The following is a 72089-nucleotide window of genomic DNA, read 5'->3' as shown; positions in this document are numbered from 1 at the left end:
AGCAAGTTTTAGGAACAATAAAATGAGAAAAAATATAGCTGGCAAATATGAAATATGCTATACTTCTATATCCTGATTGTCATTGTAGTATATGAAGTCCAAGAGGAGCTTGGCATTTGTCAATACCCTCCATCCACATGAATGGCTTTCAAGATGGATTGGAACCTTCAATTCATTACATGTATTTATGGGAAAAAATCTTTGAGGATAATCCATTGAAGTGAACAAAGCATAAAGAATTCCAACCTTCACCACTACAAAATGGATTTCATTCAGCATTTGTGGCATGGGTGGACAATTCTCCAATGTCTCTATAAATCTTGTAGCAGAACTGTCCAAAATTATTTATAAATGAGGTTCTGCTTTACTAAAAGTATGTGCTTGTGGTTTACAAAATGTGTCTGCTGCTATACTTACAATTTTGCTTGACCATGTACTCCAGCAAGAGAATTGACAAAGTAGCATTTTATTTTCACAATATCAATTGCAATTAAACTCCAATGTGAGCTATAAAAACAAGCCTCAGTTAGCCTTCTAACATGAATTAGCAAATTCTCTTCACAAGGTGTAGGTAGGAAACTTACCTCTCATGATAAGGAATCAAGAAAAATTCACAGATTTCCAAGTCCACATAAGTCAACCACTTTGTGAGCTCTCTAATGTTTGTCTCTGTCCTAAGAAAGTGGGAGATAGCAGGGTCTAAAATGTCCACCTTTTGTTGAAGGTCTGGCTCATATGAATGCATCATTAACCTGGTACAGGATATTGTTATATAAAGAGTTCTTGCTATAAACAAAAATACAGAGGAAAACAAAAACAACCTGAGGCATGTGATAAGGAGTGGAGAATTGATCTCCTTGGTCCAGTCCTTGAGAGTTTCCAAGTTCTCAGAGTCAAGTGAATTGTAATCCTCCCTAGGATCCTCCTCACTGAATAGAGTGACAACAAAACTAGTAGGATTGACACTCCTCAAGAGGGGCACTAGCTGAGGTTCCAACAAGTCAAGCTCCTTTCTCTCTGCAATTTCCTTGTCTTCCTTGGCTCTCTTTTTCCTTTCCTTTTCCTCTTCTTCAGTAATATCAACAACTCCTACTTCACGCTCCTTGGGCTTTCTCCATGGAGGAATGTTGAGAATATTGAGTGCCTTTATATCATGCATAGGGACAGGCTCCAAAATTTTTGAAAACCTGTATCTCCGCCTTCTGAGAGTGATCATGTCTTTGTCAATCAAAGTAACCCTATGGGCATGAGCTGCACAGATATAGGCATCTTGGAAAAGCTCAATCATAAAGTCCTCAGAAGTCTCCTGGATACATGCCAATGTAGTTCTAGTCCACCTCATGGAAATCTTGTACTCCTCTGCAACTTGTCTGCACAGTCTCTGGAAGGGCAATTTGGGAATTGCAAGATTGATGGCCTTTATGGCCTTCCTTATCTCTCTTAGACATTTGACCCCTACTTGAACTTTCTCTTTGTAAGGAGAGGCTTAAGCTGCACAAGCTTCGAAGCTTTCCTCTGATGTGTAGCTTTCCTTTTGCTTGGTTTAGGGACAGGTAGAGAAGAATCCTTCCTCTGAAATGTGTTCTTCTTTGTGCCAGTAGAGGTTGGTTTGCCAGAATCTTTGGAAGTGGATGGTTGGTTTGCTTTGCTAGGCTGAGGAACTTCTTCTTCATCTTTGGATAGAGGCTCATCAACCTTCCTTGCAGTCTGCTTGGTCCTTGACATCTTCAAAAGGAATAGGAATGATTGCTGCACAACAAACAATATTAGTAATAAAAGTAAAAGATGTATATATAATTTTTCCTATTATGAGAAAAGTAAAATATGTATATATAATTTTTCCTATTACTTTCACAAATAGCAATAGAAAAGGTTCTGGCTGTGTTGGCAATGCATGGTGACACCCCGTGCGCGATAACCATATCATTGGAAGCTTTCACCGTCCAAGCGGCTCGCGCACCGAGTGACACCCCGTACGCGAAATAACAAAGGGAGGAATAACGTCACACATACACAGATCGCGCACGAGGTGACGGTTGTTCCAAGCGCGGGTAGAATCGGGTGGTGAAAGCACCGCTAGAATCTCCTTCAAAATGTGCTCGATTTGGGTTTTGAGGAGCTTCTTGGGCTTGTATAGGGCACTATGCGCAAGTCCCTAGGCGCGCCGCTCCTCCCTAGGCGCATACTAGCCATTGGGCACACACTTCGAGGCGGCAACCGCTTGGCACACCACCCGAGGAAACATTTTTGGCCATATAAACAACTTACCCAACCCGCTTTTCCGCTTATTGTGCTTCACAAGGCTTAGAAATAAAGCCTCCAACCCTCCAAGTGACACCCCGTGAGACCCCGTGCGCGAATTCTGAAGGTGTCGACCTCTTCCTAGCACAAAGATTTCACGTACCAAGTGTCACGCCGTGCACGAATTTATTGAGTGCCAACTTTCTCCTCATCCTCACACCTCGCGTAGCAAGTGACACAACTTAGCAAGTGACACAATTTGTTGTAATTATTTCTTGCTTGCTTAGATTTACAACTTGCATACTTGTTTATAAACCATTATTAGTTTTTTGCATTATTAAGAAAGGGTAGTTTATTTATATATTTTAGTCATAGAAGAAATTTACGCACCATGTCATGTCTATTTCTTAATGTCTTGATGGACTTCTCTTTTCTCTTTCTCAGACATTTGTGTATTGTCATAATGGATACAGAGGATATACAAGAGACCACTGATGACAGGCTGATCTCTTTTCTTTACAAAGTTAATGAACTTACAAGATTTCAAAGTGTCAAAGAGATTTTTAATGCTGCCTTTGATCTTCAAGTACTTGTGGATAACTTCTCCACACAAATTAGTGAATTGATAGAGATATATACAACATTGACGAGAGATCACAGGCTTGACAATCTTGTTCATTTTTTTGATATATGCAAAGCAGGTAGCTTGGCAAGGACAGGTATTGCAAAGAAGTGGTCAAGCCTTCATCCAGATTGGCAAAAGATCATAAAGCCTTGCAAATTTCATGGTAATATGCATTTCCAGTTGGTAGACTATGACCTTGGACTTATCATTTTCTTCAATGTACTCCCAACACCAGAGGGAAAACAGATTCCAAAGTAGATTTCTCAGGTTGAGGAGGACCAGGAGGAAGAGGAGATAGAGATGGAATTCCATGAAGAGAAAGAGAAACTACAAAGCAGTGAGATGTTGGGCATTGCAAAATTTAAAGCAGAAAACATCACTAAAGTGGAGAATGTTGACATTGAGGATGAAGATGTTGATCCCTTGCATTGCACAGCAACATTTCCCACATACAAAGTTAACAAAAAGGAATATGTTTTTCTGAATGACATTCAGCTTCTTTTTTATCTGAGCAACAGGGTGTACCTTCTGAAGAGGAGTTCAATGAGATCCAGAAAAGGCTTAAAATAGAGCATATGGGAGAGGAAAAGACTAGAGATTATGAAGTAAGGCCAACTAGATCCATTGATATATGGGAACCTGCCTTGTTTGAGGAGGATGAGTCTCCTAAGGTATGTTTATGACCATTTTGCTTTGTCTAATTAATGTGCTGAACAATTAACCAAGACATATTTTTGCAGATTGAAATACTGGACGCAGAAAAATTCCTTGGCAGGGGGAAGGGTTCCAGACCCTTAAATTTAGGAAGGAACCAGAGCTTGGGACACTTTATTGCGAAGCTCAACAAAGAGACTGTCATTATATTCCATAACAAGTTTACAAGAGAACCATTGCTGCCAATGCTTGCAATTAAAGCACTTGCAAAGGTTGTTGGTTCATATCATCTTCCTCCAGGGTTAGAGAAGTTAATATTGGTGGAAAAGGAGGAAGCCATCAGAATTTTGGATTCTTCCCTGGCCTTACTGGTTCTAGAGCTGGTTATTTTGCCACAATGGCATCCTATGTGCTTGCCCACTCTGGGGACCTCAAGAGACAAATGATAGGCTACAATAAGCAGAAGTTTCTGAAGTTTAGGGGTGAAGTTGATGTACCTTCATCAGAAGACTGACTTTACTCAAACCTATACTTTGGCCCACTTTCTACCTTGTCTCTCTCTTGTAGCTAGCCATTGTAAGATTTTTTCATTTGCAGATGAACTATTATATGAATTTTGTCTTTTCTGCTTGTTCCTGTGTAAGGGATTTGCTAAATCTGAGTTCAGTAGTGCTTTCTTTGTCATTTTTGATCTAGTTCTATGCCATATTTGTCTATAGAACCATTGGAAAACCTCAAGAAAGCTGTTTGCCTTCACTGCACCTCCCCCATGTCTTGTATGCTTGAAAAACTTGGTTCTTGCTTGATAATGGGATTTCTCCATGCCTTGTGTAGACCATATGGACAGGGAGCCCCATCTCTTTACAAACCAGGGAGTGTGATTGTAAATTATATGCTGGAAAAGTAAAAGTGTGTCAATAATTAGTATGCTGGCAAAGTAAAAGTGTGTCAATAATTAGTATATGAGATTAATCATATGCTGCCAAACTAAAGGTAAGAAAATAAATAAAAAACTTACCATGTAATGTGTGAATTCCTGATCCCAAGCATCTTTCATTGCACTTCTGAAGTTATTGAGCACTTTCTTGAAATTTGGCAGATCATTTTTGCCCCAGGATGTCTTATCACAGTAGGAAAATACTTTGTCTAGTGATTCCCACACCTCTGCTTTTTTATTTCTTGATGTACCTTCAAGACCATGATCTTTGATGGCATTGTGGAGAGCTTTCCACTGGTTATACTTCACATTGGATGAACCCTTCTTGGCATTTACCTTTCCTAGTTTTCCATGAAACCCTAGGAAAGCTCTGGCCTTCACACCACCAACAGAGACCTTTCTAGGCACATTGTTTCCATTTGAAGACCTCTTCCGTTCTGTTTTAATCTTAACCTTACCACTGTGAAGGCCAATTTCTTATAAAACCCTTTCAATACATTTGATTGCAGCATCTCTAGCTGCTTTTGGCTGTAACTTCCAGGCAAACCCCACATACAGATGTACAATTTTCTCCACAATTCTGCAAAGAGCATGCAGAGTGCATATGTGGACAGTAGCAAGTGGAATATTTAAAACTGCTTTGAAGTTTGGATCTTGAGTATGCCTATTGGGTGCTTTGTTCCAATTTGCAGGATTACATTCTTTTACCGATGCCATACAATACAGACAAGGGCTCTTTGCCATAGCTCCTTTGGAGACATTGTACATACATTTAAGGGTTTTAAGGTCTCCTCCCATGTGCCATTCCACCCTGTAACTTCCAAACCCTTCAACTTCAAGCTCTTCCCCTAATTCTTGTTCATTAATGATTTCGGGTATTGTTGTTTGATGGAAAACCCAATCCAGAACATCAAAGTCTTCACTCTCTACTTCAAAAGCACCTAGCCACCAGACATTCTTCTCCGATTTCACGCTGAAGTACTTGGTATCCTTCGGTTTCAATGCTCTGTTCATTAAAGTTATGGAAATCCTCTCAATTTTTATATTCTTAACAATCTTGCATTCATCAAGCTTTATCACAAAACTGACAACACCATTTGCTTTTGTATGCTCCAGCTCATAGAATCTGATCATTTCCTTCTGAAGTGTCTTCAAGTCAAGGAAAATATTATTGAACTCGTCAAATTGAAGATCCCTCTTCCATGATAGGTACCATGAATGTGGTGAGGCTCACCCAACATCTCCATTATCCTCTCATTGATCTTTTTCCTTTCTTGTTGCACAATGGATGGCTTTGGAAGCAAAGAGGACCTGACTTTACATTGCTTTAACCTTGACTTCATATTTCTGAACAGCTTGCTATAACCATCTTTGCTAATGCCTACCTTATCCATAGTATATTGCCCATCCTCCTTGTCCAAGCAAGAGCTCTGCAAAAATCCCTCAATGCACTGCTCCTTTGCCTTTTTAAACTTCTTCTCTATGAAAATCTTTTTGGCAACTTTGGGAGGTAAAACATCACAATAATGTTTAGCTGCCATTTCCATGTTTGATGCAGAGTTTGGTTGTAGCAAAGTCCTAAATTAAAAGGTACAAAATTAACTGATTATTGATCTTGTCCAAATGACACCAACAAAATAAACAAACAGTGATCAACTAAATTAAAGTTAACTGAATATTAATCATTTAATAAAGAACAATAGCAATAGGGTCTTAATAACAACCTAACACAAGCATAATAATGTGGAGCAGAATCATAATACAACTTAACAAAGAAAAGTAACCTAAGCATATTAACAAAGAATAGTAGCAACTTAACAATATAAAATAAGCATATATACCTTGCTGCTCTGATTCTCCTGCTGCAACCTCCTCCACCACGTCTCAAGGCTTCAATGTTCTTTAACTTCTTTTCTCTTTGTCTGTTTCCTAACATTGTATTCTTTCTTCTAGCTTGTTTGAGCTGAGTTTGTAGCTTTTCGTTGCTCTCTTTACATTCCTCAAGCTGTTGCTTAAGAGTATTTATCATTTGTTTGGCCAAATGATCTTCTAACTTAAGAATATCTCTCTCTGCCGCAAGACTCTGTGTATAACCCAGCAACCCTCTTTGACCATCACCCACAAATTTTATCAAAGATGAACGATTTGAGAATGGGGGAGTGCTCTTTGTCATTGGGTCCACTGGATATAATCTTCCATCAGTCCAAAGATCAATGTGTTTTTTTTTATCTTGCCGCATTGCTTCAAATATGGACGAGGACGCCTCTGCACATTTGTTTCTCTTGCGCACTGGACAATATTCTTCATTTAGCTCAATGTGTAGATGGTATAAGCTTCTCTTCTCCATGGAAGTTTGTTAACAGTATTTGTCAAAGATAGTACTATAGGGAAAAGCTCTGCAGATACGAGGAAGAAGACGACACAGAAAAGGTTTGTTTCAGCTTTTGGAAATTTTGAATTTTGGGCCAGAAGTGACGTTTTCGTTAGTTTTGGAGGGAGTATTTTTTAGAATACTAAAGATCCTAGAAAAATTTGACAATGACATGTTTTGGCGGAGGTGAAAAGGACGCAAACTCACCTTTTTACAAACATTTCACTATTTTTTAAATAAAGTATATATTCTCTCTCTACATATTCTTACAGGGCACAAAAGTGACCTCAAAATTCCCCTAATGTCTCTCTCAACAAATATTAATTAAAGGGAACTCTCTCATGAAGAAAAAGGAACCTTTAGTACACAATGAGCACTAAACTCAAGATATCATCACTTTCATTGCACATTACACATAAAGTCAAGAAATGGCAAGAGGAGAAGAAAGATTAAGATGATAGTCAACCATAGTCACTTGAGAACAAGAAAAGAGAAGATTTATTGAAGAAGTAAGAAAGAGAAATTACCATGGCCAAAGAGCTCCAAGAAATATTGAGAGAGGACTTAAAGAGGAAGTCCAAAGACTATGTTGTAGAGAAGGAAGCAAGGGAAAAGCAAAAAGAGGATATCCCCAAGATGTGTCTACATAACACCCCATCTCTACCACACAAAAATGTATCTCCTTCCAAGGATGATTCACCCAAAAACTAAGGACCAGAGGATGTGTTTTCACGTGCACATATAACCCTATGTGCATGTGAACAAGGTATAACTCCTATTCGAGGCTTTAAGACAACATAGGAAGTGTTCTCACACCCTTGTGAGGATGTACGTAGGATCCACATGTCCAAGCACTTTAGATTAGCTTCATACCCTTTGATTAATTGCACATGAGCATAGCTAGTGTCTACTAGGTATAGGCACCGAGGAGTGCTCCCATGCATAGTCTAGCACCAATATACAAGCCTAGGTAGTATCTACGTATGAAGCACCTCTTATTATGAGTTCTAAAATTATTAACAAGTGACCTTTTTTAGCATGTCACTCTCTCTATCGATGGTGCCTCTCTTGTGGTCATTTACTGTGAGAAAAGTATTCCTTCTTTGTCAGTAATCTCTCACTCTTATGTTTTGAAAGGGGATAAAACATGCAATCTAGTAGCATCTCTCAGTTCATAGTCAAATAGTTCAAAAAAGAATCAGTCATTGCATAAAAAGAAACCTCTCTCTATCATTCATTCTCTAGATCATGAGAAGCAATTTATGTATGGTAGAGATTTTAATGTTAGTATTGATCATCAAGCCCTTCACACTCTACTTGTTTCCCATGCGACCACAAAGCTCCATATTTATGATACTGTAGCCACAAAATTGAAACAAACTTAAAGTTATTAAAGTAATGTTACCATGTGGAGCTCAAAAAGGAAGTTGTGAAAATATACATGCCAATCGCAACCCCTTGACCACACTCTAACATTAAAATTTGTGTATGGTAGAGATTTTAATGTTAGTATTGTTTGTTGCAGCTCTTCACACTCTACTTGGAACTTTCTAGAATCCTCCTGAACTATCATAAACATTGGATTCTCGGTGCTAGCAATGCAGCTTTAAGAAGTGAGGCAGCAGTTGAGGAAATCCCAAGTCCCCAAGTAGTCTCTAAAGCCATATGCCTTCACAAGCAGTGAAAAAAGCTGCTGCTCTGTACTCCACTTTTGTTGATAAAAGTGCCACCATATGTTGTCGATTGTTGCTCCATGAAACAGGTCCTGAGCCGTGTGTGAAAACTACTAGTGTAGTAGAGTGCCATGAACCTGGGTTACCAACCCAGTTTGCATCATACCAGCTTTGGGACGTGCAACCTCTAGAGAGACCATAGAATATGCCATACTCCAAGGTGTCAAATATTTACCACAAAGTATATAGAACACACTATTGAGGCTTGGTCAAAAAGGAGCTCAACACTGAAACTGAGAAGGCAATGTCTTAGCAAGAGTAGACCAACCATACATGGCAGCCAACAACATACTCATATAATGATTGATCAACCAAGATGCATTCTCCTTGCACTCAAGAGAAGTGCCGATAGATTTGGAGGTCTTTATCCCATTGGTGGAGGATGTCTCTGGAATACTTCCACTAAGAGAAGAAGATCCTCTGTGTGACCTGCTAGATATCAAAGTGAGGAAAGAAGTGTAGGACCCCAAGATCAGTCATTTCAAAAGTTGACTCTAGTGACTACATGATGCTCCAAAAGTTTCTAGACCTTGACCCTGTGAAGATGAGGTCATCAACATAAATTTTGTGTTGTGGGAAGAAATGTAGCAGTTCAAATCCCCAAGAGTACATGGAAGGCTGATATGTGTGAAGAAAGCATCAATCCTTTGGTACCAAGCTACTTTAGGTCCTACAATGTCTTGTGTAGTCCGATATACATGAGCCACTTTAATTGCAACTCTAAAGCCAGGCAGCTGCTCCACATAAAATTATACATCCGAGAGACATGGATTACACCCAAGAAACCTCTTCCATCAAAGATATTATTTTCAAGAGCACCTCATGACTATTCTAAAGGATGAAATTCATCCAGGACCGCCATCGAATGACCAAGATATAAGGAAACAAATATGCCACACAGTGCTAGAATAGCAATTGGATAGCTCAAAGTATAGAAAAGAGATTGAGATTGGGAGGCAACATAGATCGACACACACCAAGGACTTGCAAGATATGAGGTGGGGGGGAGAACTATGAGTACAATGCCTAGCCAAGCATATGAGAGCATATGGGGCCGATATACAACCCGTTTATCCATGTTTTTGGGTCCATTTATCCATGTTTTTGGGTGATTGGCCCACCCATACCTACTTCACTCTATATGTGCCTAGGATGGGTAGGTAGTTATTCATGGTTTTGATCACTTGCAAGGTTTGGCTCACTGTAGCGCGAATAGTGTGTCATGCTCTCTACTATGGGTGCTCCTCAGTGCAATGTGCGTGACATCTCACTCAAAACAGAATGAAAACACTGGAAATAATAGATAACGGCTAATCAACACAGAGACACAGCAGCAGACCAGAACATATGGACTCGACTATCTCAAAGAACCGATACATACTCTGGCGTGGCAGCACACTCAGGTCCATCCTAGAACTCATGGATACAATGGGGGTGTCGAGGCTTAGATATGAAGGAATGGTGCAGATGTGTTGTGTGTATAGACTCGCTACTCTAGACAATGACGATGGACCATATATGAAGAAGATAATAATCATGACCCAACAGCTACTACTCATATGTCCCACCATAAAGAGACACCAACGGCTCATAAATTTCAGCCATCTAAGTCTATCTCCAAATTGAGTGGTGGTGGTGACCTGGCCATGATGTCCACTAGACCACCGTCTGTATCCCTGCCGCATGTCATTGCCCAGCCCAGAGAGTTTGTCACATGTGAACCAAACTAGACCAACTATACTAAGTGTGTGTCCTGTGAAAGTGACACTGTAGCCTGCTACAGGTTGCCCGGCACAAGACCGCTCACCGTCTCGGTGAGAGGAAATACTGAAAAATTGTGAAAGAAAACGACTAGGTATCACATCTGTGCATCTTTCTTGAAGCAGGTGCTAGGCCCAACCATGCAAGAAATGATTGCAGGTGGCAAGATAATTTAACACTTGGAGGAGGAGGTTTCTCTGCTCGAACATAGGATGGCAGATTCTCATGCAGAGATGATGACAGTTTAGGAGGATTCTAGGAAGCTCCAAGTAGAGTGTGAAGAGCGGCAACAAAAAATACTAACATTAAAATCTCTACCATGCTCTACAAGAGTGTCAAGAGCATTTCCCATGCGACCACAAAGCTCCATATTTATAATATTGCAGCCACAAAATTGAAACAAGCTTAAAGTTATTAAAGTAATGTTATCGTTTAGAGCTCAAAAACAGTGATGGTTTTCCATATGATCTTCCCCACATTCTTAAAGATGTGCTTTGGGTCGAGCAGATGATTAATCAGCAGGTCACTCAAGTATGGGAGTTCATGGAAAATAGAAAGTCTTTTCATTCCAAGTGGCATGAAATCTCCAACCACATGTTTTTCCAATCGCTCGCTTTTAGTGGATGCATGTCATGTTTGCATATGTTTGGTCCACGTAGCTCATGTCCTTCAGGCAAAAATCTACCATGCTCCTCGTAAACTATCTTGCTCAAATGCTCAGAGCGGCGGAAGCCAGGTTGAGGACCACATTTCAGACATGCATGATTGCCCGAGTAACTCAAGCCTGAAAAAGCACAAATTTAAAATATAAAAGTGTTGGTATAGCCAGGAATAACATGTGTGTGAGGGTTTCAAAGACACTAACCTGAACACTCATGGAAGCCTAGCCAATTGTGCATGGTCCACATGAGAATGCCTTGCATATGTGCATTTTGTTATCCGATTGGTTGAGACATATCAACCACATCCATTCCTATCCACAAGATTTGGAGCTCTTCTATAAGTGGTGCTAGTTCTATATCCATGTTCTTTGCTTTGTACTTTCCTGTGACGATCAATGACAACAACACATGGTCCTGCTTGATATCTAGCCATGGTGGAAGATTATAATTAACCAGACAAATAGGCCACGTACTCCATGATGAACTTCGTAATCTGAATGGGTTTACTCCATCCATTGCCAAACCAAAGCGAATACATCGAGGGTCATTCTTAAATGTAGGCCAACTTTTCTGTATGTGCTTCTATGCACGAGAGTCAGTAGAGATACCCGCATCACATCATCTATCGATCTAGAATTTGAGTGTCATGTCATCAAAGTGGCTATACACTTAAACCTGAACATGCTCTTTATTCTTGGAATGATAGGAAAGTGTCGAAGGACCTTTGCAGGTATAAATTTTCCTTGTATGTCCTCTCTATACCTGTTTGATCCACAATTGGAACACTGTTCCAAAATCATTAGGACATGCATGTATTTTGTGATAATCCAAGCCCAAATTAGTAAGAAGCTTTTTAGCGCCTGGATGGGTAGAGGGCATGTGATTCCCTTCTAGAAAGATTTTCTTGTTGAGCAACATGTCATTACATGAACACGTCAGTCCCTTGATCAAATTATTGAACTGTAGCTTGAACTTTATCATGCTTAGGATACAATGTATTTACCTGAAAGCTCTATGACAAAGGTGTCAGACCACCTGTAGACAGACTGCAAATTAAGCATTATCTAAGCAGTACGGAGAACTGAGATTTTTGCACCATTGTAAAGCGGCATGTGTGCAAGAGTTTGCATCATCTTGCCCTCTTTATTGTTGCTATCATGCCGTTGATATGGACAGGATGGCTGAGGTTGGTTGGCAGTATTGCCTTGTATGATGTTGTCTTCTATGTTTTCAATGATGGGATCCATGTCAAAGAACGCGTCTAACATCTGTTCCATCTCTACTTCTTGAAATGCCACATCAGGTATTGGTTGGAGGGACTCAGTCGATGGTTGTTTGTTTGAAAATCACCTTCTCTGGGATGAAGTTCGAGCAATATCTACTTGCAAAGTTTGATCTATTGTCTCTGGACCATGAGATCGATAACACAGGTCTTGTAGTTACTCTATTGAAAAGAGACTGTGATTGCGTATGTGCTGGTCGCAGATGTTTCGTTTTTAAAAGATCTGATGTTTGCAATGCACACAAGGACACACCATTCTATCGTCCATACTCTATCTACCAATGATGCATCAAATAATTAAAACACTCTTGTTATAACTACACACTACTAACTACATGGCAGTACATGACAACCTCACATTCTCTAGCCAAACCCAATCCTCGCACACCTTAATCTAGAGGTGCACGGAGATTAGGACCACAGGGTATCAATCTCCTCTTTATTGATCAAGGACTATATATTAGGGTTTTTAAAGTCTATGTACGCTTTTGAAGTCCAATTGTGTTATTTTACTTTGTTTATCAATGTCTACTTGGATTTTGAAGTACATAAGTCATTTCCAATGTCCGTTTGCATTTTTTCAACTATTTGCTGCTAGCTCTAACAACCTCACATTCTCTAGCCATGCCCAATCCCCACACACCTCAGTCTAGAGGTGCATGGAGATTAGGACCATCGGGTAATAATCTCCTCTTTATTGGTCAATAACTATATATTATTCTTTTTTAAGTCTGTGTGCGCTTTTCAAGTCCAATTGTGCTTTTGAAACCTATAATCTAAACCTAACCTTACCAAACCTGCATTGGGCCTAAACCTGATCTAACATACAACCTAACCTTTTACGTACAACCTATAACCTAAACCTAGCTTAGCATAACTTATAACCTAACCTAACATAACCTATAACCTAACCTAACCTATAACCTAAACCTGACCTATAACCTACCCTAACTGAAGTCCGTTTGCATTTTTTGAAATACACGACTCATTTTTGAACTCTGTTTGCGTTTTTTCCATTATTTGCCGCTAGCTCTAACCCAACCTATAACCTAACCTAATCTACAACTTAAACCTAACCAATAAGCTAATCTAACCTAACCTATAACTTAACTTAAAACCTAAACCTAATCTATAACCTAACCTTACCAAAGTCCGGTCGCGTTTTTTGAAGTACACGAGTCATTTTCGCTAACTCTAACATAATCTATAACCTAACCTAACTTATAACCTAAACCTAATCTAACCTAACCTAGTCTAACGTATAACCTATAATCTAACATATAACCTATACCCTAACCTAACCTAATATATAACCTAAACCTAACCTATAAGCTAATCTAGCCTAAATTATAACATAACCTAACTTAAAACCTAAACCTAACCTATAATCTAACCTAACCAAAGTTTGTTCACGTACTACAAGAGGTCACTTGAATTTCGGCGCCACATTACTGGCGTCACTGGCGGGCGTCGGTATATGTGTGTATTTATGGAGGGAGCTAAGGTTTTTTTTTAAATTTCATTTTCAAATTACCGACGCCTCTTCCGGCACGTCTTCCGATGGCAACGCGAATGCGCATTCCGACGCCCCTTTGGATGACTGTTCTGACGGCTATACCGATAGTTGTACCGTCGGTACCTGCAAAAAACAAAACCGCGGGCTTTCTCTGCGCATTTTTCCTAATTCTTGTGCCACATCTCAAGCTCTCCTCTTCACCATCTCTCATAGATCTGCTGCAATACACGCCATCGGAGGTGCTAATCTTACTTATGGGTTAGCGCATAATACTAAGGTAAGATTGTTTTCATGTTTACTTGTAGATTTAGGGTTTAGGATTTAACTTTGTGTTTTATTGTGCGTTTTTGTAGGTTCCAAGACTTTTACAACAACTTCATTGCTCAAATAGGACTAATGTGAGTGCTCAAACCTTTAAATGAATATTAAGTTTATTTAAATTACTTTCTATATTAAGAAAAGAAAATTTCATGCTTTAAACTTTGAATGCTTTAAAAGAAATTAGGATTTGTTATGTGAAATTTCATTTTAAATTATGGAAAGCCTTTTGTTTAAGTTTATGAAAAAATCTTGTTTTGAAGAATTTTTTAATTGAATTATGTCGTTTTTCAAATTATGTAGTTGATGGGGTTTATGTTTTAGGTTAAGTTTAAGCTATAAGTTAAGTTAGATTAGGTTAGTTTACGTTAAGTTAAGCTACGTTGTTATGTTAGGTTATCTTATACGTTAGGTTAGATTAAGTTAAGCTACGTTAGGTTAAGTTATATTAGGTTAGGTTAGGTTAAGCTACGTTAAGTTAAGTTAGGTTATCTTATATGTTAGGTTAGGTTAAGTTAATCTACGCTAGGTTTAGCTACGTTAGGTTATGTTACGTTAGGTTAGGTAAAGCTACATTAGGTTAAGTTAGGTTAAGCTACGTTCGACAATACAGCAAGCTATAGAACTTACCCACAATGCATATTAAAAACAACACAATGGCGATCCGTTCGTCAATACGGCAAGCCATAAAGCTTACCCACAACACATATGCATTGTGGGAAAGCTCTATGGCTTTCCGTATTTTTAGAAGTACACCGCGTCATCTTCGAAGTCTGTTTGCATTTTTTCTACTATTAATTTGTCGCTAGCTCTAACCTAACCTATAACCTAAACCTAACCTAACATAAAAACAACACAATGGTGAGGCATTAAGCAAAATGGCAAGCCATACAGCTTTCCCACAATGCATATGCATTGTCAGCAAGCTCTATGGCTTTCTAATTTGGCAAACAGCTCACCATTGTGTTGCTTTTAGGGTTGCGAAGCGATTTTATGATCTGAAAACCGCTCGCAGACATATAAACAACACAATGGCGAGCCATTGGCAATATGGAAAGCCATAGAGCTTTCCCACAATGCATATGCCTTGTGGGCAAGCTTTATTGCTTACCGTATTTCCAAATGGATTGCCATTGTGTTGTTTTAGGGACACGAGCCAATTTTAGCGCTTGAAAATCGCTCGCAAACATATAGACAACACAATGGCCAACCGTTGGCAATACGACAATACATAGAGCTTTATGGGCAAGCTTTATGGCTTTCTGTTTCGCCAAACGGATCTCCATTGTGTTGTTTTTACGATCGCAAGGTAATTTTAAAGCTTGAAAACTGCTCGTGGACATATAGACAACACAATGGCTAGCCTTTTGGTAATAGGGAAAACCATAGAGCTTGCACACAATGCATATGTATCATGGGAAAACTCTATGGCTTGTAGTATTGCAAGCTTGCACACAATGCATATGCATTATGGTAAAACACTATGGCCTGTCAATGCATATGCATTGTGGGAAAACTCTATGGCTTGTCGTATTGCCAAACAGCTTGCCATTGTGTTGTTTTTAGGGATGCTTAGCTATTTTAGGGCTTGAAAACCTCTTGCGGACTTAAAAACAACACAATGGCAAGTTGCTGGCAATATGGAAATACATAGAGCTTTCCCTCAATGCATATGCCTTGTGGGAAAGATTTATGGCTTGTCGTATTATCAAAAGGATCACCATTGTGTTGTTTTTAGGGACACGAGGCAATTTTAGCGCTTGAAAATAAATCGCAAACATATAGACAACACCATGGCAAGAAGTTTGGAAATACGGCAAGCAATAGAGCTTGCCCACAATGCATATGCATTGTAAGCAAGATCTATGGCTTGCCGTATTTCCAAAAGGCTTGCTATTGTGTTGTTTTTAGGGCCACTTCGCTATTTTAGGATTTTAAAACTGCTTGCAGACATATAGAAAACACAATGGTAAGCCGTTTGGCAATACGTCAAGCCATAGAGCTTGCCCACAATGCATATGCATTGTGGGAAAGCTCTATGGCTTGCCGTATTGCCAAATGGCTCGCCATGGTGTTATTTTCAGGGCTGCTTAGCTATTTTACGACCTGAAAATCTCTAACCTAATGTAGCTTAACCTAACGAGCTTAACTTAATCTAACCTAACGTATAAAATAAGCTAACATAACCTAACCTAACGTAATCTAACTTAACTTATAACCTAAACTTAACTTAAAACGTAAACCCCATCAATTAAATAATTTCAACAATGACATAATTCAAAACAAAACTTCTTCAAAACAAGATTTTTTCATAAACCAAAACATTTTTTTTTCATAATTTAAAATAAAATTTCACATCACAAGCCATAATTTCTTTTAAAGCATTTAAACTTTAAAGCATGAAATTTTCTTTTATTAATATATAGATTAATATAAATAAATTTAATATGCATTTAAAGGTTCGATCACTCACATTCCTTCTATTTGAGCAGTGAAAGTTTTTATAAAAGTCCTGGAACCTGTAAAAATGCACACACAAACACAAAGTTAAACCCTAAACCCTAAATCTACAAGTAAACATAAAAACAATCTCACCTTAGTGTTATGGGCTAGCCCACAAACAAGATTAGCACTTTCGACAGCTTGTTTCGTACCAGATCTGTGAGAGATGAGGGAGAAGAGAGCTTGAGAAAACGCGCAAGAAGAAGAGAAACGCGCAAAGAAAGCCTGCGGTTTCATTTTTCGTAGGTGCCATCGAAACAGAAATTGGCTTAGGCGTCGAAAGAACTGTCGGAGCATGTGAACTATGTCAACGTCAGTTAACAGAAGCTGCTAAATACCGAAGACGTACGAATGCACATCGAGAATGAATGCAAAGAAGCAGTAAATATTGGAGTTACAAATTTTCTACGTTTTTCCAAAATGGTCACGTATTGTAAATTCCCGATTAATTTCAAACCATTGTAATATTTAATGTGTTACGGGCTCAATGGGAGTTCTAAGTTGTAAAGAATAGGTCACTTATTGTGCTTATGTTACAGATTCAGAAAGAAGTGAGCCCTAAAGGCCTTGGGTGGCTGGACATTGCATATTTTTATCCTAGGTACATAAGGCAATGTGTAAAAGAAATTAGGGTTCTCAAGTCATTTTGAAAGCACTCTTTGGTGAAAGCTCTTGAGGTGTGTGGCTATGGAGTCCTTGAGCTTCTCCTTGCTGCTGAGACTTGATAAACACTAATCAATGATTCATTCTCTCTCACTATGCCTCTCTCTTACTTCTTATGATTGCCTATGATGCTTAGACTAACTAGATCTTAACTAATTAGTGGTTAATCCCTCTCTAATCTTGTGTGATTGTCCTCTTTTGCTTGTGTGTGCATGTAGGTTTGATTGGAGTGTGGTCCTCAATAGATCTATGTGTGTGTGCTTGCGATTAGTGTGTTCCATGATAGGATTAGTGTTGTGTGCATCTTGCAATCGTAGTGTATGTGATTGGGTTGATTAGAGGTGAAGAGAAGTGGATATGGAGATTGCTCTTCATTGCGGCTTCACTCCTCCATAGGCCGAGAAACTCACCTCCTCGAGTTAACCATTTGTGTTGCCATGATTAGCTCACTTACCATGTGAGTGTTTCCATGCCCTAGCCGGGTAGCTCATCCCTCCGGATTGATAATTTTGTTGGTCATTGGAGCTATTGCAACGATGGGACCCCCAACATTTGGCGCCACTATTGGGGACTATGGCCTACGCTAGTGTAATTGTGGCATAAACGAATGTGTTCCCTCACTAATTTCACTTGTGTGTTTATGTTTTTGTGGATTTTGAATGTGTGTGCATGAAGCATTATGTTCATAATTCCCTAATGTGTTACCATATCTTTCCAATTGTGCGTTCACACTCTAATTTCACACTAACTCCTTGCTAATTTGACTAATTTTTCCTAATTTACTAATTTGCTATGAAGGATTGGAGCATTCGACCATTCAATTGATCTTCAATGGAAAGGTAATCAAGGCGGTATTCTCAACCTCCTTAGAATCTAGAGATGTGTAGAATTGTGTAGAGATCCCACCATGATGATGCAATGTAATGCTATGCTACATTGATGCAATGTAATGTAATACAATGTGGATTGAAAATTTTGTGATTTTTCATTTTTACGCCATCGTAATGCCGAATTTTTTAAGAATTGGCGGCGTATGATTTGACAAGTTTCAATTGATAATTGATGATTGTAGGTTGCTAATTGGGTACCTAATTGAGTTAATTGCATGTTTGGATGGTCAATTTCAAGTGTGTGTGAACTAAAATTAAGTGTGTGTGCACTCTAATTGAGTGTGTGTATGCTAATTTTAGATGTGTGTGCACTATTTTGCATATGTTTGAGCACCTAGAAATCAATGTGTGTGTTATTATTTTTCAATTGTGATGATTGATGTGTGTTGTGCTCATGCCCAACTAATGATTTGTGAAGTCACATTGCAAATCCGACAAGTTTAACCGTTTTGTGTGCGCACCTAAAGATTGGTAAAAACTGCTAATTTTTTAGTGTGTGTGCGCCTAAAAATGTGTTTATTTTGCATGGTTAATTCAATATTTTGATTGCATAAATAATAAGTATAATGATTAAATGCTGCATTTTTGTGCTCGAAATAGGGATTTACACACTCTAATTGCGTCAATTTTTGACCTAATTTTATCGATAATTCTTCCGGTTTAATTGCCTAGTCTTCTTGATTTTTATTGATTAAATTCTTGGGCAATTGAATTGATGAGATTTTTGCAATTTCATTTGGCTATAATATTCCTCAATGTGTGGAGAATTTGTAAAACTTCTTCGGTATTTTTCGGATAATTTTTACATTTTTTGGTAGTTTTTTGCATTTTCGGGCGATTTTACGCGTTTCGACTAATTTTCGACCTAAATTTAGCTTTTTTCGGTTCTCGAGAGTGCCTTTCGACGTATGGACTTTTCTCGTCTGATAGAGATTTACGTCTCTTGGGATAGTTTCCTACGACACTAAAATAATCTTCTTCTTCTTTCTTCTTTCGCTTCCATCGTCGTTCTTGTGCTTCGTGACGTGTGCACCCAGCCTTACACACACAACACACAAGCTACAAGAAGACATTATAAATCTTTGAAAAAAAAAAGGGGGCCTACTTGTCTTCTTTCTCTCTTTCCTCAACAGCTGTGGAGCCTTTTGTCTTTTTGCCTTTTTTTGTGTCATTGACTTTTGTATTGATTCATTTCATTTTATTTCGATTTCATTTCGTTTCGTTTTCTTTCCCTTAAAATTTCATTTCGTTTCATTTTCTTTTTTTTCTCATTTTCATTTCATAAATTTATATATTAGTCAAAACAAAAAAAAACCATTAAAAATCATAAAACCATTAAAAGTTTTCAAAAACCCAATAAAAAAATCAAAAAAAGAGTTAGAAAATTATAAAAAATAGAAAACTCAATAAAAAGAGTAAAAAAAATATAGAAAATGCACAAAAAAATAAAAAACACATAAAAAATCATAAAAGATTCAAAAATTTCACCAAAACCATAAAAAACTCAAAAAGGTAAAAGAAAATTCACAAAAAAGTTCAAAAGTGTCCGAAGTTTTTTTTTAAAAATCACAAAATTCATAAAACCTTCAAATAAATCACAAAAAATTCTAAAATTTTTAAACAAAAGTAAAAAACACAAAAAATTAGAAAACTACCAAAAAAAATTATAAAATTCAAAGCTTTTCCAAAAAGAAGCATAGAAATTTCTAAAAAGACTAAAAAAATAAAAAATTTGAAAATTTCACAAATAATTAGAAAAAATAAAAAGAGAGTGGTTGTAAGTGCAGAAATAGCCAGAAAGTGCCAGAAATAGCTAGAAAGAGCTTGAAAAAGTCAAAACGAGCCGAAAAAAGACCCAGAATAGCAAAAGCAAATTTGAAAAGTGTACCGCACATCTAGCACACCATGCAAAGCGGATCAGATCAGCCAAAAAAGCAAGCAAAACGATCAATTCGAAGCAGTAGAGCGTCAAATAAATTTCAAAAATTTTGCATGCGAGAACCGAGCACGTGTAAATGTAGCAGTGCAAATTAGTCTCCAATCGAACGAATAGGGCCCAATTTTTCATCATTTCAAAAGGTTGCAATCAATTTTGAAACTATCAAGCTAGAATTAATTACCTCTTGTGAGATTGAAGAGCAATCAACTGCAAAACCGCTTTGACTAAAGCAATTTTATCAAGCCAGCAGGAGAAATTCTGCTAAGCAACGTCAGACTCTACCAATTGACAGTTTTGGTAGATCAAGCCAGCATGGACTCAAATCGAGCCCAGAGTTCAAGTACATCAGAGCAAGCTAGTAGCAGTGGCAACACATGTACAAGTGCACAAGAGCAGCTTCTACAACTATATGGCCACAATGGAGATAAAGTCTTATATGCAGATTCAGAAGGCCATAGATACTTGACGAGCAGTAAAAGTAGCATAGGAGCCAAGATCCTATTGATCAGAGTAAAGCCAGATTCAGAGAACTCCCAGATATTCACAGACTTCAAATGAGCCAGGTATTGCAAGCTCAAAGATGAAGTGTAGATAGACGTGCAAAAAATCAACCCAAGTGTTTATCCAAAAATCTGTACAAGTCCGCAAGGTATTCATTTGGTTGCAATCAGGATCATTGTACATGGATTACAGTGGTCAAATCTATAGTCCAGAGCCACAATTGCAAGATCCAATAGATCAACCAAAGAGTATAAAGCTCAAGATGGAGCATTCTACAACTTGATGGTTAGTGTTCTGAAAGAAGATGCCGATAACTTGGCAAGTACAGAAGCTGAAACTTATCAGCTAGAGCTTGACATGACAAAACCTAATGAAATACCACCAGTCATGGCGTACTGCTCAGATTGTGGACGAAAAGGCGGACATTTTTCTGAAGATTTTGCAAGAAATCGTGACAACAGAGACATATCAACTACCAAGCAAGGTACAGAGCAAATTGGAAATGTAAATCTTGATGTAAGTGCATCAAACTCATCATTTTTCATGCAATCAAATGATTTTGCATTACCAATAGAAGCACAGTAAAAACACTGCAAGTTCAAAATCAGCATACAGATGCACATACACCCAAAAGCTTAAAATTGATTCTTTGAACAACAAATTCTTGCATAAATTGAGTCAAGGTGTCAAGATATCACCAAAGGTTGAAAAGACTGTTAAATTTGCAAAGGATTTTGCATCCAATGCCACAAGTGTGCAATCATTCACGAGTCTAAGAGACACATCAGACAGAATGATGTTAGCTTTGTATGGTACATATAATTCATATGCACACTATGTAGACCAAAAAGGAAAAATGTACAAAAAGGATCAACCACTGTTTGAATGGCCCACATACTAGCTCATAGAAGTGCGTGCGGTGATAGATCATAAAGGATGGTTCATTTCAGAGGAAAGAATCTATTATAGCCCATGCTCTCTAGAGCTAAAGGATATTATCCGAGTGAACCCAGAAATCTGTTCCGAGCCAAACACTCCTCCATCGGAAATCAAGATTCGATGTTGTGACCAAACAAACATATACTTTGACCAAAATAGTCGTAGATATAGACGAGAGTCTACTATCTATGATGCCTTGGGTCCTGAAACCATAGAAGCTCATATCATAGGAGAACCATGGGATAGACAATATCAGGGCAAAGATAATGCTATCTATAGCTTGACTTGGGAAATAATTTGTCATGTTTCAAGGAGATACATAGGAAACTATGCAGAAGGTTCACATATGCTAACCATCAAAACAGTGCTACTTAAAGTGTACCTTCACAATCCCAGAAGGTGAGAATAAAATAGAGCCAAACAATTTTGAACTCATACAATGAAGCAGGCTATAGTGATCACCCTAGGAAGGGGGGAGCTATAAATCCATTAAGCTCGGCTTATGTGCCAGGACAATGCTACACCAGTTGCAAACAAAAGGTGCAGTATCACATCCAATGAGTCAACATCAATTGAAGTAGGTGATCAAAGAAAAGAAAATGCAGATAAAGTTCAACCAAAGAACATTGTCATAGCAAAAGCAGTCAATTAGGATACAAACCCCAAGAAGATCAAGTGCAACATAGTTAGTGAAAACGAAAAAAAGCTGTCAAGAGAAGTAAAGCTAGATTTTCAGTTAGAAAAGAACCTCATGTCTTTTCACATTTGGAAAAGATGTGGCCAACCACAGTTGGAAGATGCTCCTGAATTTGTAAGCATATCAAGAAACAAACGAGCAAAATCCTGGGGAATCATGTCCACCACCATTGAATTAAGTTCACAGATCATCATAGTTCAATTTCATGTGATCACATCAAAGGATATGCCAAAAGACATCATAATGGGAATGCCAATGGCCCAAAAGGTCCTAGAGATACAGGATTCAATGAAGATGCAGTCTTCAGAGGAAACAAATAATGAAGACCAAGATTGGTCACTCGCAGACGACAACACAAGGTCCTCAAGGACAGTTAAAATGGAGACTTATATCAAAGCAAAGCTTATTGAAGATGATTCATCTCCATCGAACAGAACTTCAGAAGAGATTAAAGAAAATCAAGCAATAGCAAGTGCAGATCACACAGAACAAAGGGCAAGCACAATAGCTATTGAGCAAAGAATACCACCCAAGCCAGAAGTTAAGATGAACGAGGTTGTAGACAACCAAGAAGTAGTAGGGAGTCCAAAGCTCAATCACTCATTGCCAGCAAAATCAGCTGTTGTAAATCAGATTGCAACAAAAAGCATCAAGCTACTCTCCATAGAGACACAGCTAGATCAAGGTGAGGCCATGGCAAAAGTTGGACAAAGATCGTCAATAGAACCAAAAACTCCAGATTCATAGTTGCAGAAATCACAAGGATCGTGTGAGGGCCATGCTCAAGGACCACCGGCTGTACCATCTCCACATGGATACACCGTGATCTCCGACATCCCTCCCGCTTGAGACCGACACCAAGGCAAGACTCCTCCTCCTCTTTGATGCCAACTCAAGGGGGTGATAAAATTCACTTTATCTCATATGGATCCCTTAGCCCCGAAGAACTTGCTTACTGATCAAACTTACCAATCGAAGTCATCAGACTAAATTGGAACTCAACCTTCGAGGGTCAACTGGTGAGAGTTCTCTGATTCACCCTTGGTTCAAGGTCATTGATGCTTTTTTCCCGGTTAGGACCGAGCACAGCCGTCAATGCATTCCCCTAAGGTGAGTATATTATTATCTACACGAATCCCTCAATCCCAAGTTGTTTCCCACTCCGTAGATCAAAATCCCTTTTTCTCGCTCTGGACTTAATTGCCAAGACAACATAAAATTGGGTTCAACTTTTCGGCCAACAATTAACCCTCCGAAATCTGCCCACCCACCGAACCGTTTGATAAGTGCACCTTCACAAGGTAGTACTATGATACTAGAAAACAATATTCCAATCATGGCGAACCAAGAATACATTTCAAGAATTTGAAAGCAGCATGCAAACTGTTGCATACCCTTGCAAGTGTGCATTTATCAGGTCATTCCCACCTTTTCCTTTATAGAATATCTTTAGTTCCTTTTTTCTTTAATATTAGTAAGATTATCTAGTTATCTTTGAAGCAGTCACATATACTTCTCCAGGCATATCCCTATCCTCGTCCTAGGACCAGGGTATCCTGTCTCCTCCGCCACGTGAGAAGGTGGCACCTTTACACAGATTCCAATTATTATTTTTCTTTATCTTGTGTAGGAAAGGCTTCAAAAATAATCTACTTTAAGTTCCTTTTAAATCAATAATCCCGAGAAGAAGATCAAACGTCCGACTAATGAGGACAATTGCGGAATAGCCCATTTAGGTTCCTAGCCTTTCCAAGGTTCCTTTTTCCCAAACAATTTGAAGAGTTCCTTAATTAAATCACATCCTCCTCCCTTATCATGATCCCTCCATGGATCCTTTTTCCTTCCTCCTTTTCTCGTCGGCATCAGGCCTACCCGGACTAGGCCGATTTCCACACGTATCCGTGGGTCACATCCACCCGGCCGGGACTCACTCCCATTCAATCCCATTTCTAGGACAATGAATGAACCCTGAGCTCAAACATACACCAATGGCTATCAGTCCTAGCCAAAAAGGACCATCCCCCGTTGTATCCCAAAGGTAAACACCTGCATCGGTCTTTTTCCAAACATGAAGACAAGTTCACACTTAAATTGCTATGTTATGCTAGGGCTATCCACGTCAATCTTCTCGGTAAAGTTTCTAATCTTAGTTTAAATTTTATATTAAGCTCCTTGAGTTATAAACCCTTAATTCCTAATTCCTTTTAATTTTCTAGTCAAACAAGACCTTAAGAAAACAACGAATCTCATGGAGGTTTAAGGTTTTGTCTCTACGTAAGTTTCAAGTTATCCCCGACTTTGATGAATCCCATTTTGGTCACTTTTCATCATTTGCCATCCATGGGGCATCTCCATGGAAGCGTTGGGAGTTTTATGTTCAAGAACCACGATCATGACATCCGTGAAGCTATCCCTTTACTGCCCCCTTCAAATTTGCAAAACAAACTTGAAAGCAGACAAACTTGAAATAAACAATGCATATGATTTCTATAATGAGTTTTTGCTTTGGTGTGATCTATTCGTGGTACACACAAAACATTCCAAATGCACCAACTTACAACCTTGGGCAACCAATCAAAAATTCCTTTGAGTGCTTATGCAAGAGTAAAACCCTTCTATGTATGGTAGTGTAAAATGGCAAAGTTCCTAAGAGTGGACATGCTAGTGTATCGTAAAATATGCATATAATAGTATATAAAAGATTAACAAATTCTTCTTTAAGAAGGGATTTAGGCGTACCTTTATTACCATGGAGAGGATTAATCAAGTGGTTTAAAGAGGCTTAAGGTTTTGGAACCTTAATGTGAAGATAGTAGGGTCTTCTCCTTGATTTGGAAGAGTAACGGCAAGTGTATTGACATGGCCGGATCTTTTCCGCTTCCCTTTTCTTGAAATCCACCAATTTGGCTATGGGAATAGAAAGAGATTAAGAAAATTCAAGCTATGGAAATCTTGTAGGTTAAGAGAGAGAAGGTGAAGAGGGTAATGGTAATTTGGATTATGGTTATGGCTTCTCTTGAGGAGAGAAGTGTGTATAGGGTGTGTATGAAGAAGGATTAGGTATGGATTTCATAGCTACTATCAAGCTTGGAAATTCAAAATGTGTATAGAAATGAAGTGTAGCGAAGTGAAGTGAAACGAAGCGAAGCGTTTAATGAGTAGGGAATGCCTCCTTTTAAACTTAATTTGATAAGGCTCTTAACTTATCATGATAATTTACTTTTCATATCTTGATATGCTTTCTTTCTTCTCAAAGCTTCTCCAACAAGCTACTTATGCAAGACGCTTCTTTCCCGACAAGTGGCTTATGCATGAAGCTACTTTCCTACAAGTGGCTTATGCATGTAGCTACTTTTTTACAAGTGGCTTATGCATGAAGCTACTTTCCAACAAGTGGCTACTTTTCAATTCAACAAGTGGCTTCTTTTCAATTCAACAAGTGGCCTTTTCAACAAGCTACTTTGCAACAAGTGTCTTATTCAACAAGCTATTTTTCAACAAGTGGATTCTTCAACAAGCTACTTCCAACAAGTTGCTTTTTCACCTTACCCTTATTCTTTCTTTGTTTTCTTATGCAATTTTTTCTTGAGATAAAAATAATATTCCATGCATTGGTTATATCCACGTTCCCATTGTGAAAATCAAAAGTGTCTCGTGGGTAGATTTGCATTGGTTATATCCACGTTCCCATGGTTAAAACCGAAAGCTTCTCGTGGATAACGAGGCTGCTTTACTCTATCTTATTCGAAAAGTCAACGGCTTAGATATGTCATCAACACTAAGGGCTAACACGAGGACCTTATAGATCGAAGAAACATCTTGCACACAAAGGTAAAGCTAAAGTGGACCTTCCACCGATTAACACAAAAGGTGTGACAGCATATGCCTTTACATCAAAGAACCCTCATGGATCAGCTTCTTCAAGCAAGTGAGGCTTTCAAAATTTCAAGTCAATTGGTGACCCAAGTGAAACCTCTAAGGAGACGCCCAGAAAAGCAAAGATGTTTCAGCCAGTGTTTGTTTCGAGCAAGTGTTTGTTTCGAGCAGTTTAGTCAAAGTCAATGATCCGGTTTGGATTAAAGACAGACAATCAACACAAAAAGACAAACACATGGGATGGATATCATCACAATGGAGCTTAAAGGAATAGGAGTACTATGGAGGTAACAGACAGATATGGGTACCAAAACCCCAGGTAAGAGCATATGAAGTCAAGGTAGGACCCTCCCAAAAAAGAAGGCCCCCAAAGTATCAACCTCGTCAATATCCTAGGATACATAAGAAGCAACTATACAACAGAACAACCATGAAAGATGCTAAAGTCATCCACAACGTTCAAGAGGATACAGAACAAAGACGGATCTCAAAGAATGTTCCTCTTGGACAAGGATTCTACAAAGGATATACAAAGATTTGGCTACCAGTCAATTGCAAGCCAACTACAACTACACCAGACCTGCAGCAAGACCTCAAGAACTCAACAAGACCTATAACAAAGCAAAGTCAACAATGGAGTTACAAAGGTCATCAAGAGATTTGGATTCCTAAGTCTTCCAATGCTTCTAGTAAAAAGCCAGATGCCTACTGCCAACAAAGGCCTACAACAACTTCAAAGACTCCTATCAACAGGCCTATTTGGAAAATCAAACAAATAATGGAGTCTTCACAATCAAAGAAGGACGACCCAACCAACGCAAATGCAAATTCAAAGATGATAAAACAGGTATGGCAAAAGAAACGTTCAATGCCAACTTGGTCCTTCACTAATCCTCTTTTTGAGAATTCATGCTTACTTTTATGTGAAGAGATGTTTGTAGTAAGCTCAAGAATGTAAAAAGTCAAGTCGCGAAGGTGCAAAAAACACTCTTTGTCATAGTCAAAGCCGGTTTACTGAGCCATAAAATGAGCAATGCATTAGTCCCAAAGCTTCAAGTCATATTAACTCTGTGCTAGGAGTCGTAGTTATTAGGCTTACACGCTCAAGCTGGAAGAGTTGAGCATATCTAAAGTCATGTTGCTCATGCTAGATGAGATGAGCATAAGAGTCAAACTCTATTACCTTGGAGTGTCGTAGAGTCCAACACTCACGCACAGTGCACAGTAAGATGAGAGCACATATCCTTGTCAATGAAAATCATTCTTAAAGGGGTGCCAACTTGCAAAGCCATGTCATATGCTTTTATAGCAACACCATCTTTCCGAAGAACCCTCATTTCTTGCACAATATATTATTTTCCATGCATTTCTATGTATGCATAAAAAGGATGTCCCATCATTGGACGTATACATTAAAGACTCTTTTTTGCTTCCACCTATGCACCTTGAGTGGACTACAACAGGAAAACCAATGTTCCATCATGCTACCCTCTCATATTTGCTGCCTTTTTAACTCCATATCTATCAGCAAATAATCCTTTCAGTACTTTATTAATATTTCACATACAAATAAGTACTCCAATCATGCGCATATCCCAAAGGCACTTTTTTCCCACCGGGTTTTTTCCCTTTGATCATCCAGGTATTAGACCCTAATTTAGAACCTCATCATTCTACTTCCATTGTACATACATTTCATAAATAAACATCAGCCTCATCATTATGCTATTACAACGGGCAAATGCAACATCATCTCTCACATCAGACATATTCAGACCAATGAAGATGTTACAACAAAGTAAACCTCATCGACAAATTCAACAACCAATGAAGACAATCAGCCCATCAACCACCAATGAAAAACCTTCCACAGCCTCCACAAACATTTTTCAACAGTGACCAAGGATGGACACTAAAATAGGACGAGGGGATTGTTAACTGAGTCAAAGTCAGTTAACAGAAGCTGCTAAAGACAAAAGACATACAAATGCAAAGAAGCAGTAAAGATTAGAGTTACAAATTTTCCACGTTTTTCCAAAATGGTCACGGATTGTAAATTCCCGATTTATTTCAAGCCATTGTAATATTTTAATGCGTTATGGTCTCAATGGGAGTTCCAAGTTAAGTTGTAAAGAATAGGTCACTTACTATGCCTAAGTTGCAGATTGAGTAAGTGGTGAGCCCTAAAGGCCTTGGGCAGCCGAACATTGCATATTTTTACCCTAGGTACATAAGGCAGTGTGTAAAAGAAATTAGGGTTCTAAAGTCATTTTAAGAGCACTCTTTGGTGAGAGCTCTTGAGGTGTGTGGCTATGGATTCCTTGAGCTTCTCCTTTCTCATGAGAATTGATTAACACTAATCAATGATTCATTCTCTCTCATTATGCCTCTCTACTTCTTATGATTGGCTATGATGCTTAGATTAAGTAGATCTCAACTAATTAGTGGTTAATACCTTTCTAATCTTGTGTGATTGCCCTATTTTTCTTATGTGTGCATGTAGGTTTGATTGGAGTGTGGTGCTCGATAGATCTATGTGTGTGTGCTTGCGATAAGTGTGTTGCATGATAGAATTAGTGTTGTGTGAGTCTTGCAATCGTACTGTGTGTGATTGGGTTGATTAGATGTGAAGAGAAGTGAATATGGAGATTGCTCTTCATTGTAGCTTCGCTCCTCCATAGGCCAAGAAACTCACCTCCTATAGTTAACCATTTGTATTGCCACGATTAGCTCACTTACCGTGTGAGTGTTTCCATGACCTAGCCGGGTAGCTCATCCCTCCGAATTGATAATTTTGTTGGTCATTGGAGCTATTGCAACGAAGGGACCCCCAACATTTGGTGCAGCTTCCGGGGACGATGGCCTACGCTAGTGTAATTGTGGCATAGACAAATGCGTTCCCTCACTAATTTCACTTGCGTGTTTATGTTTTTGTGGATTTTGAATGTGTGTGCATAAAGCATTATGTTCATAATTCCCTAATGTGTTATCATATCTTGCCAATTGTGTGTTTACACGCTCTAATTTCACACTAACCCCTTGCTAATTTGACTATTTTTTGCTAACTTACTAATTTGCTATGAAGGATTGGAGCTTTCGACCATTCAATTGATCTTCAATGGAAAGGTAATCAAGGTGGTATTTTCAACCTCCCTAGAATCTAGAGATGTGTAGAATTGTGTAGATATCCCACCATGATGATGCAATGTAATGCTATGCTATGTTGATGCAATGTAATGTAATGCAATGTGGATTGAAAATTTTGCGATTTTTTGTTTTCACGCTGTCGTAATGCCGAAAATTTTAAGAATTGGTGGCATATGATTTGATAAGTTTCAATTTCTAATTGATGATTGTAGGTTGCTAATGGGTGCCTAATTGAGTTAATTGCATGTTTGGATGGCCAATTTCAAGTGTGTGTGCACTAAAATCAAGTGTGTGTGCACTCTAACTGAGTGTGTGTGTGTGTGTATGCTAATTTTAGGTGTGTGTGCACTATTTTGCCCATGTTTCAGCACCTAGAAATCAATGTGTGCGTTATGATTTTTCAACTGTGATGATTGATGTGTGTTGTGCTCATGCCCAACTAATGATTTGTGAAGTCACATTGCAAATCCGACAAGTTTAACCGTTTTGTGTGCGCACCTAAAGATTGGTAAAAACTGCCAATTTTTTAGTGTGTGCGCGCCTAAAAAAGTGTTTATTTTGCATGGTTAATTCAATTTTTGATTGCATAAATAATGTGTGTAATGATTAAATGCTGCATTTTTGTGCTCAAAACAGGGATTTACACACTCTAATTGCGTCAATTTTGACCTAATTTTGTATGTTATTTTGCTGGTTTAATTGCCTAGTCTTGATTTTATTGATTAAATTCTTGGGCAATTGAATTGATGAGATTTTTGCAATTTAATTTGGCTGAACTATTCCTCAATGTGTGGAGATTTTGTAGAATTTTTTTGGGTATTTTTGAGATAATTTTTACAATTTTACGGTAATGTTTTGGATTTTGGAGTGATTTTACGCGTTTCGGCTATTTTTCGACCTAAATTCGCCTTTTTTCGGTTCTCGAACGTGCCTTTCGGTGCATGAACTTTCCTCGTTGGATAGAGCTTTATGTCGCTTGGGATAGTTTCCTACGTTGCTAAAATAATCTTCTTCTTCATTCTTCTTCCGCTTCCGTCGTCGTTTTTGTGCTTCGTGACGAGTGAACCCACCCTTCGGGACGTACTTGTCTTCTTTCTCTCTTTCCTCAACGGATGTGGAGCCTTTTGTCTTTTTGCCTTTTTTGTGTCATTGACTTTTGTATTGATTCATTTCATTTTGTTTCGATTTCATTTTAATTTAATTTCATTTCGTTTTCTTTCGCTTAAAATTTCATTTCATTTCAATTTCTTTTTCTTTTTTTTCTCACTTTCACTTCATTTATTTGTATATTAGTCAAAACAATAAAAGAATCACAAAAAAAACATTAAAGATCATAAAACCATTAAAAGTTTTCAAAATTCCAAAAAAAAAAAAAAAAGAGTTAGCTTTGTATGGTACACATAATTCATATGTATGACAAAATGATGTTAGCTTTGTATGGTACACATAATTCATATGCACACTATGTAGACCAAAAAGGAAAACTGTACAAATTAAAAGGATCAACTAGTTTTTGAATGGCCCACATACTAGCTCATAGAAGAGCGTCCAGTGATAGATCAGAAAGGAGGGTTCATTTTAGAGGAAAGAATCTATTATAGCCCATCATCTCTAGAGCTGAAGGATATTATCGGAGTGAACCTCGAAATCTGTTTAGAGCCAAACAGTCCTCCATCGGAAATCAAGCTTCGATGTTGTGACCAAACGAACATATACTTTGACCAAAATAGTCGTAGATATAGACGAGAGTCTAGTATCTATGATGCCTTGGGTCCAAAAACCACAAAAGCTCATATCATAGGAGACCCATGGGATAGTCAATATCAAAGCAAAGATAATGATATCTATAGCTTGACTTGGGGAATAATTTGTGATGTTTCAAGGAGATACATAGGAAACTATGTAGAAGGTTCACAGATGCTAACCATCAACAATGCTACCCAAAGTGTACCTTCACAATCCCAGAAGGTGAGAATAAAACATAGCCAAACAATTTTGAACTCTTACAATGAAGCAGGCTATAGTGATCACCCTAGTAAGGGGGGAGCCGTAAATCCATCAAGCTCGACTTATGTGCCAGGAAATTCTACACCAATTAGAAGCCCTAGAGCTTCTAGCCAACAGACCTCTTCAAAGCACAAACCATTGAAAGCTCATAGGGTTGCTGAAGGTTTCCAATTGACCCATATTCCAACAGAATCAACAGACAAATGCCTCTATGAAGATCATCAAGGAAAAAAGTTTCAGCTAATCTCCACAAGCCAGACTCAAAAGCCAACAAAGCCCATAGTGTCCAAACGGTTACATGTGATCAAGCTCACATATGCATATCAAGATGCACATGGTAACGAACATCAACATTAAGATCAAAACCTTGTACAAACCCCTACGAATGTCCCGAATGAAGTCAAAGACTATCTGAAGATGATGCAAAGCCTCAAGCTGACAAAACAGGTGGCACAAAAGTCAAATTCAATGGGAGCTAAAGTCCAGAATGCTACACAAAGGTCACCACCAAAATCTCCTCCAAAGAGACAGATTCTTCCAGAAAGTACAGTGGATCTATTAAGATGAAGGGTTACCCAAATGCAAGAGGACAATGCTCAACAATTGCAAACAAAAGGTGCAGTATTACATCCAATGGAGTCAACATCAATTGAAGCAGGTGATCAGAGCAAAAAAAATGCAGATAAATTTCAACGAAAGGACATTGCCATAGCAAAAGCAGTCAATTCGGATACAAATCCCGAGAAGATCAAGTGCAACATAGTTGGTGAAAACGAAGAAAAGTTGTCAAGAGAAGTAAAGCTAGATTTTCAGTTAGACAAGAACCTCATGTCTTTTCATAGTTGGAAGATGCTCCTGAATTTGTGAGCATATCAAGAAACAAACGAGCAAAATGCTAGGGAATCATCTCCACCACCATTGAATTAAGTTCACAGATCATCATAGTTCAATTTCGTGTGATCACAACAAAGGCTATGCCAAAAGACATCATAATGGGAATTCCAATGGCCCAAAAGGTCCTAGAGATACAGAATTCAATGAAGATGCAGTCTTCAGAGGCAACAAAGAATGAAGACCAAGATTGGTCACCCGCAGACGACAGCACAAGGTCCTTAAGCATATCTAAAATGGAGACTTATATCAAAGAAAAGCTTATTGAAGATGATTCATCTCCATCAAATAGAACTTCAGAAGGATTTAAAGAAAATCAAGCAATAGCAAGTGCATATCACACAGAACAAAGGGCAACCACAATAGTTACTGAGGAAAGAAAACCACCAAAGCGAGAAGTTAAGAAGAACGGGGTTGCAGACAACTAGGAAGCAATAGGGAGTCCAAAGATCAATCAGTCATTACCAGCAGAATCAACTATTTTATATCAGATTGCAACAAAAAGTCTCAAGCTACCATCCATAGAGACAAAATTAGATCAAGGTGAGACCATGGCAAAAGCTGGATAGAGATCTTCAATAGAACCAAAAATTCCAGATTCAGAGTTGCAAAAATCACAAGGATTGAAGAAAAATCTTGCAGACAAAGGTAAAGCTAAAGTGGACCTTCCATCGATTAGCACAAAAGGTGTGACAACATATGCCTCTACATCAAAGAACCCTCATGGATCAGCTTCTTTAAGCAACTCAAGGTTTCAAAATTTCAAGTCAATTGGTGACCCAACTGAAACCTCTAAGGAGACACCTAGAAAATCAAAGATATTTCAGCCAAAGTACTTAAGAAAGCAAAGGAAAGTCAAGCAAGTGTTTTTTTTTAGCAGTTTAGTCAAAGTCAATGATCCAGTTTGGATTAAAGATAGCAATCAACACAGAAACACAAACACACGGGATGGATAGCATCACAATAGATCTTAAAGGAACAGGAGTACTATGGAGGTAACAAACAAATATGGGTACCAAAACCCCAGGTAAGAGCATATGAAGTCAAGGCAGGACCCTCCCAAAAAAGAAGGCCCACAAGGTAGCAACCTCGAAAATATCCTAGGATACCTACGAAGCATCTATACAACAGAACCACAACAAAAGATGCTAAAGTCAACCACAACCTTCAAGAGGATTCAGTGTTCCTCTTGGACAAGGATTCTACAAAGGATATACAAAGATTTGGCTACCACTCAATTGCAAGCCAACTGCAACTACACCAGACCTGCAGGAAGATCTCAAGAACTAGAACAAAGCAAAGTCAACAATGGAGTCACAAAGGTCATCAAGAGATTTGTATTCCTAAGTCTTCCAATGCTCCTAGTTAGAAGCCAGATGACTACTGCCAACAAAGGCCTACAACAACATCAAAGACTCCTATCAACAAGCCTATTTGGAAAATCAAACAGTTAATGGAGTCTTCACAGTCAAAGAAGGACGACCCAACCAACGCAAATGAAAATTCAAAGATGATAAAATAGGTATGGCAAAAGAAACATTCAATGCCAACTTGGTCCTTCACTAATCCTCTTTTTGAGGATTCATGCTTACTTTTACGTGAAGAAATGTTCGTAGTAAGCTCAAGATTGTAAAAATTCAAGTCTCCAAGGTGCAAAAAACACTCTTTGGCATAGTCAGAGCCCGCTGGTGAGCCATAAAATGAGCAAGACATTAGTCCCAAAGCTTCAATTCATATTAAACTTTGTGCTAAGAGTCGTAGTTATTAGGCTTACGTGCTCAAGCTAGAAGAGTTGAGCATATCTAAAGTCATGTTGCTCATGGTAGATGAGATGAGCATAAAAGTCAAAGTCTATTAACTTACAATTGGTGGAGTATCGTAGAGTCCAACACTCACGCACAGTGCACAGTAAGATGAGAGCACATATCCTCGTCAACCAAACTATTCTTAAAGGGGTGCCAACTTGCAAAGCCAGATCATATGCTTTTATAGCTACACCATCTTTCTGAAGGACCCTCAGAATCTTTCTTGCACAAGAGATTGTTTTCCATGCATTTCTGTGTATGCATAAATAGGATGTCCCATCATTGGACATATGCATTAGACACTCTTTTTTCCTTCCACCTATGCACCTTGAGTGGACTATAATAGGCAAACCAATGTTCCATCATGCTACCCTCTCATATTTGCTGCCTTTTTAGTTCCATATCTATTAGCAAATAATCCCTTCAGTACTTTATTGATATTTTCCATGCAAATAAGTACTCCAGTAATGTGCATATCCCAAAGGCACTTTTTTCCCACTGGGTTGTTTCCCTTTGGTCATCGAGGTATTAGACCCTAATTTAGAACCTCATCATTCTACTTCCCTTGTACATACTTTTCATAAATAAACATCAGCCTCATGATTATGTTATTACAACGGACAAACGCAATATCATCTATCATCTCAGACATATTCGGACCAATGAAGATGCTGCAGCAAAGTGAACCTCATCAACAAATTCAACAACCAATGAAGACAATCAGCCCATCAACCACCAATGAAAAACCTTCCACAGCCTCCATGGACATTTTTCAACAGTGCCCAAGGACGGGCACTAAAATAGGAAGCAGGGAATGTTAACTGAGTCAACGTCAGTTAACAGAAGCTGATAAAGATAGAAGAGGTACGAAAGGTTGCAGATTTAGTAAGTGGTGAGTCCTAAAGGCCTTGGACGGTCGAACATTGCGTATTTTTACCCTAGGTACATAAGGCAGTGTGTAAAAGAAATTAATTAGGGTTCGCATGTCATTTTGAGAGCACTCTTTGGTGAGAGCTCTTGAGGTGTGTGGCTATGGAGTCCTTGAACTTCTCCTTGCTGATGAGACTTGATTCACACTAATCAATGATTCATTCTCTCTCACTATGCCTCTCTCTTACTTCTTATGATTGCCTATGATGCTTAGATTAACTAGATTCTAACTAATTAGTGGTTAATCCCTCTCTAATCTTATGTGATTGCCCTCTTTTGCTTGTGTGTGCATGTAGATTTGATTGGAGTTTGGTGCTCGATAGATCTATGTGTGTGTGCTTGTGATTAGTGTGTTGCCTGATAGGATTAGTGTTGTGTGCGTCTTGCAATCGTAGTGTGTGTGATTGGGTTGATTAGAGGTGAAGAGAAGTGGATATGGAGATTTCTCTTCATTGCGGCTTCGCTCTTCCATAGGCCGAGAAGCTCACCTCCTAGAGTTAACCATTTGTGTTGCCATGATTAGCTCACTTACCGTGTGAGTGTTTGCATGCCCTATCTGGGTAGCTCATCCCTTCGGATTGATAATTTTGTTGGTCATTGGAGCTATTACAATGATGGGACCCCCAACAGAGCAAGCGTTGAAAAGTGCATGCGCGTTGACATCGAAACATGTGCCGGAACAGGCGTCGAAAATTTGAAAATCAATTTTTTCAAAAACTTTATCTCCCTCCATGTATACACACACATATACCGACGCCCGCCAGTGATGCTAATAATGTGGCGCCGCAATTTAAGTGACCGCTTGTAGTGTCCACTTGTCTCAAGCACACCTATACATGGGTGAACAAATAATACTTTCCTTATTTATAAACAGGGTGGAACCCCATCACCCAAAATTTTGGGACACCCATGCGTCAGTACTAGTTGCCCATACAACCTTGAGGTTCCCCTAGGATAAAAACGATATCCTAAGTAGTATCCAAAAACATACACATGTAGGAGGTACATACTCCACGTACATGGGGAAAGCAAACTTATCAGTGGCTAACCAAACATCATTACTCATCACTTGAAGTGAAAATATTCCAAGAAATCAGACGTATCTTAAGACAACTGTCTTAAGGATGACCAATCATTCTTTTCTAAGTTAACCAGCCTTATCTCAAACATTTCCTTCCTAATTTACAAACAAGTGCTTGTGGGTTTGTTGGAAGAAGTCTTCTGTTTTGGACAATTTTACTTTTCCTAATTCCTTACTCCCTCTTTACGTATGCAATGTTAATAATTAAAGAAAAACTTAAATTAACTAAACTTAATTATAGCAAAGAATCACCTGGGACTGATCTGGAATTTGTTGTAGCATCGAGCCTATACACTCTCATCAGTTGGTCTACTACGAGGCCCGGCTTTGTTGTCCTGTGATGCTCTAGTTCTTTTTGGAGCTCCGCCCTCATCACTAGATGTAGAATTTTCTCGGGTCCTTTTAGGTTCCATAACTTCTTATCCTTATAAAAAAGACGTCTAATCATTAGGTAAATTATTTGGAAGCTAGGCTTAACCTTTGTATTCAATCTTAACTCAATCAAGGTTAAATTTATAGTCTTAATTGATAAATTCTTGACCTAGTAATTCATTATTTTCTATATAGAAATGATAATTTTTTCCAAAGCTCTCTTTTTAATTTCCCCATCAAATTTTAAACTTGGAATCTGTTTATTTTGAGCTTAATATTTATTCTATTTCCTCAACTTTATATCACTGGTTTACACTTACTATAATTTTTTAAGAAACTTTTTACCGCAAAGTCTATTTATTTTAATTAATCTTTAGCTAAAAATAGGAGTTTTGGTCAATTATAATTTCCTAAATTGATTAATGAACTATGGTATAATTATCACAATTAATTATGATATTTCCGATCTTTGGTAATTATCTTTTAATTTTCCAACTTAATTATATAATTTTTTCCTTTCTTTTTCAGCAAGAAATTAGTGAAATTTAACATGATTTCTCCCCCTTTAATTTTCAGCTAGAATTAGTCTAATTTGACTTTGATAAGTAGCTATATTAATTTTCTAAACTTAAGATAATTATCTTGCCTTTTTTATTATATAGACTAGCTCTGATAAATAGCACTTAATTATCTAACATGATTTACTAATTTCCCTCTTTACTTTTTAGCTATAATTAGTCTAATTTGACTTAGATAAATAGATATATTAATTTTATAACTTAAACATAATTATCACAATTTCTTTATCATGTAAACTAGCTCTGATAAATAGCACCTAATTATCTATCATGATTTAATAATTTCCCCCTTTAATTTTTAACTAAAATTAGTCTGATTTGGATTAGATAAATAGCTATGTTAATTTTTTGAGCTTAAGATAATTATCATGCCTTTTTTTTAATGTAAACTCGCTTTGATAAATAGCACCTAATTATCAAACATGATTTATTGATTTCCCCCTTTAAGTTTTAGCTAAAAAGAGCTAATTTTAGCTTAATTAAATACTTAGATTAGTTATCTATTAATGAGTAATTTACCCCATGTTCCTAATAGTATTTACTAATTATAATAATTAATGTAAGAATATTTGAGCGAGTTAAGTAGGTTTCTTATTAGTTTTTTGATATAAAATAACTAATTTTTGCCCAATTAATTACAGAACCTAATAAAAATATAAGTGATAATTTCCTAGCTTCTTGACAATTTAATCTAGCTTTGATAATTATCTTATTCTAATATAAGTTTAATTAGTATAATTATCCTTAATTTAAGACCAAAAAGATTAATTTCAACCTAATATGGCTTAATAATTAATTAGATTAATATCTCTAATCTTAATCTAAGTAATCAATAGAACATTAAGAATTAAGAGAGTAATTTAGATTGTAAATAAGTTTAATCTTCTTAATTAATTAAATTAATTAAGAAAAAAGAGATAAATTAGCATAATTTTTCTAATTAAAAAGGGATTAAGCTAATTACCGTGGATAATCAGCTAGAGTTTTTGCTCTCTAGTGATTTTTGAGTAGATTTCTCTCCAGGTGAGAGAGAAATGACCAGGACTCCGAGTCTGAGTTAGAATGAGAGACCTAGGGCTGTATTTATACTTTTTCTAGGCCTTCTAGACATTCCCTGGCTGGAACAGATAGCTACTTGTAGCTCAAGAAGCCCCCAAGCTCAAGAAGGTGCCATCTGCTGCTAATCCTGTCCCTGACAGGTCTTGCAACCTCCTCCCACAGCCCGCCTGACTTAAAAAATCAACCCTGCTAAATTTTTTTGTTATTTTTTGCTAATTTTATAAAAATCTGGGGTAAATATATGGGAACCCTTAGTAAAAGTCCATGCTTAAATGATTACTGCAACCATCCAATTTTTCTTAACAATTTAATTTATATTAAACCTTCTGGTGGAACTAGCGGGGTTCGTTTTTCTCTGATTTTAATTATGAAAATTCCTAGCCCGGGGTTTGTTGTGCTTAAGATTCTAAAAATACCATTCTTTATTTCTTTTGAGATAGTGTTTTTACCTGATGGTATGACCAAAGCTATATCCTTAAGCTTTGAGTTTATTCGTGGCTATTAGGAAGGTGGAGACCTTACAATAAGGGTTTGATCCTTATGATTATGACAAAACTGACCCTGCTTTTTAAGAAGAAGAACATTGCATGGAGCAATAAGCTAATGAGTCAGAAAAGGTCCAAACCCTAGTCTCCAACACGGAAGGGGATAATTAGCTAGCTAAGGACAGCAAAGCCCCTTTGAGTCCATTGGAAAAAACGAGAGGACTCTCTTCTGTTTCTTCCTTCGATGGGGAAGATGAAAATATTCCTAGCACCTTGCTCAATCAATAACAAACCTCAGAAGATGCAATCTTTGAAGCACAACTGCAAGTTTAGGATAACTACAACAAGTCTCAACTGTAATGGAATTAGCCTATTCAACTTGAGAATAGCGGAAATTAATGAGAATACTTTCGAGAAATAACTTTGTGAGCATAGCGGGTTGACATAATTGAAGATAGCAACATAATCATAGCAATTAGTTAACTTGGCATAGACAATACTTTTGCAAGAGAGAGAGTTTAGAGAACATGACAACAGTTGAGGACCGGATTTATGTGGAGCCGGTCCCCCCTCCAATAGGCATTTGTATTATGATTTCTCCCATTAAGAGAGACTTGTTACAATACATTCTTTGTGTTCCTTGTGACCTAGGTGATGCAATGAAGATGGAAAGCTTCATGCATCACAATCATAGCATAACATGAACGGGAAGAAAGCTTTAATTGTCCCAAGCCTCAGTCCCAAGACCTCAAACACATTCGAAGGTGGAGAGAGCTAGCAGGGAATGAGGGTAGGGAAGAGGAAGAAGAAACATTTCATAGGAGAAAGAACCAGTTCCTCACTTATCATACTCTTGTTGCTAGCATACATAATAGCATAGTAATGAAGAAGCTGAAGGAGATGACAAGATCAAGCATTGAAGCATGGCTCTTGGTTGGATTTGCACTCCATAGCCAAGAGTGTTGGTGTAGGCTCTCAACCTCTACTTGCTTGGAGAGGGAGCTCTTGCACTTTGCATAGCACACAATGAGAGTGCTTTTGAGTGTGTGTGGGTGAGTATACCCCTCAAGCAAGCCCCTAGCTAGCTTGGGTCGACCCCCCCTTGTAGCTCATGCTTGAAGCTCATTGGACCCTCCCAGGCCTAGCCAATCACAAGCAAGAGCCATTACAAGCAACATGGGTAGCCTTGGGACAAGTGTCCCCCTTTCCCCTTTGAGAGAGAGGACTTGATAAATGCAAAATCAATTAGATAATTCAAGTAATTCATCATTGGACCCCTTTGAAGCTTAGCCAATAGGCTTCAAGCAACACATGAAGGTAACATGGGTAGGGGCCTGACATGTGTCCTTGCTACCTCTTCAAGTTGAGGCTTCCCTTGTGTGTGTGAGTGGGTGTTCTCTCTCTAGCCCCTAGGAAAAGGGCTCGCCCCCCCTCTTGTAGGAATGCTTTTGACTTTAGGTGATCAAGCACCTTACTCACCAAGCATGACAAAGCACTTGAACTAGGGGGTGTTCCCACAAGCATCTCCGGCAAGCTTCTCAAGGCACCTCAAGTACCTTAATCATGCAGCAAGTCAAGCACCTCAAGCATGGAGCCAGTCAAGCACCTCAAGTCTCTTAATCAAGCACCTCAAGCATGACAAACACCTCAAGCACGACAAGCACCTCAAGCAGGACAAGCACCTCGAGCTTGGGCCGGGTTCCCACCTCAAGCTCAGCCCTAGCTTACCTAAGGTCAAAGGACTTTTACACACATTTATTGGAGGTCTTCAATGAAGCTAACCCTAAGGTCTTATGCTCCATTGGTTAGCCTTGCTCTTTGATAGACCATCTCCCTTTTGGGCCCCTTTACCATTGGCCCCATGTTGAGATAGATCTATAAGCACATATCTATATCTTAACACTTGTTCTCGTTTATTCTCCCACATTAAGTGATCAATTTAGTATGAGAAAATCATTTGGGTTGGTTAGATATTAGATTTTATGACATCAACTCCTAGAGGACCTTGACAGTTCAATGGACATCTACATGACTCAAGAAAAGGAGGAAAGACTCTCTATATCTATACCCTCCTAGTAAAAAAGGAGCCTTCAAAGGATCCAGCAAGGATCTTAGTCTCTATGGATAAAACTTCTAAATCTAGTAAAAAGTGTCCATTTGTTAAAGATATCACAATGAACTATAAAGGGATGACTGGCCCCTTCAGAGCACAAGCCATAAAGAATTGGTTGGTTGATTCTAATGTCAAACCTTATTTTATATGCCTGTAGGAAATTAAAACAGAAGGCAACTCACTTCGCTCTAACTTGCAAAGACTGGGCTCAAATTACGAATGGCTTACTACTAATCACAATCCAGGTAGAGGTGGGACTGCTATTGGTATCTCAATAAAATACAACCATTTGGTGAGTAATTTCCTTGGATAGCCCATTCAGTTATACAGTAGTTTTTGTATATGCTCCTAATTTAGGGGCAAATTTATTTTGGATGCAATAATTTCCTTGTGGGAAGCTATGGACTATGCACAGGAAAGCGCGTAAGAATTTTTCTTCTTTAAAACAAACTTTGATAAAGCATATGATAGAATAGAATGGGATTTTATATTCCAATCTTTGCATCACATTGGATTTGGGAAATTTTTCATAAAGTATGTACACATTTGTTTGGCAATGCCTTTGTCAAAATATATGTTAATGGGGATCTGACTGACCCTTTCCTTCTAAGAAGACCTATCAGGCAAGGTTGTCCAATTGCCCCTCTGTTATATGCTACATGTTCAGATGCTTTGGGCTGGTTAATCCAAGATGCTATTAGTTGTGGCAGTTTACAGGGAATTCAAATACCAGGTGTAGCTAAAGATCTTGTACTCCAACAGTTTGCAAATGATACCAATTCCATTCTGTTTAATAACAGTCAGTCACTTGAGAAGTTTTGGGAATGTCTTAACATATTCTACTTGGCCAGTGGCTCTGCAATCAATCATACCAAAACTGGATATAAACCTTTAGGTCCCACACCTCAAATAATTGTTGCAGAAAAATCTTCAGATTGCTAGGCATCCCAATGGGCTTCAAGGTCACTTTCTCTCAAAGATGGGAGTGGGTGATGAACAAATTTAGACAAAAAGTTATCAAGTGGAAAACATACATGTCCTCCATCTCCTCAAGGGATTTTGTACTTAACCACTATATTTTACCCTCTCTCATATACTTTCTGTCATGTTGGTCTCCAGCCAAGTACCAACTCAAACACGCCTTAAGCTTGGCAAGGAATTTTCTTTGGGGAGGTAATGAAAACCACACAAGAATCCTCAAAGTCTCTTGGGATATATGTTGCTTGCCTAAAGACAAAGGTGGAGTGGGACTTTAATTTGGAGCTTCTGGCCATCAAAATGGCAGGCAAATGGATCATGAGGGCTGCAACCTCTCATGACTTTTGGGCCCTACTTCTCTTGAGATATTTAAAGAAATTCAAGCCGCAAACTACAAGGCATGGTCCAATTTAGAATTAAGAGATATTCTAATCTCACCTATCTCGGTTATTCCTATAGGCTCAAAGATGATGATCAATATGTGGAACTCAATCAAAGCTAGTTGGACCCCCAAGAAAAGGATAATATCTCATGTTTTTGGGATGATTCTCTTTGGTTTGGTCATTTTGCAGATCTACTCAAAGAAGGCATGTCTAGGAGAGCTCACGTGTGTTTCAAAGCTGGACTTAAAAGATGGAGGGATCTAATCTTAGGAGGTTAACCAAAAGAAGCTACTGTTTTGGAAGAAGAATACAATATCTCTCATAGGGATGCCACATGGTGCTTGGCCAGATTGGAAAAAATCTCCAAACACATGCCCTTAAAGGTACACTTCCTTGCTGGTTAATTGAGACTCTTAGCCTCAAAAATTCACAACCAATATAAAGACCAGGGAGGAGTAGAAGAGGAGCTTAAGAAGAAACTTAACAAGAAATGGAAACTATCTTGGAGCAATAAACAATGGACTTATATATTTAAATGTATCTAAGCGTATCAACTGCCAGCAGACATAGCACCCTCTTGTGGATTCTCATTCACCAGAGCATATGGAGTGGAGAAAAAGCAGCCAGAGTAGGAGTCAGCAATGGCAAGACTTCCTGCAGATATGGAAAATGTATAGAATATTGGACACATTTATTTTTTAAATGTGAAAAAAATAAAATTGTCCTTACATATGTACAACAGGTGACTGCTCAAGTCAATTTGAATCCCCTCAACTTCAAAGATCTTTGCTAGGAGTTTGTAGAGGTCTCGATGTACCTTTATGGAATATGTAGAGGGGAAGTATCTTGTGGTATATATGGTTGGTCGGAATGCAAAGGTCTTTGGTCAAGCTTCTACCTTCCCCTTCAAATTTCTCAAACATGACATGAGTGTCACAACCCATAAGCTATGAAAATGTATAAAACATGCCCCTCTTGATTCTCAATTTGTCACTACTCTCCAATTCATTGGAAATAGTGGACATCATGTATCCCTAAATTCTATTCAGTTGCTAGGCTATGTATGAGAGATACCCTGTAATGTGGACAGTTTGGGGCCAACCCTCCCCCTTTTTGAGGGTTCTTTCTAATTTTCTTTTAGTTTTTCTCTTAATACAGTTTTACCTCTTCAAAAACAAAAGATCCTTCATTGCATAGCTATTTAAAGCCTAGGTCCTATACTCTTTAGAGCCCACCTAGTACGAGGACCAAGCTAGCCGGAGTCGTGGAGAAGAGTCTACACTCTAGACTCTACAGTCTACACTCTGCATCACGCACACACACACACACACAAAGAGAGAGAGAGAGAGAGAGAGAGAGAGAGAGAGAGAGAGAGAGAGAGAGAGAGAGAGAGAGAGAGAGAGAGAAAGAGAGAGAGAGAGATGGTCTGTTGGGTGAGAGTCTCCACACTATTTGGCACGGGCCTTTTCAAATGGGATCGATGGTGGGGGTCATTCGGGCCGTCAGATATGCATTATTGTAAACTCAGGTGATCGTGTAAATTTGGAGTGAAAAGTAACTTCTGGCTTGCTAGTAAATTTGGGGCAGTGCATAAATTCAGGCTAGTACGTAAATTCGGGTCTGCACCTTGAGCCTCGAACGCACGACTTCCCCCATGCGATGCATGTGCTCTAACCACCACGTCTGCATGCGTTCACTGAAGTATGTGGCATTTCAATGCCACATATGTAAATACGGGTTGGCTAGTAAATTTGGGTCAGTAGGTAAATTCACAGCGCGCACTTTGTAAATTTTGGCCGCCCTGATAGCATGGCCCACAAAGCAAGCACCTCAACATTTTCACCTCCACCCTTTATCCCATTTGAATATGAATGTGCCATATAGTGTTGAGAGGTGAGAGCCTCATAGGTTGCAAGAGAGAGTGTGTGTGTGTGTGTGTGAGAGAGAGAGAGAGAGAGAGAGAGAGAGAGAGAGAGAGAGAGAGACACACACACACACACACACACACACACACACAGAGTTCTCCTTGGACGGAAGAGAACTACCCTAGGCTAGGAAGCCACCTCACCTTAAATTGAAGGGAGCTAAGATATTTAGTATCCTTTGGACTGAAGGAAGCTAGCAAGAAAGCTCTCCTTTGGAAGCTACTTTTCTTTGGACTAAGGGAAGCTCCGGATGTCATATCATGTTACTTCGGACTAAATGAAGCTCTTTCATTGATGTCTTATTATGTTAATATGGACTGAAGGGAGCTCTTTCATTGATGTCTTCTTATCATGTTAATTTGGAATAGAGAGAGAGAGAGAGAGAGAGAGAGAGAGAGAGAGAGAGAGAGAGAGAGAGAGAGAGAGAGCACGTAGAGGCGTGGGCAAGTAGGCGAGAATGGGGTGATTGTATTAGGTACCGAGAGATATTTTATATACAATTGCATGGTAGTTATAAGGGAGCTACAAGCCCGTGAGATATCTTGGGATGCGGGCCGTTGTGCCTACTAGGATGCTAAGTAGGATCGGTGATGTGGATAATTATTCCCACACGCTTTCATAAGACACACCGTCCATACAGAGAGAGGCATGCATGTGAGTAGTGTATGTTTTGGGTTTGTACAATCATGCTCATGCAAGCCTACATGAAATGAATTCATGACAAGGATGGAAATTGAATCAACCGGGGTTGATGGTTGCCTTCATTAGTAGTGATTTCTTCAACTCAGATGTTCTCTCTACACGAGCTTTGAAAGGCTTTATCTAGTCCGCAACATGTATGCTTTCATTTCGCTTGAGGGGGCGAACATGTGGTATTCAAACTCTTGAAAGCATACATGTTGCGGACCAGATACATCCTTTCAAAGCTCCTGTAGAGCGAAGTTCTGAGGTGAAGACATCACTACTAATGAAGGCAACCATTGACCCAAGCTGATTCAATTTCCAGCCTTGTCATGAATTCATTTCATGTAGGTTTGCATGAGCATGATTGTACAAACCAAAGCATACACTACGCACATGCATGCCGCTGTATGGATGTGTCTTACAGAGGCGTGGGGAATAATAATCCACACCATCCATCCTACTCAACATCCTGGTAGGCACAACGGCCTGCAATGGGTAAAAGATGGAATTGATGCTCAAGAGGAAGGGCTACAGCCATATTGTAAGCATCAAGTACATCCAATTTCAAAATTTGGTTTGAAGAGGTATTCAAGGTACTTTCAAACAGAGGCAAGAGTGTGGATTTGGTCAAATCCTTGGAAGGGTAGCTAATTAACACCTCTTGATGCATTAGCCTTCGCGAGGTGGGTCACCGCCGAAGTGGGTCTGCGCTTTTGGCAGGACTTGTGAGCTTGCTTCATATTTGGGCTACCTGCAGGACCCATTTTCTGAAGAGGGTTGTATGATGCAGAATTGCATATTTGGAAAGATGGCCAGGCTGTATTCTCGCAGGCAATTGCTACAGAGGAGTGTGCCTCATGATCAAGTTCAACAACTTGAGATTTGACCTGCCTCAGACGATCTTCAACAGCATGTGCATGGAGCAGGCAACTTGAGGCATGTAGTTGGTTGCTACACCAATGTATTTAGCAAGATTGGGAACAGGTGCATGGCTGGGCAGCGCTTGAAACATGCCATGCCTTGGTGGATTGAACCACATGAGGAGTAGTCAGGTTGGCAAGAAGGGCCTAAGTAGTAGTGGCGCCAACAAGTGGAGGTGCGGCATTGCATGTTGAATGTCTGGCTTCAAGAGGCCGCCAAGCTTTGCTAGCTAAAACCAGGGAGTTGAAGGCAGCAAGGGGCTGCACTGTTTGAGGATACAAGGGCTCGCCAAGCTGGAAATCACTCTCCTTGTTGGCGCCGATTGAGTGGAGGGCCTCAAGCTTGGAGGCGGCACCAACAGCAGGTGGTGAAGCACCAACTCCGTCTGCAGCTAGGTGGACGTCTGTCTTGGCCTCAAGGGTGGCGTCAGTCACAACTGAATTGAAAGCAGCACGATGTTTGGCTGCAGGGAATGCATCATGGGCGGTAGCTTCGGCAGGGGTGGTAGCACCAACGGCAGTAGGAGCTTCGGATGCTGCAGTAGGGTCGGCTTCTGCAGGGGTTGCGGCCACATCTGCCGCAACAAGGGTTGCAGTAGCATTGTCTGCAAATAGGGCTGCAATGTTGCAGTAGGCGACATCTGCGGCAGGAGTTGCAACGTCGTCTGCAGCAGAAGTATGAGCAGCGTCTTCTTCTCCAGCAGGAGTGCAAGCCACCTTTTCTGCAGTAGTGTTGGCAACGGCCGATTGGGTTGCAGGACGTCATTCACTGGTGCGACGACACCTCTGTCTGCAGCGTGGAAGTCAGCTGGATGGGCAGCTGTTGAGTGCGACGTGGCTGGCCTGTCTGGAGCATTTGCAGCAGCGTCTTCTTCTCCATGCAGGCTTGGGATCATGAGCAGTGACCACGAGGAAAGGCCTGAAGTAGTCGCGAGCTAGGCGAGGGATATTGCAATATAGGCATGGCAATTGTTGAGAAACATGCACGCACACACTGAGCGACTCGTGAGAGAGGCAAGAATGAGATTCATATTACGCTTGGCAAGGGCAGTTTAAATCGTACATCAGAGTGGTGGTTGCCCATCAGTTACAAGGAAACTGAATGTCCAGGGAGGTTCTTGGGAAACTAAAGTAGGGCGGCTTAATTTATTAACTTATTAACCTAAGTTTATAATTCCCATTCAGTGGTTTTAAGCCAAGCTGCTGGCAGCTTTCACGATGTTTAGCCTATGGGATTGACTTGGTTAGCAAATCTGCCGAGCGTTGTTCTGTACGAACATGGGAGAGCTCGATGCTGCCTTCTTGAATGAGCTCCCTGATGAACTGTGGCTTCATCGCTATGTGCTTTGTCTTTTCTGAGTGTTTAAGATTCTTTGCAAGCATTGTGGCGGACATGTTGTCACAATGAAGTACAAGAGGCTGATGTACTGCAGCCCTATTTGCAGACAATGGTACTGCAACCCTTGTTGCAGCAGATGTGGCCGCGACCCCTGCAAAAGCCGACCCTACTGCAGTATCCGATGCTACTACTGCCGTTGGTGCTATCACCCCTGCCGAAGCTACCGCGGCCCATGATGCATTCCCTGCAGCCAAACATCGAGTGGAGGTCCACCTAGCTGCAGACGGAGTTGGTGCTTCACTACCTGCTGTTGGTGCCGCCTCCAAGCTTGAGGCCCTCCACTCAATCGGCGCCAACAAGGAGAGTGATTTCCAGCTTGGCGAGCCCTTGTATCCTCAAACAGTGCAGCCCCTTGCTGCCTTCAACTCCCTGGTTTTAGCTAGCAAAGCTTGGCGGCCTCTTGAAGCCAGACATTCAACATGCAATGCCGCACCTCCACTTGTTGGCGCCACTACTACTTAGGCCCTTCTTGCCAACCTGACTACTCCTCATGTGGTTCAATCCACCAAGGCATGGCATGTTTCCAATCTTGCTAATATTGGTGTAGCAACCAACTACATGCCTCAAGTTGCCTGAGCCATGCACATGCTGTTGAAGGTCGTCTGAGGCAGGTCAAATCTCAAGTTGTTGAACTTGATCATGAGGCACATTCCTCTGCAGCAATTGCCTGCGAGAATACAGCCTGGCCATCTTTCCAAATATGCAATTCTGCATCATACAACCCTCTTCAGCAAATGGGTCCTGCAGGTAGCCCAAATATGAAGCAAGCTCACAAGTCCTGCCAAAAGCGAAGACCCGCTTTGGGGTGACCCACCTGCATCAAGCGGTGTTAGCGGTGTTAGCTACCCTTCCAAGGATTTGACCAAATCCACACTCTTGCCTTGTTTGAAACTATCTTGAATACCTCTTCAAACCAAATTTTGAAATTGGATCTACTTGATGCTTACATGGCTGTAGCCCTTCCTCTTGAGCATCAATTCCATCTTTTACCCATTGGCAGGCCGTCGTGCCTACCAGGATGTTGACTAGGATGGATGATGTGGATTATTATTCCCACACGCCTCTGTAAGACACATCCATACAGAGGCATGCATGTGCGTAGTGTATGCTTTGGTTTGTACAATCATGCTCATGCAAACCTACATGAAATGAATTCATGACAAGGCTGGAAATTGAATCAGCTTGGGTCAATGGTTGCCTTCATTAGTAGTGATGTCTTCACCTCAGAACTTCGCTCTACAGGAGCTTTGAAAGGATGTATCTGGTCCGCAACATGTATGCTTTCAAGAGCTTGAATACCACATGTTCGCCCCCTCAAGCGAAATGAAAGCATACATGTTGCTGACCAGATAAAGCCTTTCAAAGCTCGTGTAGAGAAAACATCTGAGCTGAAGAAATCACTACTAATTAAGGCAACCATCAACCCCGGCTGATTCAATTTCTAGCCTTGTCATGAATTCATTTCATGTAAGTTTGCATGAGCATGATTGTACAAACCCAAAGCATACACTACGCACATGCATGCCTCTCTCTGTATGGACGATGTGTCTTACGAAAGCGTGTGGGCATAATAATCCACATCCTCGATCCTACTTAGCATCCTAGTAGGCACAACGGCCCGCATCCCAAGATATCTCGCGGGCTTGTAGCTCCCTTGTAACTACCATGCAATTGTATATAATAGATCTCTCGATACCTAATACAATCACCCCATTCTCGCCTACTTGCCCATGCCTCTACGTGTTCTCTCTCTCTCTCTCTCTCTCTCTCTCTCTCTCTCTCTCTCTCTCTCTCTCTCTCTCAGTGAGTCCTCCTCCTTCTCACAGGAATAAGGGAATCAACAACGTTTCTCCGAGAATCTTCAACTAGTTTGATGAATGAGTCCACTAGTCCAGCATCCACTCCATCATCATCAGCCCAGTTGCATGCCACCACTACCTCCCAGAGACGACGCTCACCCCGCCCCAAACAGCCAAGGGATGGACAAAGACCAACTTCACGATCCTGCTTGTTACAAGTTGTTCTTTTGCTTTCTCATCCAAGCTGCTCAGGGTCGAGATTTGGATTTCCTCCCCATCTTCATAATCAGCAGCAACAGCATGTTCAACTTCTACGTATTGCAAGAGCACAACCTCTTTGGAGCGGAGAGCAACCGCAATATGTAGCTCCGCCATGGCCATTCCAACTACTTTTCCTAAAAGCTCTGTCTCTCTCTCTCTCTCTCTCTCTCTCTCTCTCTATATATATATATATATATATATATATATATATATATATATATCCAAATAAACATGATAAGAAGACATCAATGAAAGAGCTCCCTTCAGTCCATATTAACATAATAAGACATGAAAGAGCTCCATTTAGTCCGAAGTAACATGATATGACATCCAGAGCTTCCTTCAGTCCAAAGAAAAGTAGCTTCCAAAGGAGAGCTTTCTTGCCAGCTTCCTTCAGTCCAAAGGATACTAAATATCTTAGCTCCCTTCAATTTAAGGTGAGGTGGCTTCCTAGCCTAGGGTAGTTCTCTTCCGTCCAAGGAGAACTCTCTCTCTCTCTCTCTCTCTCTCTCTCTCTCTCACACACAACCTATGAGGCTCTCACCCCTCAACACTATATGGCACATTCATACTCAAATGGGATAAAGGGTGGAGGTGAAAATGTTGAGGTGCTTGCTTTGTAGGCCATGCCATCAGGGCGGTCGGAATTTACAAAAGTGCGCGCTGAATTTACCTATTGGCCCAAATTTACTAGCCAACCCATATTTACATATGTGGCATTGAAATGCCACATACTTCAGTGAACGCATGCAAGCGTGGTGGTTAGAGCACATGCATCGCATGGGGGAAGTCGTGCATTCGAGGCTCAAGGTGCAGACCCAAATTTACCTATTGACCTGAATTTACGCACTGCCCCAAATTTACTAGCAAGCCCGAATTTACTTTTCACTCCAAATTTACACGATCACCTGATTTTACAATAATGCATATCTGACGGCCCGAATGACCCCCACCATCGATCCCATTTGAAAAGGCCCATGCCAAATAGTGTGGAGACTCTCTCTCTCTCTCTCTCTCTCTCTCTCTCTCTCTCTCTCTCTCTCTCTCTTTGTGTGTGTGTGTGTGTGTGTGTGTGTGTGCATGATGTGTTGAGATGTCGAGCTCTACACCTTGAGCTGGCATCCAGTACGGGTCTTGGCCGCTTACGGCATTTACTCATTGGCGCGTTAGGTTACCGACACGGAGGATCTCTGCCAGTGATTCTACAGCTGGACTACACTTATAGTGCCAGCCTAGTACGCTTCTAGCGAGTTCACACTTAGTGACCGCATGTACATATGTGCTACTTTTCAGCTTTAGCACTTAGTCATTTTGTACTCTCTTTTCTGTGAAGAAGAAGAAGAAGCTTTCCATCTCTGTGTGCTTTTGTGCTTGTCTTGTGTAGCTCTCTTGCATCCTCATTCTTTACATGGTATCAGAGCCTGGTGCAGGCAAGAGAGGCTAAGAGAGCAAGAGCATCACAATCCCTTCGTTCGCAATCCACGACCAGATGCCAAGTTTAGGGGTTTTTCGCACAAGTTTCTGAATAGGTCTCCAAAGTGCAGTATACAGAGATTTACTGTACAAGTACAGTGGTTGTATGTACGCTTGATTGTGGACACTCGTTGAGTGTAGAAAGCGTTACAGGAACCACGATAGCAGGTTCAGCAGATTTGCAGGTTTTTGCAGATTGTAGCTATTTTGTCTTAGTGCTTCAAGATGTCTGACGGTTTCAGTCAGATTGTTACTGAGAAGCTTGAGAAAAATAACTACCCTGCATGGAAGTTCAGAATAACAAATTTCCTAAAAGGAAAAGGTTATTGGGACTATGTAGAAGGAGACAATGAAAAGGAACCAGAGATTCCCGAGGCAAATGCTACAGCAGAACAAAGGAAAGCTTTGAGGGACTGGCAACAAGGCCAGAGCAAAGTGATGTATTGGCTGTCTATGAGCATCACAGATGGCATGATGGGCTATCTACAGGATGCTGAAACCCCCGCCATTGCATGGAGAAACTTAGGCAGAGTGTTTGAGGTGAACACCAAGGCCAGGAAGCTTCAACTAAAGTCGGAGCTAAATCAGGTTAAGAGGAACAACCTCTCAATCAATGATTATGCTTTGAAGATCAAGAGTATCATTGAGGCTCTTGGATCTATTAAAGTCTCAGTGGAAGACGATGACATTGTCCGTGCATGCTTGGATGGTCTAGGAGATGAGTATGTACATTTTAGGTCTTCCATGAATACAAGAGATGACATCCCCGTGTTCCAAGATTTGATTTCTATGCTTATTCTTGAGGAGAAGAACCTTGACACATCTTCTTCTCATGGCAGAAATAATTCTGAACAGGCCTTCTATTCTAACTCCAACAGAGGTAGAGGTAGAGGTCGTGGTCGAGGCCCAAGGGGTTGCAGGGGCCAATTTCTGGAAGGTCAATCAAATCAAAACAATACAGGTGGCAGGGGAAACCAGTCTCAAGGCAGGGGGAGTCAAAGAGGTCGTGGTGCAGGATCAAGCAGGCAGCAACATACTCCAGATAGTAGAGAATGTTGGACTTGTGGTGAAAGAGGTCACATGTCACGTGACTGTCCAAAGGGAAAAGCAAGTAGAAAGAGAGAACAGGGCAACTATGCATCTACTAGCAGAGATGCAGATGACAGCAAAAACGAGCGCATGTTTGTTATGCAGCATGTAATGAATACAATGACTGCAGAGAATTCCACCCAAGATGATGTTTGGTATGTGGATTCAGGTGCCTCTAATCACATGACGTCTCGTGGAGAGTGGTTTAGAGATATGCGCAAACCAGATGTGTCAGGCTATGTGCAGACAGGAGATGACACAGCTCACCCCATTGCTCATGTAGGGGACATACCTCTAAATACGAAGAGTGGGAAATCAAAGTACTTAGCAGATGTACTTCATGTCCCAAACATTACAAAGAATCTTGTTTTTGTTGGACAAATGGTTGAGCAGGGTTTGCAGGTTCGCTTCAATCCAAATGGCTGTTATGTAGAAGATTTCCAGAATGGCTGTAAGCTGATCACAGAGGGCAAATGTGTGGGCAGAATGTTTACGCTGAATGTAGACATGCCTGAGGTAAAAGCTGCATTATTTGCACAGGGCACAGGTGTTGTGGCTGATGTTGACATTTGGCACAAACGCATTGGCCATGTCAATGAGCAGAGATTGCGCAGCATGCAATCAAAACAGATTGTAAAAGGTTTGCCCAAATTCAAGGTGGATGGTATGCATAAAGTGTGTGCAGCATGCCAGTTTGGAAGACAGTCAAAGGGCTCATTTCCACATGAGCGCAATGTATGTAAAAAGCCACTTGAGGTGGTGCACACAGATGTTTGGGGTCCAACCGATACTGCAAGTATACATGGTTGCAGGTATTATGTCTCTTTCATTGATGACCATACAAGGAAAGTATGGGTCTACTTCATGCGTAACAAAAGTGAAGTGTTTGGTCGCTTTCAAGACTTCAAAGTCATGATTGAGAAGGAGACAGATATGCAAATCAAGACATTGAGGTCAGATGGAGGGGGAGAGTACTTCTCCAATGATTTTTCAGATTTTCTGCGAATGCATGGTATACATAGGCAGTTTACATGCAGATATACTCCACAGCAGAATGGGGTCGCAGAAAGGAAAAACAGGCACATTGCAGAGGTTGCACGTGCATTGATGAATGAGAAGAACATGCCTCATCATTTCTGGGTTGAAGCTGTAAATACAGCTGTGTACATTATGAACAGGACACCTACAGCTGTGGTGCATGATGTAACACCTGAGGAAAAGTTTACAGGTACAAAGCCTGATTTGGCACACTTGAAAGTGTTTGGTTGCATAGCTTACGTGCATGTACCAGATGAGTTGCGTAGGAAATTGGATCATAAAGCAGAGAAATGTATTCTTCTGGGATATTCCCTTGAACAAAAGGGGTACAGGTGCTACAATCCTACTACACGAGAATTACGAGTGAGCAGAGATGTAGTCTTTGATGAGATGAGCAGCTGGTACAGTAATGCACATGGCACTATTGGGGCTGATGTAAAAGATGATGTGGTTGTACAAAATGTGAGGCCACAGTCACAGGTTTTGAGTGGACCACAAGAGTCCTCTTCTCGTGGCTCTGTTGAGAAACCATGGAATGGTAGACTACGTACGCAGGTTACTCCACCAACAGGTACAGGGAATGTATCACGAAAAGGAAAGGAAAAGGTTGATGAACCTCCCTTTATGGTTGATGCATCATCAGGTTTTTCACATGTAGACATGGATTCAGATGGTTCTGAACAAAGTCTTGATGAGGAATTTGGAATTCCGGCTGTCAGGACACCTGGTGTAAGGAAAGTACAAGAAGATGCTAGAGGGCAAAGGAGTGACCAAGGACCGCGCAGATCTAATAGAGTCAAAAATCTAGTTCAGAAATTGACTTATGATGGGTATCTAGCGCATCACCAAGCCTACATCGCTAAGGTGATACAGGATGTGGAGCCCACATGTTTTGAGGATGCAGTTGGAAATGTGCATTGGGATGATGCAATGAATGAAGAGATGGCTGCATTGGAAGCAAATGACACATGGGAGTTGGTGCCATTGCCAAGTGGCAAGAAAGCTATTGGCTGTAAATGGGTGTATAAAACCAAGCATAAGGCTGATGGTAACATTGAGCGTCACAAGGCAAGGCTGGTCGCAAAGGGTTATGCACAGACGTATGGCATAGACTATGAGGAGACCTTTGCTCCAGTGGCAAAGATGACGACAGTGAGAGCTGTCATAGCAGTGGCTGCATCTAGAGGATGGATTATGCATCAAATGGATGTAAAGAATGCCTTCTTGAATGGTGAGTTGCAAGAGGAAGTGTATATGGATCAGCCACCTGGTTATGTCGATCCAGGTTACCCAGATTATGTATGCAGACTTCTCAAAGCTTTGTATGGTTTGAAGCAGGGCTCTAGTGCATGGTATGACAGGATTGCCAAGTATCTTGTCAGTATTGGTTTTAGGAGAGCTCATGCTGATCATTCACTCTATGTACGTGAGAGTGATGTGGGGATTGTGGTCATTACCATATATGTAGATGACCTTATTATTGTTGGTGACAATGCTATGGAGATTGACCATGTGAAGGGTCTCCTCAAACAGGAGTTTGAAATGAAAGATTTAGGCGAGTTGCGCTACTTTCTTGGCATTGAAGTGATCAGGACTCCAGAGGGTGTATGGCTATCACAGAGACAGTATGCTTTGGACATGTTGTCAAAGTATGGTATGGCTGATTGTAAGCCAATTTATATTCCCTTGGATGTGAATGCAAAGCTGAGTGCAGAGAAGGGTGATGTTGTTGAGGATGTCAACATGTACAGGAAGATTGTGGGTAGTCTAATCTACTTGACTATCACGAGGCCAGACTTGAGCTACACAGTAGGCTTGGAGAGTCAGTTCATGCAACTTCCGAGGAAGCCACATTTGGATGGAGTACGACGCACACTTAGGTATGTGCAAGGTAATCTTGACTACGCATTGTTCTATGCAGCAGATGCACCATTAGCATTGTATGGGTATACAGATGCAGATTGGGCAGGTAGCATTGTTGATAGGAGATCTACGAGTGGCTTCATGTTCTCTTTTGGGAGTGCTGCTGTTACTTGGAGCAGCAAAAAGCAGCCTACGGTTGCTTTATCGAGCACAGAGGTCGAGTACAGAGGTGCAGCAGTTGCGGCGTGCGAGGTAGCTTGGCTACGCACATTACTTGAGGACTTGGGAGTGCAGGTGGACTAGCAGATTTTCATCCATTGTGACAACCTCAGCAGCATGCAGTTGGCTAGGAACCCAGTGTTCCATGCCAGGACCAAACACATAGAGGTCCATTACCACTACGTTCGAGAGCGAGTGTTGGCGGGCGACATCGACTTGGTCTACGTCAGCACAGAGGAGCAGATAGCGGATATCTTTACCAAGGCCCTCGGAGCTGAGAAGCTTCGACGTTTCCGGACTATGCTTGGACTCTGCGACATGCAGAGCTCGAGGGGGAGTGTTGAGATGTCGAGCTCTACACCTTGAGCTGGCATCCACTACGGGTCTTGGCCGCTTACGGCATTTACTCACTGGCGCATTAGGTGACCGACACGGAGGATCTCTGCCAGTGATTCTACAGCTGGACTACACTTATAGTGCCAGCCTAGTACGCTTCTAGCGAGTTCACACTTAGTGACCGCATGTACATATGTGCTACTTTTCAGCTTTAGCACTTAGTCATTTTGTACTCTCTTTTCTGTGAAGAAGAAGAAGAAGCTTTCCATCTGTGTGTGCTTTTGTGCTTGTCTTGTGTAGCTCTCTTGCATCCTCATTCTTTACATGATGCAGAGTGTAGACTGTAAAGTCTAGAGTGTAGACTCTTCTCTACGACTCTGGCCAGCTTGGTCCTCGTACTAGATGGGCTCTAAAGAGTATAGGACATAGGCTTTAAATAGCTATGCAATGAAGGATATTTTGTTTTTGAAGAGGTAAAACTGTATTAAGATTAAACTAAAAGAAAATTACAAAGAACCCTCAAAAAGGGGGAGGGTTGGCCCCAAACTGGTCCACATTACAGGGAATCTCTCATACATAGCCTAGCAGCTAAATAGAATTTAGGGATACATGATGTCCACTATTTCCAATGAATAACACTTTGGAGAGTAGTGACAAATTGAGAATCAAGAGGGGCATGTCTTATACATTTTCATAGCTTATGGATTGTGACACTCACGTCATGTTTGAGCAATTTGAAGGGGAAGGTAGAAGCTTGACCAAAGACCTTTGCATTCCTACCAACCATATATACCACAAGATACTTCCCCTCTACATATTCCATAAAGGTACATCGAGACCTCTACAAACTCCTAGCAAAGATCTTGGAAGTTGAGGGGATTCAAATTGACTTGAGCAGTCACCTGTTGTACATATGTAAGGACAATTTTATTTTTTTCACATTTGAAAAATAAACGTGTCCAGTATTCTATACAAGTTTTAGACTTTTTCTCACCTAGAAAAACATGGTGTTAATTCTGACATTCACACTTTAAAGTGTGAATAACACTTTTCTCACTATCAAAGTACAATTTATGGTGTAAATCTTCTATTTTTCACATGTTTATTATTTTCACACCCTCATTTCACAGTAATAAAAAAATGTATCACAATTATAAGTAAAAAAATGAAGAATCTTTAGGTATTATACTCTATTTCATACATGAGAATTATTTCTACTTTCAAGTTACTATAATGAATTATTTGCACATTGTTGTTCCAAGTTACTTAGTGCAAAATTTTCACAATGAAAAACATTCGTACATGTAGTTCTAGTGCGTATCTTTTACACCATAGTTCTAATTGATAAATATTTCTATGAAGATATCTTTTTGAGTATGTAAATTTATCATTTTTACAAAATCATAAATATCCATATAGAAAATTTTGCTACCAATAAAATATTGACAATAAAAGAAAGCCCTTCTTAGGGAAACATAAATATTGGGGGTGGGTCTGGGATAGAGAGAGAGAGAGAGAGAGAGAAATGAAATGAAATGAAATGTTATATTAACGTCTTCAAAAGGCCATAGTGACCTATGAGACTGAAAGTTACAAAGTGGTGGATTTGATACAAAGTCAAAGTAGCAAAATAACCTAACGACAGTACAAAACAAAGATATATACTATGGGGTCCTAAGTTGGTCGATGTGAGCCAACCAAAAAACTAAGCCAAAAATGGGCGGATTGTTGGGATAGCTGAATCACAAGAGATCTAGCATCGGTCGTTGGCAAATCTCATCAATTTCCTCCATAGTTAGTAGTCTGACCGGGCGTCGTGCATGCCTGGACAACGTGCTCCGAATTTTCTATTGTAGCCTCCGTTGATGCTGTGTAGTTCTTCATAGTCGCGAGCGCCTGGATTTCCCGAGTTCAATCCCTCGGTCAATCAGTGTACCTCTGGTGTGAGACGAGGGGGAGCTCTGCTGTGGGAGTGGCTTTTGCAGTTGTCCCGTGTCTGCTTTGAAGAAGCCTGTGATCCGTCTTTGAGACTGGCTAGCCTCGCCATTCATCAGGCTATCTCTGTGTCTGCGCAGCTCCAGCAAGAACAAACCCAGACATCTCTGATCTTCGTATCCCATGACTCTTGAGAGTGGTCCAAAACCCTCTCTGAACAAGCAATGGAAGCGGCTTCGTATCTCGTAGTAGACGGGGCAGCGGCATGTATAGTGTAGCTCTGTCTCAGGTTCCATGTTACACAAGAGAGAGAGAGAGAGAGAAATGAAATGAAATGAAATGAAATGTTATATTAACGTCTTCAAAAGGCCATAATGACCTATGAGACCCGAAAGTTACAAAGTGGTGGATCTGATACAAGGTCAGAGTAACAAAATAACCTAACGACAGTACAAAACAAAGATATATACTATGGGGTCCTAAGTTGATCGATGTGAACCAAGCAAAAGACTAAGCAAAAAATGGGCGGCTTGTTCGGATAGCTGAATCACAAGAGATCTAGCATCATTCGTTGGCGAATCTCATCAATTTCCTCCATGGTCAGTAGTCTAACCGGGCGTCGTGCATGCCTGGCCAGCGTGCTCCGAATTTTCTGTCATAGCCTCCGTCGATGCTGTGTAGTTCTTCCCAGTCGTGGGCGCCTGGATTTCCCTAGTTCAATCGCTCAGTCAATCAGTGTGCCTCTGGTGTGAGACGAGGGGGAGCTCTGCTGTGGGAGAGGCTCTTGCGGCTGTCCCGTGTCTGCTCTGAAGAAGTCTGTGATCCATCGTTGAGACTGGCTAGCCTCGCCATTCATCAGGCTATCTTTGTGTCTGCGCAGCTCGAGCAAGAACAAACCCAGACATCTCTGATCCTCGTATCCCATGACTCTTGAGAGTGGTCCAAACCTTCTCTGAACAAGCAATGGAAGCGGCCTCGTATCTCGTAGTAGACGGGGCAGCGACATGTATAGTGTAGCTCTGTCTCAGGTTCCATGTTACACAAGGGGCATGTCCTGTCCTCTGCTGGTACTCTACTGTATCTCCCAGTCTCAATCCGCAACTGGTGAGAAGATGTGCGTAAGTGGCCAATAGCACATTGTATCCCATGAGACAAGTGGGTATCCATGTATCTAGGTCTCGCCACAAAACCATCTTCCGTAAGCTGGAGAAGGTGTTCTTTGTAGAAAGCCATCTTCGTGCCCAATTCCTGTGCTGGTTGTATCCATGTCCTTCTGGTGTCCAGCTGGGTCAGGTCTTGGCGTATGAGCTTGGTGATCTCTGATTGTGTAAGGGTGTGTGAGAGAGAGAGAGAGAGAGATGGGGACGTGAAGAGGGGGGCACTGATCTTGATAAAGCTTGATTAGCTTAGCTCACAACCAGATCAAAGGTTTTCTCAAAAAAGATAGCTCTACATTGAGAGTGTCAATAAATAACCAAGTTGAAATTCTTGGTGGGTGTGGTGGAAAAGTAGAGAATATGGAGTAATGTGAAGCATCTACAATAATATTGTCAGTGAATGTGGCCTTTGTGTGTAGGTGCAAGGAAAATGATGAACTAGAAATTGACATTTCTTTACCTTTTAAATTTAAATGCTAAGTACGAAGAATATGATACATGTTTTAGAAGTGTAGAATCAATAGTAAGAGTGAAACCTTAAAATTTTTAGCTTGTAAAACATGCTAAATTTTTTCTATTACAAGGCCACTCTCAAAGGTGCACTTTTGACATACAAAATTTAAAGATGAAAAGTAAATCAAGCTAGAGAACCAGCTTCACAAATAGTAGGGATGCAAAGCTTGAAATGATGTATCACACATTTTGATAAAAAAAACAAAGAATTGATTTTTTTTGAATTCGTTATGTTTTCATACATTTTTCTATCATTTTGAATACACTTAATAACATTAGATCGTATGAAAATGAAGATGGACATGAATAAAAATGAAATATTTCAATACAAAGGACTTGATTGAGTTCTATCATGTATATCCAAATAAGTTTACAACGTACTACAAAAAGGTACAACTCATCATCCAAATCTCTTTATAAATCTTCTTCAAAAGAAACCATGTCCTCTCCTGGAAGCCAACAAGTAAAAACACCGTCCTCTCGTCCAAGATTAGACACTGGAGACCATCCTTGCAACACTTTTAAACATATATTCCAGTCGTGCCAAGAGTTGTCTTCATTTTGAAGCTCCCAATACTCGCTGAATGGTTCCTTCTTTAAGATTCCAATTTTGACAGCATGTTGTTGTTTGTCGACGTCGATCACCACAACAATTTTAGAGCAAGGACCAATGTCAGGAGAGTGACTTACAATTAAAACTACATCCCCCTTTTCCATCCATGGTCGAGCACATCCTGGGTAACCGGGCTGTAGCAAACGCTTCCTAAAAATAATGTCACTCATTTCATAGATCACTTGTTTGTTAGTAGGTTTCAAAGGTAAGAAAAAACACTTATGCAAGAATCGACTTGTTGGGATCAGACACAACTTTCGATGCATAAATCTTCTATTAGAGATTATTTTCATCCCTGTCCCCTTGTCAGCTTGCAAACCTTCTATTCCACAACCTCCATTCATAAACTCTCCAACTACAAAGAGTTGAATGTTCCCATTGTACTCATGTGATAGAAAATCCTTAATTGTGCACACGGCCCTCATCATGCACTCAAGCCTTGGGTTTGGAGTGTTATCTATATTGATAATCACATTGTCACCATATTCATATTTTTCAGCATGTAAGTAGATTTTTGTGTAATAAATGACCTCTCGTTGAAGATGACCACCACCCCAATAGGTTTGTAAGCTTGAGAACTCCCAAGGGTGCAAAAATCTTATATTTTTCTTCAAAGGATTGAGAGCAATACCCTTTTTGCTAACCACCTCAAGACAAAAATTTGGGTGTAGCCTGTGTGCCTTCTCATACATCTCCTTCGCTAGATCTTCTGAGGTGGATAGTACTAAGCATCTTGCATGCCATTCCTCACAAATTGTGATATCCATGCTCTCTGTCGAGAATCCTTGTGGTAGTAGAAGGTATTTATATACGTCTGAGAGCATCCTTTTGGTAGGAGATATGCCATCCTTTTCGATGTCTAGTTGTTGTACAAGTCTAGATAGCAAGACTTGATTGTGATAGTTAGTGTATGTCAACTCATTGAATCTATTGTTGGTTGGTATCTCCACAATACCTAGTATATTTTGTTCAAATCTTTAGCACCAAGTTCCATCATGACTACCATGCCGTATAATATCATCAAGTATTTCTCCACAACCTACAAGTAACACATGTAAGAGTAAATTACATAGGGACCTGCTGAGAAGAACATAGAAGACACGTCTATTTTTTTTTGCATTTCAAAACCAACATAAATCAATCCAATAGATACCTGCAACATGCTCAAGTGGTGAGACGTTCTCACCCTCTTCCTCCTCCATGATAATTCTCCATGCTGAAAATAGTTGCCGCAACATTGATGCTCTCTCTTGACCATCCATGGATGCGAGTGTAGTTATAAAAGACATGTGATATGTCAACCAAAATCATTCCAACATCTTTTAAAGTCTGGTCAATGCTGACACACTATTTAAGATATGTGGCACACACCATTGCATGAACTTTTGGTGCTCCTCTACAATGAAGGTGCCATGATGCCTGACAGCATTTATGGGCCATATCCCACCATTACGAAGGGTTCGTGGTATTGCATTTGATACTTCCTTTATTGCACACTCTATGCTCTTTAACATTTCTGTATCTTTGACCTTATCAAAAAAGGTCCTAGTGAACTTCTTAAATAAGTTCAATGCCAAAATATGCATCACATCATAGACAAGGTCAAGACTGATGTCGAATTCGTATAAGTGATATAATCGCCAAAGTGGCGATTCTCCTGTTAGGCCAGCCTTAGATAAAACCTTATTGCATTCAGCCTTAGTCTTTTCCCTTTTCGATTTACGTATAGCATCTAGCATCTCATCTTTTCAGGTGGATATCTTACAAGGTATCTGCTATTTGTATAAACATACTTTGGTATTCGAACACCCTCTGATATCTTTTTCATAGGTGCTACATCTCTTTTGCATCCGTTCTTCCCTCCATCTTTTAAATGTTCTAACTTACACTGGGCGGGATTATCTCCGGTCCATGACATAAGGATTGCTCGAAGAGTATAATTTTCCCTTACAAAGATGCAAGATGTTGGATAGTTGAAATTTAGAGTAAATCCCTCCACAAAGGCTACTTCAAGCTCATTGACTAATGGCTCTAGGAAATACGGAAAAACATCTCCATGTCTCTTTGCTAGCTTCAATAAGCTCAATGGCAAGAAGATAACTCGAAGGGGTCCGATTATGGAACCTTTACCTCCATTTAGAACCACTACTTCGATCACTCCACTATCCTTAGGCTTTGTTGATGCCGTTTGGAACCCATCCCAATGACACATTAGTGCATAGTTTCGAGGATCTCCCTACAAAAAGTTATAGATCATAATGAGTTTGCTAATCATGTGTCTAATAGAAAGATACACTTAGAATCTATTATGATACACTAACATATATACCTTCACACACTTCCTTTCTGCGTCAATCCGATTTCTACATAAAGAGCAAAGAAAGCTGTACTTGTTTTGTCTCTCCCTCCATGCACCTTCAAGCTCTGGACTTCGCAAAGCAAGAGGAAATGTCCTATAGTACATTCCACAATATTCATTTGAACATTTAATAGGAAGCTCCCACTCCTTCGCAGGGTTCCAAAAATCCTTGTACATTTGGATTTTGTCACCGTCCCAAAAATCTTTGATGCTCCTGTTTGGATCTTGCGATTGGAGACAATCATCTCTTGCACGCCACATTGAAAGAAGATCATGGCAAAAAGTATCACTCCGAGAAAGTGTTTGAAGCTGCTCTATGATCGGCAAGTACTCAAATTGAACCATGTGTTTTCTTACTTTCCCGCATTCATTGCATCGATCACAATGTACTTCACAATTGCGCTTTAACCCATGAGTAGAAGAAGAGGAATCACATATGCATCTTAAAAAATCGCCCATATATGCATCCTCTGCATGTGGAAGGTACAAAATCGGCTTGTGTTGGCGATCTTCCAAACCTATGCATATTCTCCACTTTTGAGGTGTGATGAGACCTCTCTCCTTATATCGCTTAAATACTTGGTCTATATTTTGAGGTATATTGGGGTTTATACCTGTAAATTGGGGATCTAAAAGTATTTCTATTAGTGACTTTTCTCTCTCTGCTCTTTTGGATCGTTTTCCTTTTCTTATATTTGTTGAAAATATCATTTTTACTAAGTCGTCTTGCAATTGTAGAGGCACTCTAAATCGGTCTAATTTTGATTGCATAGACATTATCCAACGTTCAATGTCATCTTCTGTATCCACTACATCCTCATGACCCCTTTTGTTACTTATGGACTGTGTTAAATAACTTGTACCTACATGATGTTCTTCTTGTTCCTCCATTATAATCTACACATAACAACAATACTTCATTATTAACTAATTGATGAAAAAAGAAGTCAATTGTACGATCACATGAATAGATCAATACAAATTGAGACATAAAAATAAATCAAAAAAACAGAGAATGACTTAATTGAAGAAGACAAGAAATATTTCTACACAATTATTAAACGTATGACATACATAAATTATCCAAATGCTAAGATAGACACCATAAAGAGCTGAAAATTAAATATCCAAGATACAAATTTGATTACAAATACAATTGGAAACCAAAATGAAAAATACACTTCAATTTTTCTGGTATAATGAACATCGAAACAAAAATATCTCAGTCACTTTTTCCTTCTTCAAGTTGGAGTTGGTCTCCAATAAGACAAAGACTTTGCTCATAGCACTCTGAATCTATATCTATGCTAATACAATGACGATCCATGTCTTCACAAACCCGTGCCATGTTGCCCACACCGGCAAAGCAATCTACCACAACATCCTCCTTCTCAGTACACATTGACACCAAGAACCTGCATAACCCCAAAAAGACTTAACAAATTGAAACCGAATTCAAATAAAGTTATTGAAAAGGAATTTTGATAAAACAACGTACTTGCAAAAATTTGGATACCTTTCGACAGCGCCTCTTAATGGTTTGCCATCTGCATTTGAAACCAGGTGAAGTTTGCCTTTAGGTAGTTTGACAAACGTGTCAGAACGCACCTCAAAAGATCCCTTAGAACAATATCCAAAGCAGCATTCTTCTTTAAAGTTCATGTGTTTCCAGGTTGAGCAAAAAAAGTAACGACAAGAGTAGAAACCTGCACACCAACAAGCTTAGAGTTAAGTATAGACTAAAAAGTGGTAAAACTTTAATCATTTACAAGAAAGCAATCATAATTACATCTTCAATGTCACCAAAAACGAGTCTTTTATTTTGAGAGGCAGTTTTCAAAAGCATAGTGTATATTGTCTGGAGCTTGCTCTCTCGCATGACAGAAGACACAATAGTCGAAGTCTTCTCTAGAGTGCTTGTAGTCACAAAGTATCCATCTTGTGCTAAGAACTTCTCGGCAATGAAAGTTGATGCTCTGATATATGTCATCTTCCATTAGTTCCATTCAGGCACTGTGTCACTCTCTACAAAAGGGGCCAATCCGAAAGGCAAGTCTGCCGATATGAGTGTACATAGCTTGTCAATCTTCTCTATATGGTTGAGAAACTTTGAAATCAAGCATACAGGTGAGTCACTTGCATCTCCATACGTGTCCTCTATAGACTCACATAGATCCATACAAAGAGGAAGATGAAATGGCACAAAAGATTCAACAAGCTTTCCCTCCTCTTCAAGCCCTTAACTTGTCGCCGAAAAAAAAAGATTTGCAATTGTGCTTCTTTTCCTTTTACGACTCTTGGACCTTCCCTTTGTACGGTTTTGACTTTCTTTGTACTTGCCTCCCTCTTTACCAGCTTGAGGACTTTGAATCTTCTTGCTTTTTGGTGTGGATGGACTCTTTAGCAAACTACATTGACCCTTACCACCTTTAGTTGGTAGCTTTGCACGTGGGCTCTTCATGCCATCATCATTAATGGCTTTCTCTTTCAAGTTCTTCTCAATGGATATGAACTTTGTACTCTTTTGTAGAAAAATCCCTCTCATAAAGAAAAATGAGCTAGAATATTAAAGTGTCATTCTTAGAGAAACCAACAGATTAGAAATGTCAAGATTCTTACTTGCATATATTTCCTTCTCGCTATTTGGATACTTTCCCTTTGAATATTCAAGAAACCATGGAATATCTTGCACATTTTCAGGTAGGGTCCTACGAGCATCGAGCCATGATGGAGGATACAACGACTTATAGCGAGCACCAGCATCCCTCTAATCAAGAAGTGTGGTTAGAATCTCAGTTATCTCTGTAGATTTCAATAGATCTGCAAACCATCTGCAAAGCATCTACACATGAGAATCTTCTATGCGATGAGGTATCAAAGAAACTAAGCATACTTGCCTATATGCAAATCTCCGAGCTGTAGCTTCCAAATAGGTCATCTTTTGTACTTTCATTCTAGGAGTCAATTTAGATATCTCCCTAAAACAGTGAGGAAGATGCTCTTTTTAGCAAGCATCAAAGAAATCTCGTATGGCGTCGCTCCAAATATCAAAGGGCACTTCCTTGACCTCCTTTATAAGGTCCATTGCTCGCTCCACAACTGACTCCCAATAGGAGTAGTATGCTATATAGTTGCGCTATTCTTTTTCTTCTCCATCAAAACCCCATAGCCTACCAATATATTTTCTTAGAATACGATCTAGTACCCAGACCTTCCTGCAAGCAATACAAAGCACATATAAGGATTAGCGACTTCAACATACCATCCCAAATGCACTTCCAGATTACCTTTGTGCTGTAAGTAGGGTTTGCGTAATTGTGAGAAGCTTATCAAGTGTGACATTGTGTTCACTTTCCCAATCTAGACCATATAGCTTGCTAAACCACCTCTCTCCTAGTGCCGGATTTGCCACTGAAACCAATTTGCGTCCGTATTTATTCTTGAGATAAGTCTCAACCTCATCAATGGAGCTCTTGTCACTACAAGAGGCTATTCATATTAGCGACGCTCACACAGCTACGCTCAAAAAAAAAAAATCCCGGCGTCGCTATGAGCGTCGCAAATTTACAAGTAAATTTGCGACGCTCATAGCGACGTCGGCTGGGCTAAAAGAAATAACAGAGAGCGCCCAAAAACTCAGATCTCAGATCTGAGTTTTTTGGCGACCTCAAGCAAGGAGCAGGTAACGCTCTCCCTCTCTCTCTCTCTCTCTCTCTCTCTTTCTTCTCCACACACACACACACACACACACACACGAGGAGAGGAGGGAGAGCCAAGTACACTACAAGAGGCTATTCATATTAGCGACGCTCACACAGCGACGCTCAAAAAAAAATTCCCGACGTCGCTATGAGCGTCGCAAATTTACAAAGAAATTTGCAACGCTCATAGCGACGCCGGCTGGGCTAAAAAAATAACCGAGCGCGCCCAAAAACTCAGATCTCAGATCTGAGTTTTTCGGCGCCCTCAAGCAAGGAGCAGGTAACGTTCTCCCTCTCTCTCTCTCTCTCTCTCTCTCTCTCTCTCTCTCTCTCTCTTTCTTCTCCACACACACACACACACACACACACACACACGAGGAGAGGAAGGAGAGCCAGGTATGCTCCTTCCCTCTCCTCATTCTCATGTTCCCTTCCCCTCTTTCTCTCTCCCTCTCTCTCTCTCTCTCTCACACACACACATACACACACACATAGTGTTTTTGAGAGAGAGAGAGAGAGAGAGAGTACAAACAAAAAATAAAATGCACACACACATACATAAACAAAGAATTCACACACACATTGAGAGAGGAAAAGAGAGAGAGAGCATGCATAAACAAAAAACGCACGCATTGAGAGAGGAAAAGAGAGAGAGAACATGCATAAACAAAAAACGCACACATTGAGAGAGGAAAAGAGAGAGAAAACATGCATACGATCCAAAAAAACGCACACACACTGAGAGATAAAGAGAGAGAAACTAATTTAACGTCGTAGGAAACTAATTAAAATTAAAAGACCTAAAGATCTAGCCGACGAGGAGTTGAACTCAAGACCTATTATTCAAGAGGGAAATGGCATAATCAATCTATCATACTTGGCATGGGTGATAGAAAGGTTATACCATTTATCTCTTTTTATTGGCACACACATCCACACACGCGCACACACACAAGAAGAAGAGAGTTATAACGTCATAGGAAACTATCTTAAAAGACGTTAAAGATTAGGTTATATGTAGACTTACATTAAATTAGATTTAGGTTTATTTTTAACTAGATTTACGTTTATTTACGCTAGATTTAGATTTACGTTATATTAGATTAGATTTAGGTCTCCATAGACTGCGATGCCTGCATGAAGCGGGTGAAGAAAGCCCTCAATGGAATATAGGGTATTGCTGCCTTCACTCATGGTGGGCTCCGTCGATCCAAAAGTACTGGTGAAATGTCTTCAAAAGATAGGGAAGAAGGTGGATCTTCAGGGCGGCAAGAGTCACTACATCCCCGACACAATGACCATCTAGACAACCTCTAGTCATTCAACAGCAACTTCAAAGTTAGTAACAAGAGCAAGAACGGTCTAAAGGGCCAATTGCTGTCGTCAGATGTGGATGGAGATGAGGCAGCGTCACCGCCGGAAGTTAACTCTCACATCTTTAGTGATGAGAATGCCAACTCTTGCCGAGTTATGTGAAAAATTATGTGTTAAATCAGTTTTAAGGTTCTTATAATCCCTGTTAGTTTAGTTCTTTGTTTTTAATATAACATAATTTACGTTAGATTTAGATTTATGTTATATTAGATTAGACTTAGGTTTATTTAGGTTTACCCACACACACACACACACACACACAAGAAGAAGAAGAGAGTTTTAACGTCGTAGGAAACTATCCCAAAAGACGTTAAAGATTAGGTTAGATGTAGACTTACGTTAAATTAGATTTAGGTTTATTTTTAGTTAGATTGACGTTTATTTAGATTTACGCTTATTTACGTTAGATCGAGTCCACGCAAGAATTACTTACGGTTTAGGGTTTAGAGTTAGACGAACAGTGAAAAGATCTACTGTGAAAAGATGTTAAGATGCTGTGAAGTGCTACAGCTAGAGAAGAGGCAAAGGGGTTTTGTCCACTACATGCAGTATCATGTAGACGTGGGTGTGTAGATTTCTTGTACCCACAAATATAGGTATTGACCAATAAAGACGAGATTATAACCCGGTGGTTCTGATCTCCGTGCACCTCTAGACCGAGGTGTGCGGGGATTGGACATGACTAGAGAATGTGAGGTAGAGAGAGAGAGAGAGAGAGAGAGAGAGAGAGAGAGATAAGACGAAGAATGCCAATAGAATATTAAATTTGTTGTCCAGGTTATAAGTTTTTTATCCTCATTATGAGTAGTGACGAGGATGTGGGACCGTCCAACCGAAACACCTATCTCTCAACGAGGGTCTTATGTCCTTGTAATCAATGCAAGCATGCTGTGCGACGGACAAGACGTGTTTCTTTGCAGCACGTTCACGAATTTGGTGAGTTCGATCCATCTATTATAGATCGAGTTGTTGCCAATTATAACTCGTCGGACTCTGACGCTGGCCAACAAGCAGCAATCTTGCAACCCAATAGACGTGTTCGCAAGCGCTTTGGTCAAGCAGCATATGTGAGGCCACAAGATGTAGCCTCTGACAGCTCGGGGGATGATCATGCAGAGCACATTCCCAACGAGGCAATGTTTGAGCCCGAGATTGATGAAATGATCGAGACGATCATGGATTCAGAAAGGCTTATCTATGATGATATGAAAAGTGAAGCCGATACGCCATTGTATAATGGAGCACGTATGTCTAGATTGAAAGCACTCTGGTTCTTCTCAACATGCAGGCAAAGTTTGGATGGAGTGACACTAGCGTCATAGCGCTTTTCAGGTGATCTATTACAATTAGTTTACTTTAATAAAACTCTAAATGTAAAATGATCTGATAGATTTTTACACGACTGTATCATATTTTTATGTTGTGTAGATTGCTGAAAGAGCACATACTACCAGCTGACAATGTGATGCCAGATTCCCGAGATGAAGCAAGAAAGATTTTGCGAAACTTGGGGATGGATTACAATTCTATCCACGCTTGTCCTAATGACTGCATTCTTTTCAGAGGGGAATACATAGACATGGAGAAGTGTCCGAAATGTGATTCCGAAAGATATCAAGTAGATCTCCACGGGACAAAATTTCCACAAAAGGTTCTGCGACATTTCCCTCTACTTCCTCGCATCAAGCATTTCTTCGAATGTAAGTCCATGGCCGCCCTAGCATCATGGCATGAGGAGAATAAATCTTCGGATGGTGTGCTACGAATTCCTGCAGATTGCATAGCGTGGAAACATATAGATGGAACATGGTCGGATTTTGCCAGGGAAGCTCGAAATTTGCGCTTAGGCCTGGCTATGGATGGCGTAAATCCATTTGGTCAAAGATCAACATCTTACAGTGTATGGCCCGTTGTCATCGTCAACTACAACATTCCCCCGTGGTTGACTACGAAGAAGGGGCACCTATGGCTAAGCTTGATTGTGCCAGGGTGATATAAAGTGGGGAATATGGATGTGTATCTTCGTCCACTATTGGAAGAGCTACAACAATTGTGGATTGGCATAGAGGTGGTGGATATGAGCGGACACACAGGACGACAGAATGCTTTGATCAGCGGCATTCTAATGTGGACCATGCATGACTATCCCGGGCTAACAGAATGCTCAGGTGATCTATTGACACTCCTCACTCAGACACTGTAAATCTTTTTTTTTCCCATAGTTGATCTATTATCATGTGTATACATGCAGGGCTTCAAACAAGCGGATACAGAGCATGTGTCACATGTGGACCTAGACTGAATGCATGTAGGGCACCCTCACTGAAGAAGCAAATCTACGAAGGTCATCAAGCATATCTTCCAGAGAATCATGTGTTACGCGACGGCTTTTTGGGAAGAGAGCCACCAAGGATGTCTGCACAAGCATGGTTAGAGCAGAAGGAGATGTGCGATGACGGATTGCCTCCAGGGATGAAGAGACTATCTCTATGGTACGAGTTACCATACTGGCCCCGACTCATGATCAATCACTTGCTCGATCCAATGCACATATTCAAGAATGTGGGTAATCTACTATGGGACCATCTGACCGGCAAAGATACTTTGGGAGCCAGAGTTGACCTTAGAAATGTGGATCGTATGGAGCAATATTGGCCGCAAACAGCGTCTGATGGATCGATAAAACTCCCTGAAGCACCATGGATTTTCACAGGAGCCCAAGAACGCAAAGTAAAAGAGACCATTCGATCTTTGCGGACCCCCACTGGCGTAATGCACTCGCTCCGAACGTGTTTTACTAAAGAAGGAAAGCTTACCGGTTTGAAGTCACACGATTGGCATAAAATGTGTCAGGTACCTTCATAGTGGACTTTAATATCATTGCATAAAATGTGGACTTTAATATCATTGCTGCACATACTTTACAGTTTATTTTACCGGTTGCCATTGAGGGATGTTTGTCTCTCGACATCCATAACACAATCTACAAACTTGCAAAGCTGGTGCAATGGATCTCACAAAAGGAGATCAACGTAGACTCCATACCATTCGCCAAACTAAATGCTGCGGAGCTTGTGTGCATGTTTGAGAAACATTTTCCTACTACAATGCTAACCATTCAGGTGCATCTTCTTGTTCACATAGTTGATGAGGTGGAAATAGCTGGCACAGTTCATTCCAGATGGATGTTCTTCTTAGAACGTTTCATGAAAACGCTTAAGGGATATGTGCATCAAAAGGCACGTCCGGAGGGTAGCATGGCAGAAGGTTGGTTGGTATCAGAGTCCCTAGTGTACATTGGAGAGTGGCTAGACGGATTTGATAAAGCCCGGGACACGCTATGGTGAACCATAGATGATGAGCGCATATCTGGGATTGTCATGTGCAATCTCGGTATTGAGAAGAAGATGACGGAAGATTTAGAGGCTAAAATCAACCGATTTTGCATGCTTCACAATCCAGTGATGCAAAAGTGGATTTCACAATATGAGGATGCAAAGCAAGAGCGACAAAGGGCACGAATCGAGTGGAGACGGGGAAGACGACCACCGATGCACTATCCAGCGGTTCTGGAGAGCCTACCAACCTTCATGAGCTTAAGATGGTTGCACAACCAATTGAAAAGCGCACAACAATGCAGTGACGAAGTGACTGAGGAAGAGTGGGAGTACTCTTGGGGTTGCGCGACCAAGGTAAGTTTGCAATGTACGACTAGCAAGTGACTTTATTTATAAACGTTTGAACGGCCACTCATAATCTTTGTTCGTTGTAGTATAAGTCATACACAGAAACATGGTGTAAAGGTCGACATTTTAGGTTGGAACGAATCGACAAAAAGCGTTTTACTCAAGATTGTGGAATCATGGCAAAATTTGAACAGTCTAGTCGACGACGTTCCTCTGATGCAGATCCTGTGGTGGCGGAACTCACTTACTTCGGCACGCTGCAAGAGATTTTGAGGATCGATTACAGAGGATTTTTTGTCGACTTGTTCGACGTGCAATGGTTCAAGATAATCATGGAGGGTCGCAACGCTACTGTGCGTAGAGGAGAGTCTGGTTTTCTTGAGGTGGATTCTACTAAGAAATGGACTGACCTAAGAGACACTTTCGTACTACCCGAGCATTGTGAACAAGTAAGTATGTAAATAGTTAACATCCCCCTTTTACAAGTTATGTGCTTGAAAGCTCTCATGTAAGTTATGTGGCTCTGGCAAGTAATATTTCATCCTACAAAGTTTACATCAAACTGGTGGTACGTCATAGAGGTAGCCCCTCGTAGTGCAAGGACGTATGAAGGCTACCATGTGCCAATCACAACGGCATCAATGGAGGAGATCAGAGAAGATGCTCAATCAGAAGCCGCTGCGGTGGTGCCAGACGAGCATCAAGATGCTACTACTCTATATGGGGTGCATGCAGAGGAGCTACAAAATGAAACAGAGGATATGTGTTTAAACGGAGAGCTCTATATAGATATAGGAAGTTATGCTGAGTTATGCGAGGATGAGAGAGAGATCTCTTAAAGCCACAAATATTGTATTTGAACAATTTTGCTCCGTGTTGTAAAAGCTCTGGCTCTCTAAGTACCTTCCATGGTGTATAACGCTCTTTTTTACTCGCGCTCACATCTTTTGATTGAAAATTCTGAGTTTTCGACTTGCCTCTTCTATCACTGAATTCATTGCGTCATTACGTCATTGTATTTAATGGTCTTTGCATCATTGTCTACTCTATTCATTCAATATTAAGTTTAAATATTCGTGTGTTTAATGCAGGTATGGATGATGAGGAGTTTCTTTCTTCTTTGTCACCGCAGCAGAGACAGTGGTACGTGGAGCGTCATCGCTCTGGCGCATCATCGCGCGTTCCTACTCCATCCGCATCTCCCTCTCTTTCGGAGCATTCGGCGCGCTCCGAAGCTTCGGTGTCGACGAGACGAGCTTCACACTTGTCTAGACACCGACGCTCTAGTGGTGGCGGTGGCGGTTGTTGTGGGGATTCCGCCACCGATGCCTCCACACCGCCTCGTGTTCGACGAGGCTCTTTACCCTCCCCTTCTTTGCCCGCCCCCACACCGGCCACAGCATCGCCATCTACGCCAGGTTTTGCACGGCTGACTGTTCCTAGAAGCTACACACCTCTACCTACTCCACCAGAAGCCACCCCACTCGACACTCCTCGCTTCGGGGCCCAGACGCCGGTGGAGACACCTGACGTCCGTACCCCCATTGACACGCCGCTAGAGACCCCTGCCGGGACACCCAGGTTCACGCGTCACCGGCCAGAGGGCTTGTCTTACTCCATCGACTTCAGCGGCGGCATCATCATGGATGATGATGGCAAGAAGGTGATCTCGCGCATGCGTGGTCTTTGCTCTCAGCTGTTTAGACACTACATACTAAACAAATGGAGTGAAGTACCAAGTGATTTAAAAAACAGAGTCATCAGCATACTTCATGATGAGTTTCCCCTTCCAACACGGGATCAGCGCTT

The 72089-nt window shown here is 40.3% G+C and overlaps 1 protein-coding gene across 1 annotated transcript; it reads right to left on the bottom strand.

Annotated features, from left to right (window-relative positions):
• Positions 1-45612: 45612 nt before the first annotated feature.
• Positions 45613-46412, bottom strand: LOC147437160 (uncharacterized). The gene is made up of 2 exons (XM_086485864.1): positions 46250-46412; positions 45613-46187 (listed from the first exon to the last, which is right to left on the bottom strand). Exons 1-2 carry the CDS (start codon positions 46359-46361, stop codon positions 45613-45615), a joined length of 687 nt encoding a protein of 228 aa, XP_086341990.1. The 5' UTR covers positions 46362-46412.
• Between the last annotated feature and the right edge of the window lie 25677 nt (positions 46413-72089).

The sequence above is a fragment of the Adiantum capillus-veneris genome, chromosome 17 (assembly GCF_014529385.1).
Source record: "Adiantum capillus-veneris isolate H3 chromosome 17, ASM1452938v2, whole genome shotgun sequence".
Classification (NCBI taxonomy): domain Eukaryota; kingdom Viridiplantae; phylum Streptophyta; class Polypodiopsida; order Polypodiales; family Pteridaceae; genus Adiantum; species Adiantum capillus-veneris.
The sequence above is the reverse complement of the archived record's forward strand: the minus strand, read 5'-3'. Positions and strand labels throughout refer to the sequence as shown.

Bases quoted from the DNA above. Each gene is read 5' to 3' on its own strand.
- LOC147437160 (XM_086485864.1), bottom strand. From the start codon at position 46,361: ATGATCCCAAGCCTGCATGGAGAAGAAGACGCTGCTGCAAATGCTCCA. The intron at 46,188-46,249 runs GTGTCGTCGCAC...ACACTACTGCAG, and splicing joins CTTCCACGCTGCAGACAGAG to AAAAGGTGGCTTGCACTCCT.